At 38.8% G+C, this 72,089-nt stretch overlaps 2 protein-coding genes across 9 annotated transcripts; one reads left to right on the top strand and one right to left on the bottom strand.

The window, feature by feature from the left end:
* The first annotated feature begins 36,133 nt into the window (after positions 1 to 36,133).
* On the top strand, positions 36,134 to 38,295 carry LOC103696978 (transcription factor bHLH94-like). The gene is made up of 3 exons (XM_008778723.4): positions 36,134 to 36,841; positions 37,567 to 37,986; positions 38,097 to 38,295. The coding sequence occupies exons 1-3, from the start codon at positions 36,329 to 36,331 to the stop codon at positions 38,190 to 38,192; spliced, it is 1,029 nt and encodes a 342-aa protein (XP_008776945.3). The 5' UTR covers positions 36,134 to 36,328; the 3' UTR covers positions 38,193 to 38,295.
* A 1,972-nt stretch (positions 38,296 to 40,267) lies between these two features.
* Positions 40,268 to 55,690, bottom strand: LOC120103675 (RING-H2 finger protein ATL52-like). 8 transcript variants are annotated; one of them, XM_039121074.1, is made up of 4 exons: positions 54,197 to 55,690; positions 46,660 to 46,706; positions 41,198 to 41,291; positions 40,268 to 40,677 (listed from the first exon to the last, which is right to left on the bottom strand). In XM_039121074.1, exon 1 carries the CDS (start codon positions 55,555 to 55,557, stop codon positions 54,400 to 54,402), a length of 1,158 nt encoding a protein of 385 aa, XP_038977002.1. In that variant the 5' UTR covers positions 55,558 to 55,690; the 3' UTR covers positions 40,268 to 40,677; positions 41,198 to 41,291; positions 46,660 to 46,706; positions 54,197 to 54,399. The 8 variants fall into 8 exon arrangements, with proteins under 8 accessions (XP_038977002.1, XP_038977001.1, XP_038977004.1 ...); XM_039121073.1 differs by having other exon boundaries at positions 46,660 to 46,703; XM_039121076.1 differs by having other exon boundaries at positions 41,239 to 41,291; positions 46,660 to 46,703.
* Positions 55,691 to 72,089: the final 16,399 nt, after the last annotated feature.

Below are 72,089 nucleotides of genomic sequence, written 5' to 3'. Positions count from 1 at the left end.
CAAAAAGACAGAAGACTGTTTTTCGGATACTGAGAGGCGAGTCGACTCCGGAACAGTTCGAGTCGACTCCAAGACTGCACGAGCCAAAAGACAGAAGATCGGGAGTTCGGGCTCTGAGCGCCGAGTCAACTCCCAGAATTTCTGAGTCGACTCGAGTGAGCGAAGTTGAAGAATATCTCTATGAGTTCCTTGGAATGAGCCGACTCCAAAAGTACAAGGTCAGCTCCAGATTTTGGCGAGTCGACTCTAGGATAAATCGAGTCGACTCCCAGTCCAGAAGACCACTTTAATTCAAATCCGGAACAGTTGCCGAGCTGACTCCAGAAAAGCATGAGTCGACTCCTGCTACAGCCGAGTCGACTCCAGATCGCGCGAGTCGACTCCGAGCCCAACGGACACATTGTCAGGATGTGCAGAATATGCAGAACGGCTAGTAAAGTGAGTCTAACGGCTAGTTTCCGTGGGGAATGGCTTAAATAGCCACAGAGGACTGTAGCAAAGTAGAGAAGTAACATTCCTTTCAAAGAAAACACAATAACTTCATCTGCCAAAGGGATTTCAATGGAAAAGAAGGAAGAGAGCCATTAACTCCATTCAACCAACTCTTCCCAGCATTAAAGAAGTCTCCTTCTGCCTTCAAGTCTTCAAGACATTCAAGAGGAGACCCAAAGTTCGAGAAGCCCTCCACTACATCATCATAAACTTGTTTGAGGGCTCTTAACTTTTCTATTATTCATATTGCTGAATATCTACTTATTTAGAAGCTGTATTTTTCTCTTTGTTCTTTCTATCCATTTGGTCCTTACTTGATTCAATCAGGGGATTGAATCAAGGGTGTAAAAGGTTTGTTGGTGAGCCTAGGTTGAAACCAACGTGTAAGGGTTCGATTGTGATCCCGGAAAAAACAATCGGATGGTTCTAGTCGGTGAGCCTGGGAAAATCGACCGAGTTCGTTGTGACCTCGTAAAACAACAAGTTAGGTTGTGAGCTTGTAAAACAACCGGCTGTAATCCGAGGGGTTATAATGAATTCCCAAGTGAGGCTTGGGGAGTGGACGTAGGAGCAAGGATTAGCTCCGAACCACTATAAAATCATTGTGTTTGTGATTGCATTTGTCTCTCTTACTTTCATTTCATTCACTGCACATAGCATCTAATTAATCAACTTGCAAAAAGGATTAATTAATATCTCACAAACCATTTAATTGTAATAATTATTTTAAAACCCAATTCACCCCCCCTCTTGGGTTGTCTATCTAGGCAACAAGTGGTATCAGAGCCTGAACTCTTTTACCCAAAGAGTAAAAGATCAAAATAATAACCCCATTTGGATCTTCCCACATTGAGGGACAGTCCACCCAAAGACCCCCATTCTTTAATGGATCCGACTACTCATATTGGAAGGCTAGGATGAGAATATTTATCCAAGCCCAAGACTATGAGATGTGGACTATTATACTAAATGGACCATACATCCCGTCCATCTATGTAGAGGGTGTCACTGTACCCAAACTTGAAAAGAATTGGGATGACAATGACTTTAGAAAGGCATAACTCAATGCCAAAGCAATGAATGTGCTTTACTATGCATTAGATAGAAATGAATTCAATAGAGTCTCTACTTGCAATTCTGCAAAAGAGATTTGGGATAGACTTGAAGTGACCCATGAGGGCACGAATCAAGTCAAAGAATCCAAAATAAATATATTAGTTCATAAGTATGAATTATTTAAGATGGATTCTAATGAAACAATCACTTGCATGTTCACTAAATTTACTGATATTGTCAATGGCCTAAAAAGCCTTGGCAAAAATTATACTAACAGTGAGCTTGTCAGGAAGATTCTTCGCTGTCTACCAAGGTCATGGGAAGCCAAGGTGACGGCAATCCAAGAAGCCAAGGACTTGAACAAGCTTCCACTTGAGGAGCTTCTTGGATCCCTAATGACGCACGAGCTCACAATGAAACAACACAGCGAAGAAGAGTCCTCCCACAAGAAAAAGGTAATAGCCCTCAAATCTGTTTCTACTAATAAAGACTTATCTTGCAGCAGCAGCAGTGAAGAGGAAGACAATGAGAGAGATGATGATGAGGCTCTTCTCGTGCGTAAGTTCAGAAGATTCATCAACCGAAAGAAGTCCTCACATCAAAGGAGAGGCCCCTCAAATTCCTATCACAAGGATAAAGGTAAGGAAAGAGAAAATGAGAGGATTGGATGTTATGAGTGTAAAAAGCCGGGGCACTTCAGAGCTGAGTGTCCTTTGCTGAAGAAGGGGAGCAAGTACAAGAAGAAGAAAGTCCTCGTCTCCACCCTATCGGACTCCGACACATCATCATCATCATCGGATGAAGAACAAGAAGAAAAGGCCAATCTGTGTTTTATGGCTAACGATAATGAGGTAACATCCGGAACACATTTAGAGTTTACATTCGATGAATTATATGATGCCTTCAATGAATTAATGGATGAGTACAAGACAATAAATCTTAAAAACAAAGAATTAAAATTAACTAACCAAACTCACCTCCGTAAGTATGATACATTAGTTAAGGAAAAAGATATTATTGTTAAAGAAAATTCAGAACTTAAGACAAGCAATCAAATCTTAATTCAAAAGACTAAAACCTTAACTAAAGATAATGATAGGCTGAACAAAGAAATTTTAGAACTTAAAAACAATAATCATATTATAAAAGAGAGTCTCACAAAAGACCTAAATAATCTAAAAACAGAAAAACAAAAATTGACACTAGAACTTGAAAAGTACAAACCTTTTGTAGAAAAATTTACATATAGCTCAGAAAAATTAGAGATGATACTTAATAGTCAACGAGCTGTGTTCAATAGAGCCGGTTTAGGGTATAAACCTAAAAATAAGCAAAAACTTCTTAGTAACTTCTTTGTTAAAGCAGGAGAAAGCACAACTAAGAAAGTAACATGTTTTTGCTGTGGAACATTAGGACATAAAGCAAATGTGTGCGATTATAGAAAAGAAAAAACTAAAAGAAAAATTAAAAGGGTTTGGGTTCCAAAAGGAACCAATACTACTAACCATGAAGGACCCAAGAAAACTTGGGTACCTAAAATCGTATGATTTGCTTGTGTAGGAGTGTCTTGCAGCCAAGGTCGACAAAAATTGTTGGTACTTGGATAGTGGCTGCTCAAGACACATGACGGGTGACAAAGACCAATTCTTCACCCTTGAGCCTAAGAAGGGAGGTGCTGTGACATTTGGAGACAATAGCCAAGGTCACATCATTGGTATAGGTAAAGTACAAATTATCCCTTCAACTTTTATTGATAATGTTCGATATGTTGATGGTCTTAAGCATAATCTACTTAGCATTAGTCAATTGTGTGATAGAGGCTTTGATGTTTTGTTCAAACCATCACTATGCATCATAACCAAATCAAATGACAATAGTTTAGTTTTTAAAGGAATAAGACGTGGGAATGTGTATGTTGTAGACCTTGAGGATCTTGCCAAACATAATCCATGTTTAGTTGTTAATGAAATTAAGGATAATGATGCTAGTTGGTTATGGCACCGTAAGTTAGGTCATGCAAGCATGGACACAATATCAAAACTAGTTAAAAGAGATTCCGTGATAGGTTTGCCAAAATTAAAGTTTGAAAAGAATAAAATATGTGAAGCTTGTCAATATGGCAAACAATCAAGGAACTCCTTTAAATCCATAAATTGTGTCTCTACCTCTAGACCTCTAGAACTACTACACATGGATCTATTCGGACCAACTAGAACCACAAGTCTAGGTGGAAGTAAATATGGTCTAGTTATAGTAGATGATTATTCTAGATACACTTGGGTCATGTTCTTAGCTCATAAAGATCAAGCATTTTCAGTTTTTAAGAAATTTCATAAGGAAGTAACAAATGCTAGAGATACTTCAGTCATAGCTATTAGAAGTGACCATGGTACCGAATTTGAAAATCATTTATTTGATGAGTTTTGTAGTAAACAGGGGATAACTCATAATTTTTCTGCACCTAGGACACCACAACAAAATGGAGTTGTGGAAAGGAAAAATAGAACTCTAGAGGAAACGGCTAGAACCATGTTATGTGAAAGTAACCTCCCTAAGTACTTTTGGGGAGAAGCCATCAATATCTCTTGTCATATATTAAATAGAGTTTTATTGAGACCCATTATAAAGAAAACACCTTATGAACTTTGGAAAAAACAGAAAACCAAAAGTAAACTATTTTCATGTCTTTGGATGTAGGTGTTTTATTCATAATAATGGGAAAGATAATCTAGAAAAATTTGACTCTAAATCTGATGAGGGTATATTCTTGGGGTACTCTACAAACTAGTAAAGCATATAGAGTCTTTAATAAAAGAATCCTAGTTATAGAAGAATCCATACATGTTGTTTTTGATGATTCTAATGATATCTCTTCTAGTAAGAAAGTTAATTTTGATGATGATGCTGAAATTCTTGAAGAAAAGATTGGTGAGATGACAATACAAGATGATGAACAAAAATTAATTGGAGTTGCATCATCAAGCCAAGAGGCTATTGTGGATCATGGGTTGACTAAGGCTTGGAGGTATGCTCACGGACATCCTAAGGAATTAATTTTAGATGATCCATCTCAACCTGTTAGGACTAGAGCATCTCTTAGGAACATAAATAACTATCTAGCTTTTGTCTCACATTTTGAGCCCAAACACATAGAAGAAGCTGAAAAAGATGTAAATTGGATAAATGCAATGCAAGAAGAATTAAACCAATTTACTAGAAACAAGGTATGGAATCTAGTTGAACAACCTTCTGAATACTCAATTATAGGTACCAAATGGATATATAAAAATAAACTTGATGAAAATGGAATTGTAATAAGGAATAAGGCTAGACTAGTTGCAAAGAGATATAATCAAGAAGAAGGTATAGATTTTGATGAAATCTTAGCTCCTGTAGCTAGACTTGAGGCAATTAGACTGCTACTAGCATTTGCATGCTCTAAGGATTTCAAACTATTTCAAATGGATGTAAAAAGTGCATTTCTAAATGGGTATATTAATGAGGAGGTGTATGTAGAACAACCACCAGGTTTTGAAAATCATCAATACCCTAATCATGTGTATAAATTGAACAAAGCACTTTATGGTTTGAAACAGGCACCTAGAGCATGGTATGAAAGACTTAGCAAATTTCTATTAGATCATGAATTCTCTAGGAGAAATGTAGATACAACACTGTTTTTGAAGAAGAAAAATAAAGATATGTTATTAGTGCAGATTTATGTTGATGATATTATTTTCGGTGCTACTAACAATCGCCTCTGCGAAGAATTTGCTGACTTGATGCAGAGTGAGTTTGAAATGAGCATGATGGGAGAGCTGAACTATTTTCTCGGACTTCAAATCAAACAATCAACAGAAGGGATCTTCATCAATCAAGCTAAATACATCAAGGAGATGCTTAAGAAGTTTGATATGGAGGAAAACAAGTCAATCAGCACACCCATGAGCTCATCATGCAAACTAGACCAAGTTGAATCAGGTAAATCTGTAGATCAAAAGATGTATAGAGGTATGATAGGATCTTTATTGTATCTCACTGCAAGTAGACCTGATATCATGTTTAGTGTATGCATGTGTGCTAGATATCAGTCTAATCCTAAGAAATCTCATCTAATTACAGTAAAAAGAATTTTTAAATACCTAATAGGAACAAAAAATATAGGTTTGTGGTATTCTAAAGAATCTAGTCTGAAATTAATAGGATACACAGATTCAGACTTTGCTGGTTGTAAGCTTGATAAAAAAAGCACCAGCGGGTCATGTCAATTCTTAGGAGAAAATTTAATCTCATGGTTTAGCAAGAACAAAACTCGGTTGCTTTATCTACTGCTGAAGCTGAATATGTAGCAGCCGGGAGTTGTTGTGCTCAAATCATGTGGATTAAACAACAACTTGAAGACTATGGCATTAAACAAGACAAAATTTCCATTAATTGTGATAATACAAGTGCCATTAATCTCACTAAAAATCCAATTCAACATTCAAGAACTAAACATATTGAGATAAGACATCACTTCATAAGAGATCATGTACTGAATGGTGATGTGACACTTCAATTTGTTTGCACTAATGATCAATTAGCTGATATCTTCACAAAACCTTTGAGTGAAGAGAGATTTAGTGTGCTTAGGAGAGGATTAGGAGTGATTGATCCATCCTAGTGATGTTCTCCTCTAGTTCATTGATTTTGATGATTAGATTGTGTTAAAAATAGAATTTCTCATCTATGATCATCAAATCAGATCATAAACTTAGTGATTATTCCTTGTTTGGCACGAAAAGAGCATGATTTTTAAGTGCGTGCCAGAGTTCGAGTCGACTCAGATACGCTTCAGAGTCGGCTCATAAGGAGGAGTCGACTCGCACAAAGACGGGAGTCGACTCGAAGACAATGACAGCATTAGGGGAGTCGACTCGCGCATATTTTGGAGTCGACTCGAGGTCGAGTCGACTCGAGACTTACAGGAGTCGACTCGCGGTCGGGATCCGAGTTTTTAACCCTAATCCAAGCGTTTAATCAACACTTCTATTCACCGCCTCCACTGTTCAAAAACCCTAGAGCCGTCTCCTAGGTCGTCTCCGACCGTCCTTAGGGCTTTCCCGTCGACCTTCTTCCGTCCCTTAGATTTTTACCCCATCCCTAGGTCAAGGATGCCTCGTAAAGCCGTTGTCCCAAGCCGGAAGAGGCCCCAACCCACGAGCGGCATCGAGCGACGGTCCAAAGCTCGGAACGATCCCGTGAGGCCACAACCTCCGGCTCGTTCTCCGCCGAGGCCGGTTCCCTCGCGACCGTGTGCCGGGAAGGCGGTCTCCACCGGGATATACGTCAACTTTGACTATCTCTCTCGGGAGGGCTTCACTATAGGAGAGAGGTTAAGGGCCTAAGGTTTAGAGTTCTTGTGTTCATTAGATCTCCCCACATACCCAGGTCTAGTTAGGGAGTTCTATAGAACCGTGCATAGGGGCAATGGGGGTATAGAGGGAACCGTAGCGGGTGTCCCATTATTTATTTCAGAGGATTTCATAGCTCAAATCCTCCATCTTCCCCAAGTAGGGGTATCTCCTACACACCCCGAGGATAGGACTGAGGCCCTTACGGCCATTTTAGGGAGTCCACCCCAGTCCCCACTAGACGAGGTGTCCGCTGGCTCTCTTTCTGTTGAGATGCGGCTCCTCCTGAGCATTATTTCTAGGACACTATTCCCTAAAACCGGCCGTTTTGACTTTGTGTCTGAGAGGGACCTAGCCCTCATGTATTACATTCTCCAAGACACACCTATTAACTTCCCCAAGATGATCTATAGATACCTGTGTGAGCCACTAGATAGACCTAGGCTCACCCTTCCTTATGGGATGATGTACACCCTGATCTTTAGGGAGTCCGGGATCCCAATTCCTGAGGGGGAACCCTCTCGTGCATTGCGATGGACATATTGTATGGGTGAGGGAACCCTACACAGGATGGGGTTTCATAAGGTAGAGAAAACTTGGGTCAGAAAACCATCTACCTCCACACATACTACCAGACACTCCCCCAGTCCTGACCCTGATTCAGACATTCCCACCTTTCCCTCCACCTCAGCACCATCCACCTCTGCCGGACCCTCCACTGCTCCACCTACTCAGCCATTAGAGGTCCGGATATCACCTGAGCAGCTCCGGGAGTTGCGATAGGAAATCGTCAGGGACCTTCGGGATGATCTGCTGAGGGAGCTCCGAGGTCCAGCGACTGCTCCCTCCACTGCCCCCTCTTCTGCATTGGTTCCTTCCCTATCAGTCGTGACCGAGATGACGGCCCATGTGCGGGAAGAAATCTACAATGTCAGAAGCCTGATACAAGCCCAGTTCTCCAACATGAGCGATATCACAAGCAACACACGGAAGTTGCGAGATAACATCCGACACGATATGGGCACTACTACTCAGGGAGCCGAGCGCTTGGCGAATGTGCTGGTCGCCAAGCTGGACACACTTCAGGAGACTTTGACCGAGCTCTCCACGACACACAGCAGGGCCACCTCGGCCATTATCACCCAGCTAGGGAATGTCACGGACGGGGTCAGTCTCCTCATGGAGCAAAACAGACTGAGCATAGGAGCATCCTCGAAGAAGCCCTAGCTTATTTTGTTTACTTTGACATGTATTTACTGCTTTACTTATTGTATTCACAAATATACTTACATACACATCAATACAATGAGTAGACAAATTTCTTCAAAATTGTGCAAATTGATCTCTGCTTACCTCCTTTTTGATACGATGACAAAAAGGGAGAGAAATATTTAATAGATATGTAAAAGGGGGACAAAAACTCTTCAAACAAACAATAATTTGTTCTTAGTGGATTTGATATCTCGAGGCTCATTATCTCTCTGTTGGGGCTCCTAATGGAGTAATCTCCAGAATCTATTCAAGGGATATTCGGAGATTAGTTGAATCCTACTCAAGAACAAATTGACAGATTTTTCCTCTAAAAACCAAAAATTTCAGTTCAAAAGCTTCAATGCACTAAAAGAAAATTCAGAGAATCAAAACAAAGTTGAATGCATATGTTGAGGGGGAGAATCTAAATTTTCAAGAAAGCAAAATCATTAAATATATATAAGCCAAACAATTGATTGCATGACATGAAGGCTTATATAATTCCAAATGAAATGGGGAGCTTTAACTCCAAAATTTATTGTTTCACATCTTTCAAGTTTGGATAAATTAAATACCAAACATGTGAATTCATTTCGAAATTGTATTATAAATTTCTTTGTTTGTTGAGCAATTCACTTTATATATACTCAATGTTTTGTCATCATCAAAAAGGAGGAGATTGTGGAGTGATTGATTGTAACCCTATTTGATTTTGATGAGCTCAAAGCATTTGAGTATATCTTATGTTTACTAATGAATTCAATCTAGTGTTTCAGTGAAAATATTGGAAACTTATGGTTAAGTGTCTCTAGATATGGTTCAAGATGTTTTGGATAAGTTAAGAAGTCAATTTGAACCAAAGTCTGAGACTCGAGTCGACTCCTGGATATTACGAGTCGACTCCAAGCGTATCAGAAGCATTGGCACAGGCTCGAGTCGACTCCGAAACATTACGAGTCGACTCCAACTAAGAACAGACAGACGAACAGAAAGACCCAACTCAAAACCTGTCAGCGAGTCGACTCTTGAAGTGCGCGAGTCGACTCCGATGCTTGCCAAGTCGACTCCGGAGTAGTATGAGTCGACTCCAGGGAGTTACAGACAAAAAGTCAGAGAGCAATTTTCAGACCCTGAGAGCCGAGTCGACTCCTGAGGAATGCGAGTCGACTCCGATGGTTGGCAGGTCGACTCCAAAGAAAGCGAGAGTAGACTCTCAGTGTAATACAAGGCAAAAGTCAGAGAGCAACTTTCGGATACTGAGAGCCGAGTCGACTCCCGCAAAGCCCGAGTCGACTTCGAGACAGCGCTACTGTAAAAGACAGAAGACAGTGTTTTTGTCTCTGAGACGTGAGTCGACTCCAAGACAGTTTGAGTCGACTCCAAGGCAGCGCTACTCCAAAAAGACAGAAGACTGTTTTTCGGATACTGAGAGGCGAGTCGACTCCGGAACAGTTCGAGTCGACTCCAAGACTGCACGAGCCAAAAGACAGAAGATCGGGAGTTCGAGCTCTGAGCGCCGAGTCGACTCCCAGAATTTCTGAGTCGACTCGAGTGAGCGAAGTTGAAGAATATCTCTATGAGTTCCTTGGAATGAGCCGACTCCAAAAGTACAAGGTCAGCTCCAGATTTTGGCGAGTCGACTTCAGGATAAATCGAGTCGACTCCCAGTCCAGAAGACCACTTTAATTCAAATCCGGAACAGTTGCCGAGCCGACTCCAGAAAAGCATGAGTCGACTCCTGCTACAGCCGAGTCGACTTCAGATCGCGCGAGTCGACTCCGAGCCCAACGGACACATTGTCAGGATGTGCAGAATATGCAGAACGGCTAGTAAAGTGAGTCTAACGGCTAGTTTCCGTGGGGAATGGCTTAAATAGCCACAGAGGACTGTAGCAAAGTAGAGAAGTAACATTCCTTTCAAAGAAAACACAATAACTTCATCTGCCAAAGGGATTTCAACGAAAAAGAAGGAAGAGAGCCATTAACTCCATTCAACCAACTCTTCCCAGCATTAAAGAAGTCTCCTTCTGCCTTCAAGTCTTCAAGACATTCAAGAGGAGACCCAAAGTTCGAGAAGCCCTCCACTACATCATCATAAACTTGTTTGAGCGCTCTTAACTTTTCTATTATTCATATTGCTGAATATCTGCTTATTTAGAAGCTGTATTTTTCTCTTTGTTCTTTCTATCCATTTGGTCCTTACTTGATTCAATCAGGGGATTGAATCAAGGGTGTAAAAGGTTTGTTGGTGAGCCTAGGTTGAAACCAACGTGTAAGGGTTCGATTGTGATCCCGGAAAAATAATCGGGTGGTTCTAGTCGGTGAGCCTGAAAAAACCGACCGAGTTCGTTGTGACCTCGTAAAACAACAAGTTAGGTTGTGAGCTTGTAAAACAACCGGCTGTAATTCGAGGGGTTATAGTGAATTCCCAAGTGAGGCTTGGGGAGTGGACGTAGGAGCAAGGGTTAGCTCCGAACCACTATAAAATCATTGTGTTTGTGATTGCATTTGTCTCTCTTACTTTCATTTCATTCACTGCACATAGCATCTAATTAATCAACTTGCAAAAAGGATTAATTAATATCTCACAAACCATTTAATTGTAATAATTATTTTAAAACCCAATTCACCCCCCGTCTTGGATTGTCTATCTGGGCAACAAACACTAGATTGAATTCATTAGTACAACATGAAATATACTCAAATGCTTTGAGCTCATCAAAATCAAATAGGGGTATAACCAATCACTCCACAATCTTCCCCTTTTTGATGATGACAAAATATTGAGTATTTGCAAAGGAAATTGCTCAACCAAAAGGAGATTTATAGTAAAGTTTTGAAATGAATTCAAATGTCTAGTCATTTAATTTATCCAAAATTGAAAGGTATGAATCAGTAAATCCAGAAATTAAAGCTCCCCCTTTCATTTGGAATTATATAAGCCTTCATATCATGCAATCAATTGTTTGGCTTATATGTGTTTAATGAATTTGCTTTCTTAAGATTTCAGATTCTCCCCCTCAATATATGCATTCAATTTTGTTTAGGTTCTCTGAATTTTCTTTTAATGTCTTGAGCTTAAATTCTTACTTTCAGAGGGAAAAGCTGTCAATTTATTCTTGCTTATGATTACTATGATTACTTTTAGCTTTAAGGATTTTTTTTTTAGTGATTCCCTTTACATTTCAATTCATCATATTTTCTCCCCCTTTTTGTCATCATAGCAAAAAGGCACAAAACACAGAAAAGTATGCACAATTTTGAAAGAAAATTTCTACTCATTGTATTAAATTCAAATTTGAGTACAAGAGTGATTACATATTAGAAAAAGTTCTTAGGGGACTGTATATCATAAAATCAAATAAAAATACACTAGGTTTTCTTTGTAGTGGAGGATGTGGCTCCCGTTCTCAGTCGATTAACTTGCATGACCAAGCTTATCCCCTCAGAGACATTTCCTAGTTGCTCGATGATCTCCGAGGTGGCCCTAGACTGTATCGAGGTGAGCTGGGTCACACTTTCTTGGAGGGTGTCAAGTTTGGAGATCAAGACATTTGTTAGCCTTTCTGCACCCTGACTTTGGCTACCAAGCTCGTGTCTGATGCTATCTCGCATCTTCCTGGTGTCATCCTTTACGTCGCTATATTCCAATATTGAGCTTGGACTAGGCTTCTGATGTTGTAGATTTCCTCCTTTAGGTCTGCAACCATCTTGGACACGGCTGCTAAGGAGGGAACAACATCAGAGGAGGGAGCAGTCAGGGGACCTCGGAGCTCTCTCAACAAGTCATCTCTCAGCTCCCTCGCAATCTCCTGTCTCATCTCCCGGAGATGCTCAGGACAGATCCTGACCTCCAGGGGCTGCTAAGGTGGTGGTGCAGTAGAAGGTCCAGCTGAAGTGGATAGGAATGAAGGACCAGAAGTGGAAGGAAAAGTGGAAGGAGCTATGTAGTGATCCTGGTCATGATCAGGACTAGGTGAGTGATGGGTGGTAGGGTCGGATGGTGTGGATGAAGAGGTTCTCCTAACCCAGACTCCTTCTACTTTATGGAAGCCCATCCTGTGAAGAGTCTCCTCACCCATACGATCAGTGTGCCTAAGGGAGCGTGTGGGTTCTCCCTCAAGGATAGGGACCTCTAACTTCCTAAAGAAGAGTGTGAATAGCATGCCATAAGGAAGACTCAACCTAGGTTTATCTAGGGTTTCACAGATATATTTGTAGATGAGTTTTGGGAAGTTGATGGGAGTGTCTTGGAGAATGTGGAACATCAATGCTAGGTCTCTCTCGGAGATGAAGTCAAACGTACCTGTTTTGAAAAAGAGAGTCCTAGAAATGATACTTAGGAGGAGCCGCATTTCAGCTGAAAGCTGATTTGCAAACACCTCCTCTATTGGGGATTGAGGTGGGCTCCCTAAGATGGCCGTAAGGGCTCAGTCCTATCATGGGGATGAGTGGGAAAGATCCCTTCTCGGGAGAGATGGAGGATTCGAACAATGAAGTCCTCCGAGATAAAAACAGGGATACTCGCTATGGTTCCCTGGATACCACCACTACCTCGGGCTACAGTCCCATAAAATTCCCTAACTAACCCTGGGTAGGTAGGGTGGTCTAAAGAACAGAACAACTCTAACCCTTGAGCCCTAAGATGATGCCCTAGGGTGAACCCTTCCCGGGAGAGGAAGTCAAAGTTGACTTTCCTCCCGGTAGAGACTGCCCTCCCGGCACACGGATGCGAGGGAACCGGCCTAGGCGGGGAAGGAACCGGAGGTGGTGGCCTCATGGGTTCGTTCCATGCCTTGGACCATCGCTTGGCGCCGCTCATGAAGAGAGGTCTCTTCCGGCTCGAGACAACGGCTTTCCTAGGCATTTTGACCTAAAAATCGAGGGATGGATAAGAGAAATGGAAGAAAACTCGAGTGAGAGGACCTAGAACGGGTCGGAGACGAGGTCAGAGACGACTCTAGGATTTTGGAACAGTGGCGGCCGAGAATAGAAGTGAGGAATAAACGTTTCGATTAGGGTTAAAAATCGAATTTCCGACCTTGAGTCGACTCCGGTAAGTCACGAGTCGACTCGACTCCTAAATATGCGCGAGTTGACTCGCCCACGAGCCGATTCTAAAATCTATTTGAGTCGACTCGAACTCTGGCACATAACCAAAAAACTTGTTATTACCATGCCAAAGGAGAGAGTTATGGAAATATATAAGATTTAAGAACTGATTTGATGACCATAGATAAGAAATCCTATGTCTAACATAAGCTAATCATCAAAATCAATCAATTAGAGGGGAGTATCACAAGAATGAATCAATCACTCCTAACCCTCTTCTAAGAATACAAAATCGATCTTCACTCAAGGGTTTTGTGAAGATATCAGCAAGTTGATCATCAGTGCAAACAAATTCAAGCATTACATCACCATTTAACATATGATCTCTTATGAAGTGATGTCTTATCTCAATATGTTTAATTCTTGAGTATTGAATTGGATTTTTAGTTAGATTTATGGCACTTGTATTATCACAATTTATGGAAATCTTATCTTGTTTAATGCCATAATCTTCAAGTTGTTGCTTGATCCATAAGATTTGAGCACAACAACTTCCGGCAGCAACATATTCGGCTTCAGCCATAGATAGTGCAACCGAATTTTGTTTCTTGCTAAACCATGAAATTAGATTTTCTCCTAAAAATTAACAAGACCCGCTGGTGCTTTTTCTATCAAGTTTACAACCAGCGAAGTCTGAATCAGTGTATCCTATTAAATTTATGCTTGATTCTTTAGAGTACCATAGACCTATGTTTTTTGTTCCTATGAGATATTTAAAAATTCTCTTAAATGCAATTAGGTATGATTCCTTAGGATTAGATTGATATCTAGCATACATGTATACACTAAACATAATATCAGGTCTACTTGCTGTAAGATATAGTAAAGATCCTATCATGCCTCTATACAGCTTTTGATCTACTGATTTACCTAATTCATCTTTGTCTAGTTTGCATGATGAGCTCATGGGGGTGCCAATTGACTTATTTTCATTCATATCAAACTTCTTTAGCATTTTCTTGATGTATTTAGCTTGATTGATGAAAATCCCTTCCTTGGATTGTTTGATTTGAAGTCCGAGGAAGTAGTTCAATTCTTCTATCATGCTCATCTCAAATTCACTCTGCATTAACTCAGCAAACTCTTCGCAAAGGCGATTGTTAGTAGCACCAAAAATAATATCATCTACATAAATCTGCACTACCAACATATTTTTGTTTTTCTTTTTCAAAAATAGAGTTGTATCAACATTTTCTCTAGAAAATTCATGGTCTAATAGAAATTTGCTAAGTCTTTCATACCACGCTCTAGAGGCTTGTTTTAGACCATTAAGTGCTTTGTTTAGTTTATAAACATGATTGGGGTATTGATGATTCTCAAAATCAGGAGGTTGTTTTACATAAACTTCCTCATTAATATACCCATTCAAGAAGGCACTTTTTACATCCATTTGGAATAATTTGAAATCTTTATTGCATGCAAATGCTAGTAACAATCTAATTGCCTCAAGTCTAGCTACAGGAGCAAAAGTCTCATCAAAATCTATACCTTCTTTTTGATTATAGCCCTTTGCTACTAGTCTAGCCTTGTTCCTAATTACAATTCCATTTTCATCAAGTTTATTTTTGTATATCCATTTAGTTCCTATTATTGAGTATTCAGTGGGTCTTTCAACTAAATTCCATACTTTATTTCTTGTAAATTGGTTAAGTTCCTCTTGCATAGCATTTATCCAATTTACATCACTTTCAGCTTCTTCTATGTTTTTAGGTTCTAAAGGTGAAACAAATGCAAGATGATTATTTAAGTTTCAAGAGGCGCTCTAGTTCTAACAGGTTGAGATGAATCATCTAAGATTAATTCTTTAGGGTGGCTATGAGCATACCTCCAAGCCTTAGTAAGCCCATGATCAACAATTACCTCTTGGTTTATTGATGTATCTCCAATCTATTTCGGTTCATTTTCTTGTAATGTCATGTCATTCATCTTTTCCTCAAATATCCTTGCATCATTATCAAGAGCTATTCTCTTGCTAGAAGAGACATCATTAGTATCATCAAAAATAACATGTATAGACTCTTTAATAACAAGGGTTCTTTTGTTGAAGACTCTATAAGCTTTACTTGATGTATAATATCCCAAAAAGATACCTTCATCAGATTTGGAATCAAATTTGCCTAAGTTATCTTTGCCATTATTATGAATGAAACACCTACACTCAAAAATATGAAAATAGTTTACTTTGGGCTTTCTATCTCTCCAAAGTTCACAAGATGTTTTCTTTATAATTGGTCTCAATAAAACTCTATTTAATATATGACATGATGTGTTAATGGCTTCTTCCCAAAAATACTTAGGAAGGTTACTTTCACACAATATAGTTCTAGCCATTTCCTCTATGATTCTATTCTTTCTTTCCACAACTAATTTTGTTGTGGTGTCCTAAGTGCAGAGAAATTATGAGTTATCCCCTTTTTACTACAGAATTCATCAAATAGATGATTTTCAAATTTCGTTCCATGATCACTCCTAATAGCTATAACTGAAGCATTTCTTGAGTTAGTTACTTCCTTATGAAATTTCTTAAATACTGAAAATGCTTCATCTTTATGAGCTAAAAATATGACCCATGTGTATCTAGAAAAATCATCTACAATGACAAGACCATACTTGTTTCCACCAAGGCTTGTGGTTCTAGTTGGTCCAAAAAGATCCATGTGAAGTAGTTCAAGGGGTCTAGCTGTAGAGACACAATTTATGGATTTAAAGGAACTTCTAGATTGTTTGCTATATTGGCATGCTTCACAAATTTTGTTTTTCTCAAATTTTAGTTTTGGCAAACCAATCACAGAATCTCTTTTAACTAATTTTGATATTGTATCCATACTTGCATGACTTAATTTACGGTGCCATAACCAACTTGCATCATTGACTTTAGAATCACTAGCTACTAGGCAACGGCTATTCTTGGCAAGATCTTCAAGATCTACTACATAAACATTGCCACGTCTTATTCCTTTGAATACTAAGCTATTGTCAATTGAGTTGGTTACGATGCATAGAGATGGCTTAAACAGAACATCAAAACCTTTATCACATAATTGACTAACGCTAAGTAAGTTATGCTTAAGACCATCTACAAATCGTATATTATCAACGAAGGTTGAAGAGGTGATTTGTACTTTACCTATGCCAACGATGTGACCTTGGTTATTGTCTCCAAAAGTCACAACACCTTTCTTTTTAGGCTCTAGGATGAAGAATTGCTCTTTGTCACCCGTCATGTGTCTTGAGCAGCCACTATCCAAGTACCAATAGTTTTTGTCTACCTTGGCTGCAAGACACTCCTACATAAGGAAATCATACAATTTTAGGTACCCAAGTTTTCTTGGATCCTTCAAGGTTAGTAATGTTGGTTCCTTTTGGAACCCAAATCTTTTTAATTTTTCTTTTAGCTTCTGTTTTCCTATGGTCACACACATTAGCTTTATGTCCTACTTTTTCACAGCAAAAATAGGTTATATTTTTAGTTTTACTTTCTCCAGCTTTTACAAAAAAGTTTTTAAGAAACTTTTGCTTATTCTTGGGCTTATACCCTAAACCAGCTCTATTAAACACAGCTTGTTGATTATTAAGGACCATCTCCAATTTTTCAGAACTATATGTAAACTTTTCTACAATAGGTTTGTATTTTTCAAGTTCTTTTATTAACTTCAGTTTTTCTGTTTTTAGTAAGTTTAAGTCTTTTGTAAGATTATCTTTTATAGTTTGGTTACTATTTTTAAGTTCTGAAACTTTCTTAGTTAGTCTTTCATTATCTTTAATTAAGGTATTAGTTTTTTGAATTAGCAATTGGTTGCTTGTTTTAAGTTCTAAGTTTTCTTTGATGATAGAATCCTTGTTCTTAATTAATTTATCGTACTTATGAGTGTGAGATTGATTAGTTAGTTTCAATTCTTTATTTTTAAGGTTTATTGTCTTATATTCATCCATTAGTTCATTAAAAGCATCATACAATTCATCAAAGGTAAAATCTAAGTGTGTTTCAGATATTATCTCATTATCATTTGCCATGAAGCAAAAATTTGCTTTTTCCTCTTATTCCTCATCTGATGATGATGAAGTTTGATCGGAGTCTGTCAAGGTGGAGACAAGAGCTTTCTTCTTGTATTTACTGTCCTTCTTCAGCAAAGGACAGTCGATTCTGAAATGTTCCGGCTTCTTGCATTCATAGCAACCGACTTCCTCACTTTTCCTTTTCTTACCTTTGTCCTTGTTGTAGGAACTTGAGGAACCTCTTTTCTGATGAAAGGACTTCTTTCGGTTGATGAATCTTCTAAACTTTCGCACAAGAAGAGCCTCATCTTCATCTCCCTCATTGTCTTCTTCTTCACTGCTGCTACTGCAAGAGGGATTCTTGTTAGAAGAAGTAGACTTAAGGGCAATTACCTTTTTCTTGTAGGAGGACTCTTCTTCACTGTGTTGCTTCATTGTGAGCTCATGTGTCATCAAAGATCCAAGGAGCTCTTCGAGTGCCAGCTTGTTCAAGTCTTTGGCTTCTTGGATCGCCGTTACCTTGGCTTCCCATGACCTTGGTAAAGATCGAAGAACTTTCCTCACAAGGTCACTGTTAGTGTAACTTTTGCCAAGGCTTTTTAGGCCATTGACAATATCAGTAAATCTAGTAAACATGCAAGTGATAATTTCATTAGATTCCATTTTAAATAATTCATACTTATGAACTAGCATGTTTATTTTGGATTCCTTGACTTGATTCGTCCCCTTGTGGGTCACTTCAAGTCTATCCCATATCTCTTTTGCAGAATTGCAAGTAGAGATTCTATTGAATTCATTAGGATCTAAGGCACAAAATAGTACATTCATTGCTTTGGCATTTAGTTGTGCCTTCCTTCTATCACTATCATCCCAATCTTTTTCAAGCTTGGGTATAGAAATGTTATCTACACAGATAGAAGGAATATATGGTCCATTGACTATGATACTCCAAACATCATAGTCTTGGGCTTGGATAAATATCCTCATTCTAGCCTTCCAATAGGTGTAGTTAGTTTCATTGAAGAATGGAGGCCTATTGGTAGATTGCCCCTCACTAAGAGAAGATCCAAAAGGGGTTGTCATTTTGATCTTTTACTCTTTTAATATAAGAGCTCCGGCTCTGATACCACTTGTTGTCCAAGAAGACAACCCAAGAGGGGGGGTGAATTGGGTTTGGATTATTTCTCGACCAATTAAAAACTATGATTAGTAATTAACTAATTCTATTGCAAACAAACTAGTTAAGTTACTAAATGAAGTGAATGAAGAGAGAGAGAGGACAGCAGCCAATACAAATACAAACCAATTTATAGTGGTTCAGAGCTAACCCTTGCTCCTACGTCCACTCCCCAAGCTTCACTTGGGAGTTCACTATAATCCCTTGGATTACAGCCGGTTGTTTTACAAGTTCACAACCCAACTTGTTGTTTTCGCGAGATCACAACGAACTCGGTCGGTTTTCACAGGATCACCGACTAGAACCACTCGATTGTTTTTCCGGGATCACAATCGAACCCTTACACCGTTGGTTTTAACTTCGGCTCACCAACAAACCTTACAACCCTTGATTCAATCCTCTGATTGAATCAAGTAAGAAAACAGTTTGGGAAAAGTTACAAGGAAAGCTTCTTTATAAGCAAATATTAATCAATATGAATAGAGTAGAGTTAGAAGCCCTCAAACAGATTTTAGAAGAGGAAGAAGGGGCTTCTCGAACTCTGAGTCTCCTCTTTTAGTGCGCTGAAAATCTGATGTCAGAGGAAAAGCCTTGAATGCGAAGGGAAGACTTCTAGAAAAGTATTGAATGCGGTTCTTCCTTCTTTTGCTTGACTTTTCTTTTTAATGGACTCTTGGAAGTTGAAAAACACTTAATGCTCAGATGGAGTAACTCTCCTCTACTCTACTACTGTTCAATCTAGCTATTTAAACAGTCCCACTTGAAAATAGCCGTTAGACACTGATTTCTGCCCGTTCTGCACAGTCTGCATCTCCTGACAATGTATCCGTTGGGGTCGGAGTCGACTCGCTCGATCTGGAGTCGACTCGGCTGTTGCTGGAGTCGACTCATGCTTTACTGGAGACGACTCGCCCACTGTTTAGGATTTGAATTAAAGTACTGTCCCGTCCTGGAGTCGACTCGGGCCAAACCTGGAGTCGACTCGCCAATATCCGGAGATGACTCGGCACTTTTGGAAACGGCTCGTTCTCAGGTTTTCAGAGATCTATGTTTCTGCATTTCTCTCTCGAGTCGACTCGGATCATCTTGGAGTCGACTCGGCTCTCAGAGCCCGAAAAACTGATCCTTTGTCTTTTGAGTTGAACTGTCTCGGAGTTGACTCGGATTATCTTGGAGTCGACTCGGCTCTCAGAGCCCAAAAAATGATCCTCTGTCTTTTGAGTTGAACTGTCTCAGAGTCAACTCGGATTATCTTTGAGTCGACTCGGCTCTCAGAGCCACTTTGTTTGGTTTTCTGCCTTTCAGTCTGCTTTCCTCTGAGAGTTGACTTTTGCTTGTTTATGAGTCGACTCGCCAAACGTTGGAGTCGACTCGAATTCTTCTGGAGTCGACTCGGTAACAGGGTCCAGAAAATACTTCTCTGTCTTTCTGTCTGTTACTCCTTTGAGTCGACTCGAAACTGTCGGGAGTCGACTCGGCAAGCATTGGAGTCGACTCGAATCCTTCTGGAGTCGACTCGGTAACAGGGTCCAGAAAACACTTCTCTGTCTTTCTGTCTGTTACTCCTTGGAGTCGACTCGAAACTGTCGGAAGTCGACTCGGCAAGCATTGGAGTCGACTCGAATCCTTCTGGAGTCGACTCGGTTACAGGATCTGAAATTCATCTTTTTGTCCTTCTGTCTGTTCTCAGTCGGAGTCGACTCGTAGTGTACCGGAGTCGACTCGAGCTTGTGCCAGAACCTCTGAAACACTTAGAGTCGACTCGCAATCTTCCGGAGTCGACTCGAGCTTCAGACTTTGGCTCAATTGAGTTCAACACTTAGCCAAATGACTTGGAACAAAAGCTCGATGCTCTTAAAGATAAATTCATATATATTAGCCTGAAACACTAGATTGAATTCATTAGTACAACATGAAATATACTCAAATGCTTTGAGCTCATCAAAATCAAATAGGGGTATAACCAATCACTCCACAACATCTAACTACACTCATGGTGGACTGGTCAGACTCTCTATCTGACTGTGCACGCGAACTAGGTATAGTGCAAGTGTACCCTAGGGTTTCAGGTTTGTTATCACACTCTTTCTCAATATTCTGAATGTTATCGAGGTTCGGCTCATAGACTTGCTCCACCAAGTCATCTTTGTCACCTCCCTGCTCTTGCTGAGCAATAACGATAGATTTGTTAGCACATTGGGAGGCAACGTGACCAAAATCTTGGCATTTGTAGCATTGAATTTTGGAATGTAGTTTGAGAGGCTCACCAATGATTTCCTTGCCGTTAGTGTCTCGGCTTGGGACAGGAACAGTAGGAGGGGGTCTAGGGGTAGAGGACCCTACAGAAGATTTGGACCCTGAGGAAATCGGGCTCGTGAAAGTGCTCCGCATGTCAAGGCGCCTTATATATGTGGACTTAGTGTTCCATCGGTTAAGGAGATCACCTTGGTAGTTAAGAAGTAGGTATTTCTCTTTAAGTCTTTCTTTCATCTCTACCCAATCAGTTATTACATGTTGATGTCTCCTAGCTAACAGATATTTGGTGCTTTGCCAGAAAAGTTTAGCTCGACCGATGAGCTTCATTCTGGCGAACCGAACCTTCTTCTCTTCAGATAAATTATATCACTCAAAGAAGTGGTCCATTTTGTGGAGCTAGTCTGAGAAAACTTTTGGGTCAAGGCGTCCATCAAAGGTGGGTGCTTCAACCCTAATGCTCTTAAGCACATCCTCATTATGATCACAGGGCCCTCTAGGTTCTATGTTGTATCGATAACCCCTATTGACATTAGAAAAAGAACCCTGTCCTTTATGACGAGGGAAGGTTTGAGGATAGCCTGGAAAAGAGCTAGTGTCCAATTGACCCTGTCGGACCGACCCTAAATAATCTAGGGTTTCATCTCGATCTTTGGGCCTTCCAAATGAGAGGCACGACCTTCTTTGGATCCCATAATCCTCTAAAAGTTAGCCTCAACTGAGGTTAGTCGGGCATGGGCCTAGGTGGACACTGTGGTTAAGTTTTCGACCGTCTTTATTAGAGCATCGATGCGGGCATCCATGGTCAACTGGGACTCGAAGTGGGAGATAACACGACCACAATGAAGGTGCATATACCGAGGGTGCTAAATAATGCTTGACCCTCTAATGCTAAGATAGTGGTGATTTCTGGGCAGACCTAATGTATGAAAATGATATCTAAAATGCAACGTATATGCGTAATATAATTGAAAGCTAACTCTAACAATTGAAATCAGCATAGAATTACGTAATAAATCTAGACAAGTAGTTGCAGTCAGATAGTACTAGTTTCAGTGTGTTGCAGGGCTGCACAGAGCCTTAAAGAACTCCCAAAGATTAGGTAGCCCTACAATTAATAACAAATATAGGCCACTACTAGGGTTTTGGTGTTGTTTGGAGTGGGTGTGTTGAAATTTTCAAGAAGTAATATCAATAGAGCACTTAAGAGTTAATTGATGCTAAATTTAGATAACCAAATAGAATTTTCAAAAATAGAGGGAGCTGACCTGAGTTGGGCAACAACTAGAAGCGCTACGCAGCAAGTATGCTCATCAAATAGCTCCAATCGGGGTTGATCTCAACAACTCGGCAGGTCGAAATGGGCTTTGTAGTGGCGTTGCAGGCCGGCGGGCTTGGGCCCGTGAGAAGGAAAACGGGTTGGGCCCGGTGTTTAGGGCCTGAGAGTCGGGCAGGGTGGGTTCTTTGGGGGCGTAGGCTCGGGCCTGATGAGAGAATCGCCCCGAGAGAGAAAATGAAGAGGGGGTGGGGGGTGGACTCGGATGAAGTTGATGGGGGAGTGGTGGACTGGATTCGGTAGGACCTTTTGGACCTTTTTTTTTTGGGGGGGGGGGGGGGGGTCGGTAGGACCGGCTCCGGCGGGAAAGTGCTGGCCAGTTCGTACCGGCCGCTTTCGGAACGATCTGGAACCGTACCGATCCGGTAGGCGACCGGTACGCCTATCGGATCCGGTAGGCGACTGGTACGCCTATCGGATCCGGTATGGCGAATCTTGATTTGACTAGTTGAAAAAAAATTTAAAATTTTTTTAGAAAAAGAGAGAAAGATCAAACCATACTATATTATTACCTAGGTCTAAATGCACCACCCATGGCAGATCCTTTGGTTACTCAGAAAGGAAGTGGAACCACAATGACGAGCCTCAGTTATATGAATAACTGGTTAAAAAAGTGCAAAATGTCCAAAACTTGATCAGGCTATAACACATAAAATTGAATTGGTATTTGTTGGAAAAATCGAACTTAGGCTTAATATTTATTTGCCAAATTTGCCTAGGAATGTAAACTTAGTCGACTTGAATTTCTGTCAAGCATGCTTTATTTTACCTATCTTAATTCATGAGATTTGTCTATGGGAATTATATGCTTTCTATCAACTATTATCGATAGCATTTGCTATTCATGCTATTACATAATAACCAGCAACTCAGGACGGATCCGAACAGCCTATCGTGTCATCAATAAAATGCACATAATGCACCTTGAACTCATTATCTCTAAAACATTTGTACTGCTTTTATTATATTATATTATTTTATTTTAAAGAAAGTATTATGCAAATTCTAACCTACTTTTAATGAAAGAATGAAAGAACGATACGGCTAATTATATCAGAAGAGAAAAGAAGAAGGTAACAAAAGCAAAACAAAGACCATGAGCTAATAGATGACTTCAAACTCCACGATAGAGAAAAACAATAGAAGAAATAGAATGCCAGGGAGAAAAATGAGGGATGTGAAAATGACTGTATCTCAATTTTCAACTCCGGTAGGCTAGCATAATCAAAGATAACTTCTTGCAATCTGCCAAGAGGAAGACTGAATTGAGATTGTATGTAGAAGTACACAAACATGCATGTTCACGAACACGTGTGCATGCACGTGCACCGATATTAATATGTAGCTCAAGTACTCATATCTTTAACTAAACATCATGTGATCCATAGGACAACCTATATCTATATTATATTATTAAGTGAGAGAGAAATGCCCCTTTTTATAGCTTGTGCTTCAAATTTTGCGACTAAGATATTCTTAATTTCTCTCTTTACGAACATCCACAAAAGAATAAGATTAACAAGTTGGATGTATAATCCAAGTAGGTCTTTATATATTCCTTCTGCTTACAATTCTCATCTACGTATTTTTTCTTCTAAATATTCCAAATTGCTTGGGCACTTTTATTTTTCAAAAGAAAATCTCTATCCATCTTTTATACCCATGTCCAATTCACTAGACTCTTTTTAAAATTTAAAAATAAAAAGTTAATGCCATTTATCTAATCCACATGTCTATCTCTCTCTTCCCTAATGTTTTTTTTTTATTAATTGATGCATGTGTCTCTTGCTAGTACCCTATAATAAAAGTGGAAAGAGAATATTCCTCTCTCGGCTCTTTATCTTCCATCCATCCTAGCATGCATTTTTGATATAAGCTTTTCTTTTCTATTACTTTCCATAGAATCCATATAATATTAGGTCTTTGGAAACAAGACTCAATATTATATATAATTATATCAAAAAAAAAAATATAAAGTGTCGCATTATCAAATAATGATTAATATTAACAAAAAAAATATATGTCAAAAATAGTTTTAGATTTCATTTTATTTACATAAATGAAAAATATATCCTATTTACATAAAGATTGAAAATTTTTTGCTGATATAAATATTAAAAAATGGGAATCAATGACTATATCTTTTTTACATATAGGTCATCAATGAAATTATAGCTAAATCATAATAGTTACTAGAATTTGCTTATTGTTCTATGACATATTGAAAGGCCTCTTGAGCATTAGAATGGTTGTTATATTAGACCTATATACATTCCCAAAATAACAACTTTATATAGATGGATAACTTTTTAAGTGAACTTAATAATATTTATTATTTTATTTACGCTCCTTGATCAATAACTAAAGAGTGAGTGTATACTAATAATTTCATAACCTTATTTAATTTTTATTGATATTAGAGGTGAGCATGTTCGATGCTCATGCAAACTACTATAAAACAATGATGTTTTATGAACTCCCAGTCTGGCAAATAATAGTTTATTATTTTGTAAACACATCCAATTTTACAGGATGTGAACTTTTATTACTTTTTTTAAAAGAAAAAAATTAATGAGTGTATTATATTTATTAAGACTAAAAATGGTATAGTAAAATCAGTTTAATCATGCTTTACAAAGCATACAAAAGTTTCGATTCAACAATTAAGTCAGAAAAAAGAATTTAGAGTCATGTTGTGCATGCATTTAATATTTTTAATTAATTCTCAATATGAATTTTATAGATCATGATTAGATTAAATTTTATCATTATTGATATTTTTTCACTACAAGCGCGCCAAATAATCTACTACAAGTGTAAATATTTTCAAAAAATCTAATCATGCATAAAATAAAATGTTTATTGAATTAAATCAACTTTATTCCGGTTCATTGCATTTTCTACATTCACTTGATTTCATAAATTATTTTTAAAAATAACTTTTTTGATCATTACTATATTTGCTTTTGAAAGTAGATTATTATTTTAAAATAAATAATTATTGTTTTGCTTCACACGTGCGCGGCCCTGCACTAAGGGTAACCGGAGCAATCAAATAGAGAGCATTGAAAGCAGTGATTGGCATAACAATTTCCAACACAAACGATGTACTTCTGCCATTGTACTGATCTCATTTACCAAGTAATTAGTGCAAGTTGAAAAGAAGAAGAAAAAAAAAATACAAGCATGCATGTGAGTTGTGGGGACGTGTGAGAGACGAGTGCAAGTTGATATTAGAGCCAAGCCATGTCTACGCTGAATCCAGCCAAGCTATTTCCTTCCCTAGGCTTGAGAATGACAAGGTTGCATGAATATGGTAGCCCTAGGGTTGAGAATGACAAGGTTGCATGAATATGGTAGCCCTAGGGTTGAGAATGACAAGGTTGCATGAATATGGTAGCCCTAGGGTTGAGAATGACAAGAATATGGTAGCCTTTTGTTAAACCCCCAAGTTACATGCACTCCCACATGGGAAGAGTTTGAAATTTTTGGAATATATAGGAGCATCCCAATTATGATGCTCCTTTCTGGTTTGCTAGGCTTCTTATTTAGAATCTATGTGAGTGAGTGGAACTGATGATTAGATCTTATTTAAAGTGTGAATTGGAGACGGGCTACCATTTAGATCGTTATCATCATTTTTAGGAGGGTGTACTATGTGAAATGCTCTTCATACCATCTTATACACCGGGGACATAATGTAAAAAAAGGTTCATTCCCATCACTAACCAAATTATTAGTTATCTACGTATTTTTTTATGCCCTACAGGATGCAAACAATGAGACTCAAAGTCAAGGTTAGATCGAATGTTTAGCAGACAAATAAATGGCGTTAATGTTGCGATACATCCTGTTCCCGTATACCTATCTATCTATCTATCTATATATATATATATCCATATATTAAACACTTTTGAAACCGTTATTTTCAATTATACTAAAGATAATGGTCTTTAAATGTCTAATCAAGCCTAAGATTGGGTTTTCTTTTTGCCAGTAAAATAATGACCATTTGTCTACCAAAAATAAATAAATAAATAAATAAACAATGACCATTTTAACAACCTTTAGTAGACGTTGCAATGAAAAATAACAAGAAAACAGTGTGCCAACTTATCTTATTATCATAGTTTTTTTTTTTAAAAAGAGAACTTAGTGGAGATTTAATTTTAAAAAACATAATTTTATCTGATAAACAATAAAGATGTCAAATAGTAACTATTATTCTGATTATGTTACATCATTTGGTACAAAACAATTACTTTTTTTTGAATGTCATGTCCTTATATAAATATGCCTAACGTAATAGAAGGCTTCCAAAATCACTATGACAACTATTATAATTAACATGATAGACGATGTAATTTTAAAGCGTATATGCTTCCTTGATTCACATTAAAAGCTTATTCTGGGTGGACATACTAATTTGAACATTAAACATGAATTTATAATATGGCACAAATCTTAAATCCTAGCCAATTGTATCCATGCTTGGAAGGAACCTTTCCCCTACTTCTTTCTTTCTTTCTTTCTTTCTTTCCTTTTTGCCATAGATAGTTCAATGCTTAGGTTTCATTGAACTACACAATAGGGATTAGCCATCCCCTTGCACTACCCTCAAGAGGCTAGGCCAATAGTGTGCCATGTCATCACCAACCAAAACCTTCTGCAATGACCTCTTCTCATTGCAGCTTTGCAGACTTGATCTTGTAACCCCAATAGAAAAAACTGAGTTCCTACCATATTAGTTATGCTTTATGAACATTCGATCCTAAAAACTCATTTGGTTCACAAGAAGAGGAGAAAAAAAGTATAGCCATCGAAAAATGCCTCATATTTGGTAGGAGTTTTCAAATGAGGAAGATGAGCTTTTCTATAGAAATAAGATGTGAGATTGATTATTGAAAATAATTGATACTGATTAGTCATAAATCAATTGGATTTGTTATACCATTAAAAAAATAATTTGAGATACAAATTTAAGATTCGTTCGCTAATTCTTTTGGTACTCCAGAAAAATAAATCTTGATTTAACCCATATTTGCCCAATAGATACAATTTGCTCATGGTAAGACTTCGTATGGGTTCGATGTACTCTTATCTTCAACGAATGGTCCAGCATTCAATCTTATTTTCATATCCCTTTGTCGTCTCTCTAAGATATCATCAAAAATTAGATAGAGCAATTAGGAAGTCCTTTAGCTTTGAAAACCTTTGGTACTCTTACCTAGGGTTTGATGATTTGTATGACTATGAAGTTCTGCTATCTCAGATCTAAGCTAAGGGTGTGGAGCAAGAAAAATATGTAATAACCCAAAATTTTTAAGGGCTTGTGGGGTGGCCCGGAGTGGCCAGCCCCAGTTCGATCTCGAGCGCCTAGCCCAGCTTGTGGGCCTGTGGACCGGCACGAAGAGACCAGACCCAATTAGCCCAAAGCGTGCATGTTGCACGCGATCGAGGAGAAGACTCCGATTGAGATTCTTCTTCCTCCCCCGACTCCGACGAACTCTAGGAGTTCTAGAACAACCCAAAGATTGGCCAAAAATCCTGAGATTCAATCTATTTAAGGCACCTTCCTTTCCTTTGGTGTTTTATTGACAAAAATCTGAGATATTGCCGCCGATTTCTAAGCCCTTCTTATTGATTTTCTCTCTCGATTCCTTGCTGAAAACATCACTGGATCTTCGCCGTACTGAGGTAAGACTCAAGCCACTCCTCCTCTCTTCTTATTTCGGTCATCTAGCTATGTTTTTCTTTGAATTAAGCCGACAAGTCTTTGGGATCCATCCGAAATAGAGGTGCCCTATTTTGGCATTTTTTTCTCCCTTGATTGCTGCCACCATCCGTCAGAAAAAAGGCCGAGCCATGCCGCCCCTGGAAACCCTGAGATCATGTGGTGATGGGTTAGAAAAATAGCCATGATTAGGCCGAGATTGATCATCCCTTACTCTCTCTTTCTTCCTCTCTTCTTCTTCCTTGGTTTGCCGGCCACCACCGACGAGGGCTTGTTGCTCGGGGCCGACGTCGTTGCCATCACCAGAGGCTGCTGTAGGCCACCATCCATCAGCTTTTCTATGGATCGGTTTGAGAAGAGAGGGAGAGAGAGTGTCTCCCCTATTTTGAGGAGAGGAAGAAGATTTCTCTCTTCTCTCTCTACTCTCCTATCTCCTTTCTCTCTTTTGTTTCTCTCTCTAGAATTGTTGGACCTGGTAAGGTCATCTCTCAGTGACTTTTGGTCAGCTCATCGTCGTTGCACCAGCCCCCCACCATAGGACTTACTAGACATGTTTGAATTTCATCATCATCAATATTTATTGAGCTATCTATACTATAGCTTGACTCTTGAGCTGGCTTGTTAGACTAAGTGGATCCGATCAATCTGAGCACCCGGATGTTACTACCTGGTTGACCCTAATAGAGGGTTCTGATCTTAGTGTCGCTGTGACTACCCGTCGCGTTAATTTTATCCCGACTATTGCTAAGCATTGCTGGACTCTATCATTATGAATGTCTATTGTATTATCTGTACCGTGGTCTTATTCTTATTTCATGAATTGACTAGCTTGATTGGCCAAAGCGGACAGACCTGGATTGACGGACGCTGCCACCTAGTCGACCCTTATTCATCCTATACCCGACTATTGTCGGCTACCATTAGATCTATAACTGATAACCCCCGATTTATTATTCTTTTCTAGGTTGGATATATATTTCTTGATCAGATGAATTGGATTACGTTGTGTTGACCGATTCAAACAATTGGGTGCTATTATCTAGTTGGCCTCGTATGTCTTCCTATATGAATCTATTTTCACAATCAACCCTGCTTTTGTATAGAGCTACATTCATCCAGGCAGAAAAAAGCCAAACGACATCTGTACTCTAGTTTCTCTCTCTTTCTTTTTTTTTCTTTTGGTACTTTCTATCTCTAGCTTGATCTAAAAAGATTTTGGTTAAAGAGACTTAAAGGGTAGTCCTAGATTACCACATGATGGTAGACCTTTAGTGGATCAGTAAAGGGTTTTGAGTTGTCAGATACCTCAGATATTTTTTTGATGTTGATTTGATTATGTAAGAAAACAATATTTTGGGCAAAAAGACATTGAACATGATTCTATACACCCCAGCTCGTAGATTACAGTAGTCTATCTAGGTTGTCAGTAAAGAGGTAAGAATTCTTGCATACCGACTTGCATAATATAAATATTTTGTACCTATATATGTATGGTATGCTAATGATCCAGATAAGTAAGAAGCATGATGATTTTGGTATTCAATCATATTTTTGTCATGTATGCTTGTGATTAATAGTATGATGGGTATATATATGAGCATAACTTATACTTGCATAATCAGACTAATGGATGTGGTGCTATGGACTGACCATGTTATATTGATTGTCCGTCACGAATGAAAAAATAACCTTGGTTAGTCTAAAGCTGGAAATAAAAAAGAATTGATGTATAGATGTGAACTGGATTGAATAAACAAGAACTTTGGGTTTATCTCTTTACTATGGCAGGCCCCGTCATAGGATGGAAATGTAATACTTTGGCAGGCTCCATCACAGGCTGGAAATATAAAACTATAGTAGGTCTCATCACAGGCTAGAAATGTGAGACTATAGCAGGCCCCGTCACAGGCTATAAATGTGATACCTTGACAAGCCCCATTATAGGATGAGAAATATGACCAAAATTTGGCTTAAAGTTGAAAAGATAATTGATTCGAATCAAGTTAAAAAGGAATGGAATGAAAAGCATTGAAAATATTATTGAAGATTTATGGGATATCGAATACTATATTACTCTTGAGTGGTTCGATTTCTATTGATATTTAATGTGCATATTTATATTGATTACTCGAGCATTATTGATAATCAGTTTGTGATTTTATGATGTGCGCAATGATTTCTTGTGATTTTCAAACTTATATTATTATTATATTAGTGTAGGTGTGTGGGGATTTTTACTGGGCTGTGAAGCTCACAACCCCTTTCTTTTTTCTCTTTTTCAAAGTTGTAGGTTGCATAGTTTTAATTGAGATCACAGGTGGAGGGTATGATTAAATAGAGCATCATTGATACTAATTACATGATCAATTTTTGTAATTGGATCAACTGTGTTGTTTGGTATAAATTGGGATTTGTTGATTACGGATATTGAGGTTGTATTATAGTTTTAGGCCTTGCATATTCTTTAGGGCTCTGCCCTAAGGAGTATGCAGCTGTTGCGTGCCGTACCTGGGTGCTGGGTTCGGGGCGTGACAGAATGTTGGTTTTCTTTAGCTAAAGAGGGAGGTCTGCTCCAAAATAGACCTTCTAGATGCATTAGAAGAACAGAAAGGTCTCCCCATTGAGGAGCGGAGGGTGAGAATTGGTCTCAAAGATCAGCTGGAATCCCTTTTTCTAAAGGAGGAAACTCTTTGGAAACAAAGTTCTAGGAATCAGTGGCTTCGTAAGGGAGACTGGAATACACGTTTTTTCCATATTAGTGCGAGCAACAGACGTAGAAAGAATATGATTCTAGAAATCCAAGATAATGGAGGCAAGGTCTACGACAACCATAAGGAAATAGAAAACGTCTTCTTCTCTCACTACCGCTCACTGCTGGGCTCAAAAGTTGAAAGTATTGTGGATGTGGATTGGGATCGCTTATACCCTGATGATCCTCTGGATTTAAGCTTGCTGTCACGGCCAACCACTGAAGGCGAGATTAAAAATGCAGTCTTCAGCCTACCAAAGAACAAATCTCCGGGGTCAGATGGATTTCCAGCATCCTTCTATCAGAAATACTGGGATGTTATTAAACTGGATCTCATGCAGGTATTCAATGACTTCTACAACTCCTCAGCGGATTTATCCAGATTAAACTACACCTTCATCTCTCTGATACCAAAGAAATCAATTACTGCGACTGTCAATGACTCCAGACCTATTAGCCTTGAAAATGGAGTGATCAAGATCATCTCTAAAGCTTTGTCTATTAGGCTAGGACAGGTTATTGAGTCTTTGGTGTCAAGAGTCCCAATCCGCCTTTGTCAAAGGCAGGTTGATCTTCGAGACTTTCTTTTCAAGCTTGTCGAGAAGAGGGCATTCGACCAGCGATGGGTTGCTTGGATATTCTCTTCTCCATTCTTCAAGCTCATGCCTCATCGTTAACAGCTCACCTGAAGATGGTTTCGAAATCGAAAGGGGCTAAAACAAGGTAACCCACTATCCCCCCTGCTCTTCATTCTTGTAGCAGACTCAATAGAATCCTTAAGATTGCAGGTTCTGAAGGTTTTATCTCTAGTATTGGATCCTTTGAAGTCACTGGTCAGTTCCAATGCCTACGGTTTGCTGATGATACGTTGACTTTTTGCAATGCTAATAGTAGTCATCTGAACATGCTCAAGTTTATTTCATATAACTATGAGCTGCTTACCGGCTTAAAAATAAACTTTCATAAGTCGCAGCTCATAGGTTTAAATACTACAGAAGAGCACGCATGTAGTTTCTCAAACTTGCTAGGATGAAAGGGTTGCTAGTCTGCCAATCCATTACCTTGGAATACCTCTCCATCACTCGGTCCTTAACCAAGGTGAATGGAATTTTCTATTGGAAAAAACTGGTGAAGAAGCTAGGTGGATGGAAAAAAGAAGACCCTGACCTTGGCTGGACGGCTCACGTCGCTGAATGCTATGTTGAGAGCTATTCCGATTTATTCGACGTCTGTTCTTCAACTCCCACTAGCCGTTATCCAAAAGATTAATAGAATTTGCAGAGATTCTCTTGGGGGATCAAGTTCCATTTGGCAAAGTCAACTATCTTGTTAGCTAGGCGCAAGTTTACCGCCCCAAGGCGCGTGGCATGTTTTTCTAAAAAACCACCGTTTGAGCCTTCAAACCATATGAAAGGGGCTGCTTCTCCATTTTGGAAGGGAGTCCTTGTGGCATATGGATTATTGCAATAAGGCTATCACAACTCAGGACCTCATCCAAAATAATTAGTCAGCAGATATTATTTGGATTTCTTGATCCTGTATGAGTATCCAAAATCTACCCAGCAAATAACTAATGTGGAACTAAACATATGGCCGTACTGGTCCTCACATACTCCTTCCGTTTAAGCTCTGACGTTCTCGTCAGGTTAAGAGTTCAAGTCCATTCAAATCTAATCACAAACGCCATGATCAGCTTGTAGTTAGCCTCAATAGTCTGTGCAGCAGTGTCCCCAGTTCATATATATTATGAGCTGGATCCGCACTGATACCATTTGTTACAACCCAGTACCTTATCTAAAATTGCTAGCCAGAAGGTTATTTGGGTGCCTACTGCACCTTAGCAAGTATAGCAAATATTTTCGTAGATCTCTGATTTATTCCCATGTAATATGACAATCCTGTCGGTAGCTTAGTGAGTTCATTAGAAAATGGGTTTCTTATGGTATTCTAGGGAATGTCTCATATGTTAGCTTATTATCCTTCTTTATTTTTTCTAAGGAATACATGAGCAAGAGAGCATGAACATTAAACAAGGACCATTCAAAGTGAAATGAGAACAAAATCTCCCAACCTCCAAGCCCCATCATTTACCTGAGAAGAGAAATGTTTTGGTGAACCAATGAGGGAGCAAGATGAAATTTCTTCGACTTACTCAACTTAATTTTTTTACAAAAATAATTAAAAAGATAAAATTAGACTCTAAGTTTCCTTTTCTTTCATTAATGGACAACACAACCAAATTATAATATCTCTATTTATACTGATAGATCCGTCATTCCATAATTTGAATTAGATTCCTTATCTAATTAAAATATATTATAGTTTTGTTGAAATAGATATAACTAGTTGAGATGGTTATTAAAAAGTTAAATTCAACGGAAGATAAATTTCGACTTTTATATTAATTTTGTCTTCAATCATATTGCCTAATTCTTCTTGTATTAAATTTTCCACAATTTTTTTTTTATACTGACCAGTCTATATTGAAATCCAAATGATAATTTTTTTTCCAGATCGCCCGATAACTGCATCCTTATAGGATGATGTCATATCGTAGATCTCAAAAATAACATGATTTTTTTTAAAAAGAAAGGTCTTAATAGAACATTAGACGCGTAAATTAGGACCTTCAAAAGTTTAGTGTGGGATTCAATTTAATTTCTAATATAGTAGTTTGTTTGTTTTTTTACTTTACGCGAATTTCTAACTAAAATAGATATGTACAATAAACCAATAGATGAGATTTTTCTATCCCTAAAAAAAAAAAAAAGATGGCCCTTTCTTTCTGAGCATTTCCGATAAATTTTTAATTTTTTTATGCGATAAACTGATAAGATAAATTTTAACTCCCTCCCAGCGTCAGCAAGGGAGGGAATTATGGAGGTGTGGGATTCGTGATCAGAGATCAGGACGCCAAGTTGGTAGCGGGCGGAGAGAGGCGAATCTTTGATACGTCTGTTGCTTGCGCTGAGCTTAGAGCGGCATGGGAGAGCATCTCCTATGCATGGTTGGTGTTGGGCGCGCATCGCATACTTTTCGAGGAGGACTCAGCCACGGTAATTGGTAATTGAGTGGATTCGTGGATTCGAGGTCGAGGATGTGGTGCGAAGAGGAGGCTGTTGCTCCATGACGCCCACAAACTACTGAGAGAGTGCATCTTCTATCAGGACGCCCATAGACTACTGAAAGAATGCATCTCCTATCAAGCCACACATGTATACAGAGAAGCCCACAGTGCTACAGACTGGGCTGCCTCCTATACAGCCCACCATTCCGGAGGTTTCATTTGGACGAGCCATGGGTCAGTGCCTGTGCCTTTATATAGCTTTCTATTTTTTAATCTTGTTGGTCGTATTCATTCAGGTCGAGTGTGAGTCGCCGTTGTCCTAAAAAAAAAAAAAAAAAAAAAAAACTAAACTACGCAATCCGGCGGCTTCTCTAAATCCTTCCCTGAACCTTGGTCTAGCTGACTGGCGCATGGAGTATCCATGCAAGTTGCATCCATGGGCCTTACGATCAACCTCCACCTAATCCAGAACGGGCAGCCATGGCCCCACACGGTCCATCCATAAACCTACGTACATTATCTTGTTCGTATTATCCAATAATTAATGCAGCAGTAGTGTGATACAGCCGTGCATAGGAATAATTGCCGGGTCCGGTGAGCAAAAGGTCACGTAACAAGTCATCTGAAATATCACTCCGCCGGGAATCTTGTCTGATGGAATGCATTAAAGAATCAATTCCATGCGCAATTAGTGTTAAGCCTGTGATTAGAATAACAATAACAGTTGTCCTCCTGTGAATTTTGTAGGGAAACGAGGGACAAAAGAGGAACCTACTTGCACTCTTCTCATTTCTTTATAACGTCACCAGATCATCCATATAGAGCTTAAACAAGGAATATTAGTGACGTAACCAACATTTAAATGGGGGCAACATCACCTGGTAGCAACGTAACTCTTTAACTTAGGAATACCATCTAGCAACTTTTAGTGATAATGTCTCTCAATTAAGCTGTTCATGTGTCAATTTTGTGTGAGGCTCAGTTAAATTCAGTTTCTGCTACTGAATTACACCATTTGCACCATTTATACTTAAATCCAAAGCTATGCATCTGAAACTAGATGATGTATCTATATATACTCGAATGGTTTAATTTATCCAATTTACTAAAAAGAAAAAAAAACTAGGTGATATAATCAGAATTGCTAGGATAAAAAAGTGTTTCATGAATATATTAAAAAGGGAAGAGAAAACAATAACTATACCTTTGACAAAATAATGAACCAAGGAATTGTTAAAATTGTCATTTCTTTTTATGGCCTAGAATGCAAATCTCAGCTGTAAATAATAGAGCAAACAATGCATAGTTGCTAAAATGAAATTGTGGCTACAACACTAATCTATATTTAGACACACACTCAAAAATGCAAAAAGATAGAACATAAATATGTTGTTAATTCCTCAAATGATAAAGGTTAATGGAGCATAGCTTTTCTAGATCAAAAATTAAACAGTATGTCACATCTACCACGTTGTGAGAAGAATTATAGCTAGTAGCCTTCATTAGCAAATTAATAGGATAAATTTTTTGTTTTCTGTACATGAGGTCTGTAGGTAATTTGGGCTATAGAAAGAGTAGCCCTACCTCACTAATCCTATAAAACATTGCATGCATCTCTTGTTCAACCACCAAGAGACTTCAAAGTAATTAGTGAGCACCGTCAAACCTAGGAAATGGATTGTTGATGTTTGTCTATCTCCACAAAGTGTAGATGATTAAGTATAAACATACTATGACATATATATATATAGTGCCTGGAGGAGTAATAAAAAGAAGTGTTGCTGCAATAAAATCCAACTCTCAGATTACGTAATTTGTGCCGTGAACAAGTTGAGTCAATTATGAATTGCAAGGGAGAATTTATTTTGAATTGCACCATTTAAATTACCAAGCAAGTACTTCAGAGCAATGATTTCTAAATTATGATATCATCCATGTCCCATGCCCCTTTGGACTGCAAAAAGCTAATATTTTCAATCACCTCCATTAATTTCTTGCTCCTAGCTTCTAAAATATAGCAAAGACTGACCGACCGAACACGAAAACAAAGCTGGTAGATTATATAATAAGAATGTGAGGATATGCATGAACTGAGAGTAGGCAGAAGTCTAGGGAAAGGCAGTTCAGTCTCCATGGCAGGTGGGTAATTGCAGGCTGGAAGAGAAGTGATCCTGTGCTCCAGATCAAGCCCTGGAATGGTGGTCACATGTCCATTTTACTTCAGTCACAGCACTAACACATGCCCCCCTATCCACCTCCTTTTCTTGTCTTGTTTTTTTGATGAAGACCTCCTTTTCTTGTCAGTCCTTTCCACAAGCCTTTTTACCACCCTTTGCTCTATGCATTGGACCTTAGCAACCGACCAAATTATAGCCAAATGGTAACAAAAAGGCACCCCTTTTCCTATAACCCCTTGTATATATAATATATTTATTCGTAATTTATCGTCGCCCTACACTCTCCTAGTGCAAATAAAACACACCACTGCTCCAACTCACCACCATGTTACATGCTACATGCTGCTTTCCCTCACTCTCTTGCCCTCACGTGGCAGCCTTGTGTGTTGTTTTTGTTTTGTCTCATGCCTTTAAAATCCCATTTCTTCTTCATCTCCCCATAGACGAAAGGTGAGTTGGGGCTGTATGTGTTTGAGTCTATGCGAGCTTTCCTTGGGGTGGGTGTCCATAGATTTGCCCTCCAGAGTTAGAGAAAGATGGCGCTAGATGCTGTGGTTTTCCCACAAGACCTCTTTGGTTGCACCTTGAAGGAGATCTGCACCGTGGAAGGAGGAGCATGGAACTACGGTTTTGGTGGAGTGGAGGAGAAAGGGGTAGTGCTAGAATGTGAGATGGGTGGTGGAGGTGGTGGTGGTGGTGGTGGTGGTGGTGGTTGTGGGGTGAGGCAAGACCAAGGGAGGGGGAGGGTTGATGGAGTGCATGGGAACTGGGACTCCTTTTGCTCCTCCTTGGTGCAAAACCTTGAGGAATGGGATGTGAATTCCTCACCACCATCGGAGACAGGTGCCAAGGATGAGGGCTTCGTCAGGGGCCAGGAGGCGGCGGTGGGTGGCCGAAGGAAGAGGCGGCGCACCAAGAGTTCCAAGAACAAGGAGGAGGTCGAGTACCAGAGGATGAGCCACATTGCGGTGGAGCGCAACCGGCGAAAGCAGATGAACGAGTACCTCGCCGTGCTCCGGTCCCTCATGCCTCCCTCCTATGTGCAAAGGGTCTCTCTCTCTCTCTCTCTCTCCCCCTCTCCCTCCCTCGCTCCCTCCCTCCCCTCCTTTTTGGTATCCATGGATCTGAAATCCTGGAACAATGAATTATTATTTCTTCTCCAGTTGCACCTCACCATTTTTTCTTCTTTCTCTTGGCAATTTAAGTAGGATAAATCTTTTTTTTGGTCAGACCTTCATTTTTCCTTAGCTTTGCATTTGTGTGTGTGGTGGTATTTTCCTCAATCAAATGTCTTGCGTTTGGGTCAAAGTTTTTGGAGCCATGGTGGCAGTTCTGCAAGAAAGGCTGGCGAAGGACCTGTCTCCTTTAGTTTTTACATCAGCAAGGAATCTAAAATCTCATGCAGCAATGCATGAAAAGATGCACTTTCTTGTTTTACATGTTTGTATATTCTAGGCCTAAAATCGATCATTAACGAGTTAAGCGCTCTCTCTCTCTCAAAAAATAAAAATAAAAAAATAAAAAAAAAGGAGTTTGATTACTTCATCTCCAGTGATGGTTTCTTCCGATCATCTCTTGTCAATCTCCACCAAAGCATGAAAAGATGCACCTTCTTGTTTCACATGTTTGAAATTTGAAAGCTGTAGGCCTTAGAATCAACTATATCAATAATTAATCAAGCACTCATATTTGATCTCTAAAGATGGTTTCTTGTAATTAATTCTAGTGAATCTCCCCCGGTCAGAAGTTCTGAAATTGATTTCTTTATGGATAGGGTGATCAAGCATCAATAATTGGTGGAGCGATAAATTATGTCAAAGAGCTCGAGCAACTTCTCCAATCTCTCGAGGCTCAGAAGCGACTCAAACAAAGATCCGACACAGCCCCATTTGCTGATTTCTTCACCTTTCCACAGTACTCATCATGCTCTTCTTGCAGCACAAATAGCACTGCAACCACTGCTGCTGCCACCGCCACCAACAATACTAGCAAGGTGATGGCTGAGAACCAATCAGCCGTAGCTGACATCGAGGTAACCATGGTGGAGAGCCATGCCAATCTCAAGGTCCTCTCGAGGCGGCGACCCAAGCAGCTGCTCAAGTTAGTGGTGGGCTTGCAGAATCTGCAGCTCACAACACTCCACCTCAATGTGACCACCATGGATCAAATGGTTCTCTTCTCATTTAGTCTCAAGGTATTGTTAGCTCACAATTGTTTAGATGTCAATTATTTGGTATTTGATCCCATGAATTGCCATTTAATTGATTGTATACTCTTCTATTGGGTGTTATCTGATTGGTGCAGGTAGAAGATGACTGCCAATACACATCGGTGGACGAGATTGCAACTGCAGTCTATCAAATGGTTGGGAAGATTCAGGAGGACTTTGGTCTTAATTAGTTTGCTTGTAATCCTAACCATGCCATATTGTTGCAGTCTCTTGTGTTCTGATATATTATTTAGAATCTTGTTTGCTGCTTAAATGCCAATGGTTTGATTGCCAGTAGTATCTAGCCCTTCAAAGAGTAGAGCTATATTCAATAGAAGAGATATGCTCAGTACCCTATGAAATCTTTTAAAAACTAGCGCTTATGCAGCGGATTAATTCAAGCCAAAAAAAAAAAAAAAACCCTTTCCATCAATTAATTTCATATCTGATGAAAGAGCTCATTGACAGATCTGAGCAAAGGTGCAGGAGAAATGAGGTGGGTATATCATGAGGATGGATCTTTATTTCCTTTTCAAATGAAAGCCACCTAATTGAGGGAAGAGAATAGTTGTCATTAAAGTTGTAAAGGAGCTGAGCTTTTGAGTTGTGATGATGGGAATTGACAGTGAGAGGTAGAGCTTTGTCATGAGGGATCCAATGGGTATAGATGTGGGCTCAAAAAGGGTGAGACCAACTAAAATAAAGGGAAAAGAAGGACAAAAATATAATACCGACTAAAGGAAAAGGCTTTAGAGTGCAGTACAATTTCCCATGTCATTTCGTTGGTCAGGAGATCCTGTGAAGAGGGTCTTTCTCCAAGTCTTAAGCTGAATGATTAAAAGGTGAAATGCCTGGGGACAACTTCTATCATGTGGTTTCGTAAAGACAGGAAGAATACTGCAAGGAGATGTTTGCAGTCTAAGTAATGCATAGGAAGGAAAACTAAATAGCAAGAAAACGACCAAAGGTCCGTACTGTTCTTGTGAGTCATAGTCCTTCTGATGGTTGTAGATGATCTAAGTATAATGGGCAAATGGTCCCTCTTACAAAGATCCACATGTTTCAGATGATGATTTCATTCATTGATTCAGTATCTTATTTTTTCGGTCTTCCCTAATTGATGTACGTCACAGTGATGGACCAAAAGAGAAGCGTAAGTGCAGTTACAGAAGCATGCAAGTCCTCTGAACAACTAGCTCGCTTGTATGCGCATGCACAAGCATATGCACACATATGCCTAAGCAGACACATTTGCCCAGTAATGAAATGTGATGCAATATTGTTTTTGAGAAGCTGAATTAGAGTGCGTATAAAGGAAGCTTGCTCGGAACTTCTGAGAATCTCTGACCCTCAGACAAACAGGCCAGATTTACTAATAAAAGAATGGGCAATCAAGTTCCAAGGGTTCTCTAAAGCCAGTTCTCATCCTCCAATAAATCTCGGCTAAATAGGCACGGAGTTCTTTTTGAGAAAAAAAATTGGTGAGAAGTTCATGGAGGTAAGATTATCTGTCTCCGTACCGGATCCCAAGCATAGTATCAATACGGTATGGTATGAAATTTTTTTGACATACTGAATATCGGAACACCATCTGTATAGGATACTGGTACCAAACTTGTATGGTACGGCATGCCCGTATTACCTGATTTGGACCGGTACGGCATATCATGGATAAAAGTCCTTTAGACATAAGTGGATGACCCAATAGCAGAAAGAGGCCTTTCTCACTGTTTTGATAGTTTAAGCTAATAAAATCTTTTTATGAATGCAGTGTAAGCACATGAAATCAGGGAGAGATTGTTTTTGATCTCTAAGAGACAGGGACAGCCTAGACAACTAAAGCTTTTTTATGTTTTTAACTGGGAAGTAAAGGGAATGTAAAATGTAAAAAATGAAGATTAGTACTATGTGCATACTGAAGATGATTGTTAGATTGGGTCCACATTTACACCCTCAATTATTTCCTTTCTCTTTCTGCACCCTGACAGAGCGCTAGAAAACATGACATATGAAAATGGTTAGAGCAGGAAAATCATTACATCGCTTTCAAAATATCCTAGAAGTCACCAGGAGTATTGAAGTACCGGCAATGAAACAGGTGATTAGTAGGGTTAATAGCAAAGACGGTAGGGTAACATGGTTATACCTTATCCTATAAATTGAGAGAGAGAGAGCGCATGCGAAGTAATCATTTGATATTTTATAACAAGCTCAAAATGTAGTTATCTTGGATAAATGTTTTATAATAGCTTTTGAAGTCATGGAAGATTTCAAGTGGTTGTAAAGAATTCTCAAGTATCTAAATACAATCAAGCGTCCTGACACTCAAAACTGCCCCACTGCAATTTGAAAAGAATCTAGATAAAAGTGATCCAGACATTACATTGGAGAAAGATGCCAAGAACTGATACATCAAATGGACCTTCAGGATCAGAATGATAGAATATTATAACTAAGAGGTCTGAAAGAAAATTAATGATGTCCCTGTACCTCATGATTATTCTCTGGAGATGTTTGGCTGCACTTGTTTTGGGTATTCTCAATCTGATGAAACTTCTTTTTCTCCCAGCCAAAGGAACTCTGGTATAGCTGGATTTAGATAGCAAATGATGCGCTTGCCTAGCCAGCCTCCAAATATGTTGCCTAAAAAATGAGCTTGAGTGCATTTTTCTCTCTCTGTGGAAGTTTCAAAGGAGCAGAATGCATTGAATCAGTAATGTTTACATGAAGGATTTGCTAATTAAAAGGTAAAGAAGCTAGAAGAATAGAAAGCCAAGGACAAGAAATCATGTTTGCACATAAAACTATTTCAGAATTTAGAAAAAAATAAAGAAGAAAGCACATAATGTTTCAAACTGTCAATCTTGTCAGTTAGCAAATGGAATTTAAAAGCTTGCACTCACTTGAGCTATTTATCACATCCAAAATACATTTTTATCATGATGGTCAGTTGTAAATAATTGACATTTGAATGATGGTTATCCTAAAAATGAAGTTGGAGAAAATTCTGCCAATTAAATTGGTTAGATTCTTGGCTTAGTGGAACAAAATATGCAGACAAGAATATATTATTTCAAAGCAGTGTCATTGTACTTGTCCATTCTTCCATCGGGAGAGATACTGAAGGAAGAAATATTATCATGCTAAACAAAATATGGAAGTGCATGATACTAAGACATGTGAGTTTGAATCTTACAATTGATTGCTCTTAACAGAATGGAAGGATTTCAGTCAGACCTAGTTAAATAACCGAAAGCAATAGTCCAAATCTGTCTGTAGAGCATGGTCTTCTGTGACAAATGAAAAACCATCAACACAGATTTCAAAACAAACATAATAATTGTGAAAGGTAGGAGATGTTATAGTGTACTACATTAAATGATGACATATGATTTTGCATAGTTTTCAAAAATACGCAATAAACTCTAGTGGTTTAACAGTGTTTCACCATTGGAATCAAAATGTTACAGGGAGTAGGACCAATAATATTTGCACCCTCACATTGCAATTCTTTTGAACTCAGCTTTTTTGACAATCGAACATTTCTGCTAATGTAATATCAGTAAAAGAACTCTCAGGTTCTTTTTGGATTATAGAAACTACATTTTTTTTGTTGGAAAATTATATATGGTCAAAAACAACAAAATCCCAAGAATTGCAATTCAAACTCTAGCCTGGCAGCTTAAGAACACACCTCAGAGAGACCTATTTGTTTATATGTTTGTTTCAAGAAGCTATGTGCAGGTTGCCTTGGTGAATAGATTCAATAATAGATGTTGGGGCCACAATACACCATTGGGAAGCAATTAGCTTAGCAAATGAGGACATCAATCAGCAAAATCATATGTAAGATATGTGTGGAAAAAGCACCTTCAACAGCCTATGGACATATACATTTGATGCCGAGTTATAATCCCCTCTAACAATACAAAAGGGACAGAGTAATATAAGTTCATGGCCTCATGTGTTCTCCCTTCTAAATCAAGTAAATTGCTTGAAGAAGGAAAGTTCAGTGCATGACGCCATCAGAAAGTCAAGATTCATTGGAGATCAGCCGCTATCGAGCATATGTCAGCATACACCCACAAGTTAGATAACGAGTATGATGGTCCATTATAGTAGTCATCATGGAAGCTTTGTTGGCCAATTACTGGCTTCAAGAACACTCATGCCCTCATGTTCTTCCCCAGGATGAGCCCTTAGCATCACTCTTTGCTTGGATGATTCTATAAGATTTTCACTCTAAGTTTGGCATTTTAAATATGCTTAGCATGTTACTTTCCCACGCAACTAATCTGCTTTACTTGTCAAGTAGTAGAGATGAAGCGCATGCTGAAGTTGCATAAAACAATATCTAGGAGTGGTTGAAGACAATGTCCCAAGAAAATTCTAAGAGAAAACCAGAATGCACTGCCATCAACCCATGAAATAAATAAATTAGGAACAACTAGCATTACCCTATAAATCTAGGATAGCTACATGGTTCCCCTTTTTATCCCTCGGAGTAGGTATTCTAGGATAGATCAGCTAGATAGAACTAAAAATAACTAGGAAATGCTCGTGAAAGTAAAAACTGTTGACTAAAAATTACCTTTTCAACTCGCAAGGTAGGTTAAATATTTCCTCATGCCAGGTTAGGATCTAAATGAGTCACTTTTACGGGAACTTAACAACTTGGTGACAAATGGCAGAAAACATCTTTAAAAAGCTGGTAACACAACACAAGATAATCAAGACACCTTACTCCCAGTTTGTATGAGCATTAAGGTCAGTTGTTCTAAAACCAGACATGTTATGCTATATTTCTCCCAGGAATTCAATGAGTTCTGCATTCCAGAATCCAGTACAAAAGATGAGTAATTTTCTATTTTTCCTGATAAAATTGTTTAGTTAGTGTCTAATGCCATCCATGACGATTGATAATGAAGCAGAGTGTGAAACTATAAATGGAAGGAGTTGAGTTTGCTAGAATTTCATACAGCCTTGAAAATGCTTTAGTACAATTTTTCATAAACTCACTGTTCAACCAAGTCTAATGTTGAAAATTTTCATAAATCCATGCATATACCCTCAGACACCATGTTATCTGTAAATTTATCTATATTTACGTCAGAAACATTTCTACTTGTTTAACTGGAAAACCATATTTTGAATCAAAAATTGCAATCTAGTTCTTAATGAACGCTCTTGTATTTGAATCAAATATGGTTTCTTAAAATTCTATTATAGTAATTAAATTTCCTTGTGTACAATTAGCAATAGAATAGTCATTATACATAGATGCATGCATACATACCTATACATACATACATATATATATAATATGTATGTATATTCATGTGTATATGTTTAGGGTGGAGATAATACACATAGGATGAAGGGCAACAAATAAAAAAGGGAGGCTTGGTGAATAAGGATTCATAAAGTTGACAATAAACGCTCAAATCAAGGTCGGCGGAATTGTCCCGAATTGCCCGGTTCAGGTCGTCCCAAGCCGTACAGGCTGCGGACCGGGACGGTTCCAGTGACAAAAACGAGACCGGCATCGGAGGAAGAGAAGACAGAAAAAATAGAAAAAGAGAGAGCGAGGGCGGGAGAGAGAGGGAGAGGAAGAAAGAGAGAAGAAGGTCGAGGCCGGCCTCCGCCAGCCGGGGGAGTCCGGGGAGGCGTTGTGCGAAGGAGGGAACCACGGAGGAGGGGCTTGCTTTGGTCCCCTGTTTCGATCGAAATAGGGGCCGGAGGGGCCCCTTTTATTTTTGGAGATTTTAAGTGAAAGTCAGCAAACCCATTGCCGACTTCACTTATTTTTTTTATTTTCTATTTCAAATGAAATAGGAACTGGAGGGAGCCCTTCTTCTGTGGCTTTCTGGCGGCTCTCCGGCCTTCGACTCCTCTGCGCGGCGGCTCTCCGGCCTCTGCTCCTCCACGCGGCGGCTCTCTGGCCTCCTCCTCCTTGCGGCGGCTCTCCAGCCCTCCGTCAGCCTCCCCCTTTCCTCTCTTTTTCTCTCTCATTCTTCCTCTCCCCTGCCTCTTCTACTGTTTCGGTACAGGTCCGAAATAGCACGACGCAGGCCCGTACCAACTCGTCCCGCCGGGCAACCGATATGGTGCCCGTTACCGATTTCACCGACCTTGAGCTCAAATAGTAGGAACAAGCCTTGAATTTTGTGGTTATGGTAGATGCACATAGCATGGACATGTTATAGTGCTATTTCAATTTATACTTTCAATTCTATGAGTGTGAATATGCAGGAAGATTCCAAAATTCTCTGTAGTGTCTTATGGTGTTACGAGCATGCTTTTCTATAGTGAATAGTTTCTGCAAAATATTGCTTTGGCTATTCTGCAGCACCAGTCCAAGGAAATATATGTAGATTATGTTTGGACCTTCCTCTCTTCCACTAAGGTAGCACATGTAGGTTTCTGAATTTTAGAATTTCAGAATAATGATTCCATCCTCTTCCCTAAATTAAGAATCTTAAAAATTTAAGAATTGAGCTTATATAGGAATTGCTTGGTTATTAAAAGGAGAAACTTCAAAAATGAAAAATTGTAAGATGATAGGAATCAAAGTCTACTGAACCATGCCGAACTAGCTGGTTCGGAGCGTACCAAACCGGTTCAGTCAGTTACTAGATAGTTTTTTCATAATCGGCAAAAAAAAATAAGGATCCTCTGTTTTAAAACGAAACAAGGGCAACCCAAGGGCTTTCGAGCCCTCCCTCTTAGCCTCCCTCTCTATTCCTCCCTCTCTATTCCTCCCTCTCCCTCTCCCTCTCGCTCTCCCTCCCTCCCTCTCTTTTCCTCTCTCTCTCTCCCTCTCCCTCTCCCTCTCTGACTCTCCCCATGTTGGTACATCCTAGAATTGCACGGTACAAACTTGTACTGTGCCAAACCAATCGCCAGCCAATACCCTCTCTGTTGCATATTCGATGAACCTTGATAGGAGTGGAAAAATCATAAACTTGAGATATTGTAATCATATTGGAAGACCTAGTTAAGAAATCATAACTTGTTTTTTGAAAAACATACAAAACAAAAATACAATTATTCTATGATACATCTACATACACCCTAGGAGATGATACAAGTTTTTTCAGCTGTTCATCAAGCAATTAACCATCAACCCATCTTTATCTGAACTACTCATACAGTTTGAAACATTGTATTTTGCTTTAAATATTTTAAAGACCTACTTGAGGCTTTTGACAGCTTGCTTCATCAAATTTACTACCTTCATTTTTAAAGTTGATACACTTATTAGAATTTTTAGTTGTCACATCCTTTTTTAGTTCGTGTATAGAGCATACACAAAATAATGGCACTACTCTAATTCTCTCTCTCGTACCTTGGTTGCTATAGTACATCTCTTAACCTCATTTTTCCTATAGCAGGTTTGATTCATGCCACATTCTTTGACCAGCTTTTTTTAGGAAGAGATAGAGATGCCTAACCCAATTCATTAAATTAAATGCATCCATAATATGGGAACCAAGGTATGCCATCTCGGTGCCGGGCCCCATACCAGCGCCACCTTTTTATTGTGTCGGTACATTCGTTATGGGGGCCGGTTCAACATACCAAATGTCGGTACGCTCCTGTACCGCATACCAGCACCGAAACAGTATGATACAGTTTGCCCCAAACCACTCGTTTCGGTATAGTATGGCATATCTTGATGAGAACAGTGAGCAGGTACGGGAGTTACAGAGAACGGGTGAAGATGGTAAAGGAGTTATAAAACAAGAGAGAAGTGGTGGAAGAGAGAAAAGGTCTGATGACAAAAGAAAGGGAGAGAGTTTAAACATTGGCAAGGAGAGTTGTGAGGGCAACAGTAGATTTCAAGTACTTGCTGGAAGCCGTATAAGTCCAATCCTTGAATAAAAACATGATTCTGCTCTGTACTAAACTTGGAGATAAAGCTTTGAAGTTAAAAAATTGCATCTTCTGTTCCTAAACACCAGCTAATTATAACCAATACGCAGTCCCATGCTATTAGAATGTCTGGCCTCCCCATGAAGTCATGAACTAATTTCCTACCTAAACACAGAATATTGTGCGAACCTTATTTTGGCTGTGTTAATACCATGAATGACCTGGACTAAACTCTGCAATTTTGAGTACTATATCCAAGTATGAATCTAAGTGGTTGTGCAACGTGGCTAAACAGTATATCAAGTATGCATCTCCTTGCTAAAATTTTAAAGAATGACTAGAGGAAGTAGCATAAAGAAAGAAGTTTCTGTTCACTTGACTTTCACATGGAAAAAATGAATGTAAAACTGAAACAAGGTGGAAATGAGATAGATGCTTCAGAAGGGAGAAAATTGGAGTGAGGGGAAATGGAAAACCCACAACGAAGATGGAAAATATAGGCACCCCCCCCCCTCTCCCCAAAAAACAAAGCAAATACACATACTTAGTCCAAAAAAAGGAGAAGCACAAGTCTAATTCACCAACACCATAAAAACGAAAAGCTTGAAGTTTTAATAAGTGATCACTTTATAAGACAAGCAATACAGTATCAAGCAAGTCCAACCAAGTCAAACTTGGCAGGCAAAAGAGAGTTGTTTTCAGTATAGATATTGTTGATGAATCATAAACTAATGATAAATGAGAATGAAAACCACAAATACACAACTATGGAACAAAACTAACCAGTTGTCAAAAGATCATTCAAGAGCTTTCCCACTGCATTAAGCCTGCTAGAAAAATTTGCACAATATAGTAAACCTTTGAAATATAAATATTAGATATTACTGTCAATCTGATGATTAATGAAATCTTCTAACAAGAACCTTACAGTACATGAAAACTATGTATTGATAGTCCCGTTTAGAGGAGAGAAGGAATATTATCAAATGAAAGAAACAAAAAAGCATTTTACCCTCAAAGCTTTTAAATTTCATAAATGAAAAGTATGCAATATTGAAAACGAAGAGAACATGTCCTGTAGAGGTTGATGATACAGGTCCAAATAGATTGGCAAATATTTTCACAATGTTACTATAACATTTATCATTATTACATGAATATACAACTAAAATTGTCAACAAATTGAGTTAAAAGTCATTAAATTGCATTTAACATGTTTAACATTCAAACATGGCTTGAAACACACTTCAAGAATAAGTAATCTGTTTGATGGAAATAGTCAGATGCATCCTGCCAAATCAAGCCAACTTTATAGTACTTACGATCTATTTTGCAGAAAAAGTAAGACATGATCAAAATAGTAAACTTTGTTATGCACCCAAGATAACCTATGTTCATTCAGATGAAAACAAAGGAAAATATCACCATCATAAAAAGTAACACAACAAACAAAAGGCAGAGATCAGTAGATGTTTGCATGACCTTTCAACTGATATAATGAGGCCAAAGACCGTGATTAAGCATCATGCTGTGCAAACATCTCAGGAATGTATACTGATCAGAGATGATCACATGGAGTCATGGACCATTGAGGATCAAATGGACCACTTCCGACAGGTTTGGATCAGGTTCAGGCAAGTGATTCAACATATCAAGCCTTTGATTGCATTTAAAAATTTACAGCTTGCTAATTCCCTCATGTGGTGTTTCATATCATTCCAGGCATCAAAATAACTGGCTCAGGGAATGCTATGGCGGAGTTCCGGAGCCCTACTTGTTTCCTATGGTGAGAGGTTCTGCCAGACAAAATTTATCATGTAAAGTCTGATCAGATCATAAGTTTACACCTATACTGAATTGGAATTTTTGTAATAAGTTCACTTATTCCAGCTCAAAGTAGAGTCAGACTTGAATTAAATTCCAAAAGGGACACATGAATAGGGAATAAGTGTCCGGCATAATTGATGGTGTCGCCGTTATGGATCGAGAGAGGCTGTAGGAAATTGGCTATGGGTAATTTCCTTCCAAGAATTGAGACCTCACTGGCCTCTCATGATGGTATGACTTAGTTTACTAAAGTAACAAAAATACTAATAACAAAGATGATGTGGCTTTCCAAGGAACAAGGAATTATGTGCTTTGCTCTTTAGGTTTTTTCCCCTTAATGACATTTTAAGATTTTGTTTGTATAAACACTTCAAAATGAACACATACAGACACATACATATCTGTATGCATGTATACATATTTTATGCATGTATGTAAGTACACATGCTTATGTATATTGCAATTTACACTGTTTGGAATTTGGATTGTGAGATTTAAATGGAAGAGAAGACAAAGAAAGGACAAAATGTCCGGATCCCTCATTTGTAATCAAGAGGAGGGGAGAGAGAGAGAGTTAACATCCCTTGTTTGAATAGTCAAGTGAGGAGAGAGGAGGAGAAATAGAGAGAAACTGATTCTTTCTGAACTCCCTTTTTCGACCTCTCCAATAGTGCATATAGTTGGAGAGAAGAGAAATGCCCTTTCTCTTATCTTTTTTTCGCTCGTGTTTGGAGTCAATCTTCTCTTCCATCATCTTCTCTTCTCTCATTTCCTTTCCTCTTCTCTCTAGACCTATGTATCCAAGCAAGGTGCAAAATTGTCTAGTTAGGTTGGTTCTCTAGCTCTTTCTTTTGCCATATATTCCTTTAAGTATCAATTTTATGTCACTATAATGTTCTTCCAATGTATTCTTGGGCTTTTCTTGATATTTCATACCAAGGTCGGCGAAACCGGTACCGGACATTGTATCGGTTGTCCGGTGGGACAAGTCGGTATAAGCTAGCGTCGGGCCGTGTCGGGCCCGTGCCGACACAGTAGAAGAGATGGAGGAGAGGGAGAGCGAGAGAGGAAAAGAGAGAGAGATGTCAAAGAGAGGGAGGGAGGCTGGAGCTGGTGCGGGTGGCCGACTTACTTAAAAATCGCAAAAAATTTTACAATCGGACCCCTATTTTGAATGAAAGTGGGGTTCGGCCGTGCCTCCACCACCCGCATCAGCACCGGCCTCCGTCAGCCCTCTACCAACCTCCATCGTACCTCTGCCAACCTCCGTTGGACCTCTGCCGGCCTCCCTCCCTTTCTCTCTCTCCCCCGCTCTCTCTTTTCTTCTCTTTCTTTCTCCTTATCCTTCTCCTCCAATGCGGCATTTCGGATTCTTTGTCGAAACCATCCCGGTAAGCCGCCGATACGGCTTGAGACGCCCCGAACCGGATAGTTCGAGACGGTTCCGCCAGCTATGCTTCATACCCTAAATACACCACCACAACTCCCTCTTTTATGATCCCCCATCAAAAGCTGTGGGCATGCAATACAAAATCAAACTCCTTATTACAGCCATACATGTACTAAGATATCAAAAAAAATTAATGGAGTTCACATAGTGATTACAAAATAGACCAGCATCCTATTAAATGAGACTTGCTCAAATCCCTAAATCCTACAGCTCTTAATGGAAAGTTAAACATGGCCCCATATCCTACAGCTCTTAGCTAGTGAATGTATATCTGTATAGTAAGGAATGAAGTGCGCATTGGCTTGGCACAACATTACATGCACCATGCCAATGCCAAACAAACAAAATATTAACATATGGAACTTTAAAAAACGTATATACTGCATTACATTTTAAAGAAACTATGAAAAGTATCCCACATTCCATTTTACGGTCTTGATGAGCCCAGAAATATTAATCTTATGGACCTATATCCTGAACTATTTGCTAGCACCAAACTACTATGTTCAAAAAAAAAGAAAGAAAAAAAGAGGAATATATAGTGATTTTATAAATCATCTCCCAATGCCCAGTTTCAATGGATATTATTTTCTCTCAGCAAAAGCTTCCCTATGCCTCTAAAATCTCTGCAACCAGATTCTAGTTTTCTACATATGGTTTTAGTATTTCCAGGATAATAACTTGGAGGTGGCATGGAAGACCAACTGACTTCAGACATTGGAAGGTTGCACTTATTTGCTGCTGGTTGTCTTTGCCTAGAACATAGGCTAGAGCAGAATTCGCCACCCTACCTCAAACCGCCTGGTTCAGGGTGTATCAAATTGTCCCAATTGGAAGCGGGACGTGACAGCCTCTCAGGGCAGGACATGCCCCAAATCGTCCTAAACCGAACTAAACCTTCAATGTGGTTCGGCTAGTTTAGGGCTTATCCCACTCATAATAATTGAGGGGAGGCACTGAGAAGGCCTCTCGTTCACTCTCAGTCCTTCTAAAACTATATTTTTTTTATTTTCAACCAAAAATAAAAATTGAAGAAGGGTCAATATTTGCAAAATTTCATATGAAATCCAACTCGTAACGGGTAAACTCCCACTTCCTTCTCTCTGTCATTTGTTTTGTTTTTGAAGCCTTAAAAGGGCAAAAATTAGAAAAAATGAGAAGATATTTTGGGATGATCTCAAGATATGTTGTAGATCTAACGATGATCTACAAAATGACAAAAAAATCATAATATTTGTTCATCATATTTTTTTATATTTTTACATTAAAAAATATTTTACAATTAAAATAATAATAATAATAATAATAATCAAAAATTTCTATATAATAAGTACTAATTTGGAAGGCTTACATGCTACTTGCTTTCTCAATTTGCTAACAATTTATTTTAAATTTGGGTATGATCATGGCTACGCAAACCTAAGCCCAAATTTAAATAAATTTAAAAATAAGTAGTGATTAGTGCTTACCCATAGGCTAAAAAAATATATGTAACATACATAGTAAGATCTAAATATCAATGTTTAACTAAAAATATTTTAAAAATATAAAAATTATGAAAAATTAGAATGATTATAGATAAGAGGAGTATTTTCTAAAGTAATTTGGTATCTTTTATATTACAATATTAAATATTTAAATTTTAAATAATTATTTAAATAATTATATTTTAATTAAAATATAAAATATACATTCATCAATCAAACTTGCAAAAATGGATCTAGGAAAGATGGAGTAATAGAACATGACATAAGTTGGGAGCACATGGCATTAATTTCAAGTCGATACAACTAAAAGTGCAAGTGGGGCTACATGGTGTGGAGGAAGGGAGAGGTAATGAGATTGAAACAACATTTGACCAGTGGTTACCACATTGTGGCTGCTCGTAGTAAATGTCCACAAGAGATCCACCAGATGTTCAAAAACAACTTTGCTAATTTTAAGGAGAGCAAGTAAAGGAGTGCTGAAAAAAGAGCAAAGATTGAATGTCAGGGAGCTGAGCCATCTTCATACCACTCTAGGAATCCGAAATACTATGAGGCATTGGATCCAGATGGCATGGAGGAGGTGCAGATTCAGACTTCTATACAGAAGAACTTAAATGATTAGGGCAAAGGAAGGAGATTGCTAGGCATAGGGCTCAATTTGGGCCCTCAACGTTTGAGTCATGTTTTAGTTCCAGGTTCCCTAAGGCATATCCAAGCTATAGAAGGATCAAGCCTGTCAAAGAAATAGTAGAAAAAGGTGGCAGCAGAATTGCATCTATATTTGAGGCCTTCGGCAACAAAAAAGGAAAGAAGATGAAGGATATACTAGAAGGGACTACCATTCATGACGTAGATACACATATCTTTCCTAACAGAGATTCTAAGTAGCAAAGCATTAATACTATGCTTGTAAAGGACAAAAAAAAGGATATAGGGAAAGCTATTACTTTTGGTTTCACTTCAGCCACATCTCTGCGAATGCCAAAGATAATACGTATTATCATTCTGCTATCAATACTATTTAGAGAAAAGGTTAGGGTGTTGATTCTCCTGGGTCGAAGGACATATATGGGAAGTTGCTCGATAGTAATCAAGGGCTAGAAAGATGGATAGCCTCCTACCAGAGTGAGTGGGATATCTATGCTGTGACTCTGATGTATGATGGTTAGACCAGGCTCAATAGGCAAAGCATCATTAATTTTTTGACACGTTGTGATAAGATATTTTCTTATGAGTCAATTGATACTTCAGAAAAGATGCAAAGATCGCTATTACAACCTGCGCCTGATGGACTAAGTAATTGATCATATAATGGAAGCAGCAGGTCATGCAGGCGGTTACGAAAAATGAACTACAATACAAGGCCATCAAGGACATTCTATTGATCAAGAAGCCACATATTCTAGATCCTATGTGCTACCCACTGCATACACCTGATTCTAATGGACATTGCAAGATCTATAGGGCGAAGCAAGTTGCGAAGACAGCCCAGTTCATTACAAAATTCACATAAAACCACTCATGGATTCTGCAATTGATGAGGAAGCAACCGGGGGTGAGATATTAAGACCAACAATCGCTTGCTTTGCTATGCATTATTGCACTTGATAACCTTATTAAAAAGAACACAGATTTGTATTAGATGTTCATGAGTGCCGAGTGGCAAGAGAGCACATATGCCTATAGTAGCATTGAAGGCAGTCATGTGGAGGGCTTGGTGAGAAGCCAGCAAATCTGAAAGCAGGTTAAGAAAATAGTTGAGTAAATTGCACTATTAAATTGAATGCTCAAGGTAAGGGATAGTGAGACCCTTAAAAGGGTTTCCTATGCTACGTGATGAGGATTGCTAAAGCCGAGATCAGGCACAAAGATCCAATACATGTCAATAAGTATTTTGAGATCGCTGGGCAGAGGTGAGGTTACCAAATGGGCATAAATTTACATCTAACAGTTAATCATTTGTTTATTCTTAATAAGCAAGCATATTTCTTATACTTTTTTATTCTTATAAAGTAAAATCCAAGTTCAATCATTTATTTGTTAATTAAACCAATTACAAGATATCTTAGTAGCCTACTATTTGAACCCAAAGTTTCGGTACAATATCACAGGAATAAACATGGACGAGAAACTTCTGAGTTCTGACCATGCTACACATTGTGATTTATAAGATGGAGCATGATCTGGCTACTAATCACCCGATGTCTGGAGGATGTAAATTAAGTTCAACAGCATACGGAATCATTTCTTGTCAATTCAAGCAAATTCATGACATCATATGTCATGTGTGTTTCACAAATTAAAGCATTTCAGAAGGGCTCCCACAGCTTCAGTGAGAGGGAACTTGTGGCATGCAAACATAATCCAAGTATTTCTCAACAATGACAAACTAATATAATATTTGATGCTAAATAGTGTCTGGTATGAAATTTACTTTATATAATTTGTAGCTAAACGATAGTTCCACTTTGGGCCGTCATCAAAATACCTCGAAGGTTAATAATCCAAAACCTCTCGCAAACAGTCTCCTCTAGTGGTTGTAAGTGCAATTGGACAACCTTCGCCCTAACTCACAGCAAACAGAGGAACTGCCTATTATAGAAACAACTAAATAACCTAGTATATGCCCACTATAATCTGAGGCTCAGATTGAAATGCATTCAAGAGGAGATGAGCTGGCATATATTGATCCCCTCCATAATGATTTCATATATGATGAGGAGGATCCGATGATTTCGTATATTTTTCATACTTTCACCAATATAGTTGTGCATTCTTCACCATTGCTGCCTAATGTTGCTATGAGCATTCACCGGAAACAAAATGATAATTTGCTGGCAGTATCTAATGCTAAACCTAGATGGACCATAGCATAAGATTTAACTCTGCCCATGTTCGGTCTGCAAAATCAAAGCAATTGAATCATGATAGTTTCTTCAACTGATTCAGGCCATTAATTACTACCATCAAGAAAAAAGGGGCCCAATCTGTTGCATAAAGAAGCCAGCTAATGAAGGTAAACAAAAGGGAGTAATAGATAATATGCTACTTCAAGATTTAAGTTGCAGGACACTTCCCAAAATTAATGTCTAGTTGACTATATCTGCTGTCAACATACATAAACAACACAAAAACAGACAAAAAAAATTATTTCCAGGTAAGGTAGAGTTTACCATAGCACATGGTGATCAGTAACAAAGACAGAAAGCAGCTACAAGAATAGAAGCATGCTAATTAGATTTTCAGATCATATAAAATCATCGCTGTAAGAATATTATATTACCTGCGGAATGTACCATAACCATAAATTGCAAAGATTATATCCATGATCATAAATCATAGCTAAGATAACTGGCAAACAAAGAACACAGAAATATGCAATCTATACATTGAAACAAATACGACAAATAAAGGATAAGACAAAGAAACATTGCCAGAGCAGTAAGCAATAGTTTCTGCTGCAATTTACTTTTTATTGATAAAACTGAAACATGTATACAGCTACTTCAGCAGGTGAAGACATTCATTGACATGGGAACAAAGTTCTGTGTATTACCATAAGTTCGAATTGCCTAGTATCCGTGACACGGGAAAGTTCACTTTTTTAACCTTCCTCGCTATCACTAATTGTATGAACAGCAGCGAGCAGCTCCCAATTTGCTGAGAACACTCTTCATATTCCCAATTCATGGAAACTGCCAATTCAAAGGGATATTATTATAACTACAATTAAACTAAACAAGCAGCCTTTATCCACCATCACCAAGGGAGAATTGAGTTCCTCGCCACCCGTCCATATCTTGAGAAGAACCACCTGCCACTCGACAGAGATCTTTCTATCTCGAAATGGCCCTTCTGCAATGAAGACCTTTTAGAAGAATTCCCCTGCTTTCCCTTGTTCTTTAGTCTTTGCTCTCCACCAAAATTGGGATCTTGTCCCTCCTCCCCGGAAATCTCTTCCCTCTCCATTGTGATGGGAAGAGTACCCAAGAATAGCGAGTCCATCGAAACCGACCGGCGAACTGGCTGAAACCCACCTTCCTCCAAATCGCTTGGCACCCTAATCTCAGAGCTTTCCGGCACCTGGTTAATCAAAATTCCAATTCCACTCTCCATCCCTCGATCCTCCTCTTCCCTGTCTTGCACCCTGGGATCGCTCTCCGGTGCTTGGATTCCAGTGTCGGGATTGTCCACAGGAGCCGAGGAACTCGAGCCCTCGACCGAGATAGTAGCGGCAGTGACCGTGGCAGGAGGAGGAGGAGCGGCGCCGACGAGCGCGGCGGCCGGATCGACGATGCAGGCCCGGCAAAGGGGGCAGTTGACGTGGGCCCGGAGCCAGGTATCGATGCAGGGGACGTGGAAAGCGTGGCCGCACTTGGGGAGTAACCGGACGAGCTCTCCGTCCTGGAACTCCCCGAGGCACACCGAGCAGTCGGAGGCGCCGAGGATCGCGCCGCCGACCTTGTACTCGGCGACGGCGATGGACCTTATCGTTGACTCATCAAGCCCGACGGTCCGGATGTACCACACAGCGTGCAGCCACTCCCCGTCCTCGGAGGCCCCGTCCTCGTCGGACCGGGGGGAGGCAGTGGCGTCGGCGGCGCCGGCGGGGACGGAGGCTGGGGCATGGGGGAGAAGGGGGTGGCGCTGGCGCCGACGGCGGCGGAAGACGGCGCAGGCGTAGCAGGTGACGGAGAGGAAGAAGACTGCGGCGATGACGGAGATGGCAAGGATGACGACGTTGGGGAGGTGGCGGTCGCGGTTGGCGACATTTATGGGGACGATGTCGCTGGACGGCGGGTAGGTGGCGTTGCAGGAGGTGTTGGATGACAAAGGGTCGCACCAGGAGGAGTTGTACTCGGCCCAGAAGACGACGACCTCGCCGTCGGGGGAGATTATCCGACGATAGAGCGCCATCGTGGACTGGGATTAGGCCGGAGAGCCGGAAGTTGGGATTTTTCTCATCTCTCGCCTCCGCCGGAGAATGGAGGGAGAGGGAGCGGGGAAGCAAGCCGTCGGTTTTCTAATCTGGACGTCAACGGAGTGGGGTTGGGGCGTCATTTCCTTTGCTTCTGGGAAAATTACGCCCACTTTTGTGAAACTTAACCCACGCGTTTATTGGTCCACACACGTTGGAATCCAGCTGGGCCCCGGTGTGGTTAGGTTGCGGTATGCGCGTGGGTGCCCTGAGAAGTCGGTGTAGTGTGGTGGGAGTAGATTGGTGGGGACACTGCGATCGAGAAAGACTGATTGATGGACGTCGACCGTTCGATCGAGACACGCACAGCTCTGAAAGCACTCCTAGTATTTTATTCACCACCTGCGCAGCTCTTGAAGTGGTCTCCGAGGTTGGAAACTCGCACACGTCTCATGCAAAGCGGCTTGATGCCCTCATCATCATCTCCTCCGTCAACTCTACTATTTTCTCTTTCGTTGCTGTGCCTCTTGATTGGCTTTGGACAAATCTGGCACGGTCCAATTACCAGATGGACTTGTGACAAAGACTTTCTTGACAAACTGGACCCTGCTAAGATTTATCAACTGATATCGTTTGTTCTGCAATTTTTTTCAGAAAAAAGACCTGTGTAAATAATTTAAAAATTGCAACAAATGAAGTTGAATTAGGCGGATCTAACTTAGTGGAATACAACAAACAATGTCATGTTGAGATGTGTATGGATGCCTTTAATATTTATAGAGAGAGATTGCTTGAGTACAAATATATATATGGCAAAAAAATACTTGGGAATTAATATAAAAAAACTCTACTTGTTAATATACTATTCAATTATGATTAACATGAATTTAAATAAAAAAATCATAATTTTTTAATTTGGTAGTTCTCTTATAACTATAATTATAAGACTAGTAATTTGGAATTACTCCATTCGCCAAGATTCAACCCAATTATGATTAAATTGAATTTGGCATAAGTTCAATTTTTTATTATTTAAAAATTTTTATTTGAAATATTCAACTCACCAATATTTTACTCAATTACGACCGTCTTCTATTTGAAATAATTCCAAATTTTATTTATTAGGAATTTTTTAATTATATTATTTTTATGTGAAAATTTTCTAAATTTTCTTTATTCAGACATATTCTAGTTGTCATAATTATTTGACTATGTACTTAAAATAGTTAAGAATTATCTGTTTAAAATTTTAAAATAATTATTTTAAATTTTCTACTCGACATAAATTAAGACTTTATTAATTTGAAAATAATCCACTTGCCAACATTCTACAGAATTATCATTAACTTGACTTTGACGCAATTCCAAATTTTCTTTATTTGAAAATTTTCTATTCTATGGCTTTATTAATTTCTTTATTTAAAAATTTGTATGACTATATTAATTTGAAAATATTCTACTTGCCAACATTCTACATAATTATGATCCACTTGAACTCGAGGCAATTCCAAATATTTGTTATTTGAAATTTTCTATTCAATGATTATATTAATTTTCTTTATTTAAAAATTTGGATATTTTAATACTCATCATATTTATCTAATTACAGTGGGATATTTTCTATATAAAATTATTTTTTGTTTGGAAATTTTCTACTTGCTACAAATAAGTTGAATTTGAAATTATTTCAATTTTTTATTTGAATAATTTTACTTGCCATAATCATCTAGCTATGATGGGATATTTTCTATTATAATCGATTTCTAAAGTTTAACTATAGTAGAATATTTTTATACTTTAGAAAGAAATGGTAAATTTAAGTTTAAAAAATACAATAAATTACAAATTTCTTTTTAAAGTTTATATTTATTACACTTACACACAATAGTTTGTAAAATTTATACTTACACCTAGTTAATTTAACGATATTAGTAAATCTATTTACCTCATATAAAAAGTCAAAATTGTTTCTGAGTGATCAGTAAGTTATAAAAAAATTCTAAGATTAGAAATAAATTATACTTATATTCATTAGTTTGAAAAATCTACACTTACCCTACTGAGGTTTATTTTTATCCAATACTTTAATCTATAACTTAATAGAATATTAGCCAAACTATTAATTTAAATAAGACCTAATCGTAATATCAAAAAAAAATAAAAAATGACCAAACTAGCCTTAAGTGATATAACATCCACCCAAGAAAGAGCCATGAGGCACCATAGGTTTAAAGCTTAATCTTAATGAATCATCAAAAAATAGTTATATACAAAGAGAAAAGCAATTTAGATCTCTCAGGTAAGTCGATGCCTCTAAAATTTTCTGCTGCAGGGAACTAGTATCAAGAGTTTTATTGCTTGAGCCAGCCTGTTCATGATCCAAGTCAGGCCATGGAATCACAACTAATACACATTCCAAAAAGAAGAGTTCTCACGCACATACTAATTTAGATCCTTTTGATAATAGGCTATCAGAACTATCATAATCCTATATGTATACATAAGAATCTTTATTCATGGCGATAATGTTAAGGAATCATGTCTATAGTATTAGACAAATAAAATTCAGAATCAGCAAATGATACACCGGTGCCTTCAATCTCTGTGACATAGTGGGTGAAAAAACAAGAATAAAATCTGATCAGAAAGAATGCTCGTTGTCGAATACTAGTCGAGAATTAAGGATACTCGTCGCTGGATGTTCATTAGAAAAGAAGCTTGTTGTCGATCGCTCATTGAGAGGGGACGCTCGTGATAGGGTGAAAAAGTGAGAAAAAAACTCTAGCTACTGAATCTCGAAGAAAAGAAGATTATTAAAGATTGAAAACTTTGAAGAGATCATAAAGTCGGAAAAATGAAAGAGGAGCCATATTTTTCTATAGAGATAATTTTGACTTTTTACAATAGATACATGACTAACGTTGCCAATTTAACTGGTTATAACTGTAGGTTTTACAAAATATTGTGTAAATATAATAAACATAAACTTTAGGGGAGTTGTAAGGTTATTTTAATCATTTTAAAAAATTTTGACGTAGCACTTGTGTCCCATTAAAAGTTAACGGTTTGACTAACATTCTGTTAAGTTATGACTTAAAATATTGGATAAAAATAAACTTTAGGGGGGTAAGCATAGATAATACACAGAATTTGGGAGGAATATTTTTAAAATCCACGGCTTGCATTTTTAATATAGTAGAGATATATAATTGTAATAATCATCAAGCCTTTTTCTCAACTATCCTGGGTTGCTTTGTTTATTCTCATTCACGAAGTATTTCTATTTAAAGTTTTATGGTTATTTCAAGTTTATGCATTTCCTTTCTTATAACTCCCATCCTTATTATTTTAGATTTTCTCCTCTTATTTTACTATTTTAATACAAATCAAAGTACCTCACCTTACTTAAGCCTTCTCACATTTTTATTGTACATATCCATACCATCTCAACCGATATAAATAATTTTAACTTTAAAATAATTTATATCTTAATTTTCTCATAATTGGTTCATCCACTTCAAGAACACCTCTATCTCCTTTATTCCCGTTGTATGCTTCTTAGCCACTATTAGCTGCAACCCTCATCCTTTCTGGTTATAATCCTGCGACCTACAACCCTACTCCTTGGCCATTATGGTGACACTATTAGTTTCTACGATGGAAGTCACTGGCTTGAACTCTAGTTAAGAAAAAGGTGCATACATATCCATGAGTGCCTCTACAAGAAATCATAAAATCCCTAACATTATTTTAGTCTCATTTTTGAAAAACATTAGAAAATGACACTTTTCTCCACATTTATAATAACCTACCGAGTATTAGTTTGTAGCTTATCTTTACCGTAGAATCCATGATATTATTTTAGTAGCATTTCTAAAAAATTCTGGAAAATAACTTTTTGCCCCACATTCATGTTAAATTGTCGTGGTATGCATTTATAGCTCATCTTTATCATAGAATTTGCTACATTATTTTAGTAGCATTTTAAAAAAAATAGAAAATAGTATTTGATCCCACATTTGTGATTAATTGCTAGGTATCAGTTTGTAACTTATCTTGATTTTTCTTATAGATAAGTTAGAACCATTCTTTAGAAAACATGAGTTGCTAACACAAATTAAAAATTCTATCTAATAGTATATATTGATGCCGAGTTTAATTTGATCCGAAATAAGAATACTCTAGATTAATTTGGCAAAGAATCACGATCACTGATCCGACTACATTTTTTATTAAAAATATTAAAAATTATAAATTAATTAAATAATCTATATAATATAAGAGTACTAAAAATTTGTACATTAAATACCTCTACTACTTTTAAATTGCAACACAAATAAAATTATCTGTATTTTAAAGAGTTTGTAAGAAAAAAATATATACAAATATAGAAATATGTTGATTTATTAAAAGTTTTAAATACGTTAAACCAATGTTTTGGAAAATATAACAAATTATCGAATGATCACTTTTTATTTTCATCAAATGGAAAATATTGATTTTTTAAAAAAATAATTATTAAAATATCAAATATCACAACATAATTTGAATCAGTATATAAATAACCTTTTAACTATAATAAACCTTAATTTAACGAAGTAGATTGTTGTCATAGTAGTTTGGTTATTCTTAGGTAATTGATAGGTGTTTACATTACATTCAATAACCTAGAAAGTATCTACAAGCAAGCGCCACATGGATCTTAAATGAAATCACAACGGATAAAAGTTATGTGACCCTTGTTGGGTTAATGGAGTGATTGTTAGAAGTATGCCCTAGAAGCCAATCTGGCTAACACATTATTAATTCTGGGACATAATTTTGTACTTGACTTTATTATTATTGATTAATAAATGGGCATTCTTTTCATTCATATTGTTTATGTGTCTATGAATCGTCCAAGGAATTAATAAGATGATGATACATATTCTCAAGAGTTGAGAATTTGAGCCATGTATCATTGGTGATTAATTTCTAAATACTCCTGATCAATGGATCATCACGAGGACGGTGATCGATCTGATCAGTGCACACATCGCTTTCCTTATGGATGGACGAGACTCGAGTCCACAGTGTAGGGACACTGAAGTGATAGTGCAGGTGCTTGTTAGAGAACAAAGGTACTGAGCGTGACCAAGACAAGAAGTCACTTGGATGTCTATCCACTCGTCAGTGACTTGCTTGATGTTGCAGTAGTGTGACTGATCCTTTGACCTGCAGTGCTTCGGCTACTCACAGTGAGGTTATTGTAGTTTGACTGCACATACACATGGTCTCTAGTCATATGGGTCCTTGTTGTGTAGATTGGCTGCAGTAGGTTCACTGTAGGAGTAGGGTATGCACTTACATGGAATCTATCGACCTTGATAGATGAGGAGTGATCCTATGTGATTTATTAGACTGAGTTTTAAGACCTTGGCCAGGGCAGAATATATATAGTGAAAAAGAGTTTTCTACTCTCGAACTCAAGTCAAATAAATCTAGACATATGATAGACAACGAGGTTTGACGAGTTATCCATGACCTCCGGTATGTAGGGATCCACGATAGAAGGACTGTATCACACGACAACTGCACCTAGAGATTCATGATTCCATTCTGCTGGGTGGCCACTACATGCTGCTAGGTGTTACTGATGGATGATGAGACTCACAGGGTATATCTTGATGATCGATAAACCCTAATGAGTTGAGTTGGAACTGTTCCAACCCATTGAAAGGAGTTTTCAATGATATTGTGATAGAGATCATAATATATCTCACTACCAGTCAGAATAGAACCTATGGGGTCACACACACTAGAAGTATTGACCGATCCGATGGTTGAATAGTGATTATGAATCACGAGTAATCAATTCGATTGATAATCAGTTGAAGAAAGAACACTGGGAATTAATTAATTGGACTTAAAATACGAATCCTACTTGGAGTAGGATTCCTAGAGTCCTAATTGGATTAGGATTGGAAATCCTACTTGGACTAGGACTGGGAGTCCTACTTGGAGTAGGATTCCTACAATCCTAATTAGATTAGAATTTTGAATTCAATTTGGATTCCTACTTAGAATAGGATTCCTAAGAAGTCCTAATTGGATTAGGATTTCGGATTCAAAGTAGAGTCCTAATTGGATTAGGACTAAAATTAAATAAGTCCTAATTGGATTAGGATTTCTTAAGTCCTAATTAATTATTAATCTAATGAATTATGATGACTCCTAATTTGATTAGGATTGAAAGGTTCAATTGAGTCATGATTCAATCAAATCCTAATTGGATTAGGATTTGAAGGGAAAACAAATAGGTGCACCTAATCCTCTTTGGAAGAGTGTTGCCCAGATAGACAACCCAAGAGGGGGGGGGGGGGGGGTGAATTGGGTTTTAAAAGAATTTAGCTATTTAAAACGTTGTGGATGACTAATTAATACTTTACCCAGATGATTAATTAATTGCTATGTGCTGTGAATGAAATGAGAGTAAAGGAAAGAGACAAACAATCACAAACACAAGAATTTTATAGTGGTTCGGAGCTAACCCTTGCTCCTACGTCCACTCCCCAAGTCTCACTTGGGAATTCACTATAACTCCTTGGATTACAGCCGGTTGTTTTACAAGCTCACAACCAAACTTGTTGTTTTACGAGCTCACAACGAACTCGGTCGGTTTTCCCAGGCTCACCGACTAGAACCACCCCGATTGTTTTTCCGGGATCACAATCGAACCCTTACACACGTTGGTTTTACACTCGGCTCACCAACCAACCTCAAGACTCTTGATTCAATCCCCCGATTGAATCAAGCAAAGACAAGTTGTAAATAAAAGGGACAAACAGAAAACAAAGCTTCTCAAAAGCAGATAAGCAACAATATAAACAGAAGAGAAGTTAGAAGCCCTCAAACACGTTTGAGTTGGAGTTGAGTAGGGCTTCTCGAACTTCGGGTCTCCTCTTGAATGTGTGATCGACTTGAATGCAGGAGGAGGCTTCCTTAAATGCTGGGAAGAGGAAGTTGGATGGAGTTAATGTCGCTCTTCCCTCTTTTCCGTTGAAGAACAGGTTGCAGAGATTGAATGCTTGATTTCTTTGAGTGGAATAGTTGTTCTCTACCTTGCTACAGTCCTCTGAGGCTATTTAAGCCATCCCCCACGGAAGCTAGCCGTTAGAGACCTTTTTCTGCCCGTTCTGCACACTCTGCACAACCTGACAATATGTCCGTTGGTGGGTCGGAGTCGACTCGCGCGATCAGGAGTCGACTCGGCTGTAGCAGGAGTCGACTCAAGCTTTTCTGGAGTCGACTCGGCAACTGTTCCGGATTTGAATTAAAGTAGCCTCTTCGACTGGGAGTCGACTCGACTTGTCCCGGAGTCGACTCGCCAACTTCTGGAGCTGACTTGGCTTTTTCGGAGTCGGCTCATCCCATGAAGTCCGTGGATCTATTTTTGAATTTGGTCCACTCGAGTCGACTCGACAATCCTGGAAGTCGACTCGGCGCTCAGAGCCCGAACTCCCGATCTACTGTCTTTTGGCTCGTCCAGTCTTGGAGTCGACTCGAACTGTTCCGGAGTCGACTCGGCTCTCAGTTTCCGAAACTTAGTCTTCTGTGTTTTTAGTGAAGCGCTGCCTTGGAGTCGACTCGAGCTGTCTGGGAGTCGACTCGAATCTCAGAGACAGTAAATTGGTCTTCTGTCTTCTTTGGGGTCGCGGTGTCTCGGAGTCGACTCGTGCAATGCGGGAGTCGACTCGAATCTCAGAGTCCAAAAAACTGCCCTCTGACTTTTTCTTTGTGTACCGCTGAGAGTCCACTCTCGCTTTCTTTGGAGTCGACCTGCCAATCCTTGGAGTCGACTCGCGTTCCACAAGAGTCGACTCGAATCTCAGGGTCGAAAACCGCTCTCTGACTTTTCTGCCTGTAACTCCTTGGAGTCGACTCATACTTCTCCGGAGTCGACTCGGTAAACATCGGAGTCGACTCGCGCACTTCAGGAGTCGACTCGCTGACAGGTTTTAAGTTGATTCCTTCTGTCTATCTGTCTGTTCTCAGTCGGAGTCGACTCATAATGATCCGGAGTCGACTCGAGCCCGTGCCAGTGATCCTGATACGCTTGGAGTCGACTCGTAATATCCTGGAGTCGACTCGAGTCTCAGACTTTGGTTCAAACTGACTTCTTAACTTATCCAAAATATCTTGAACCAAGTCTAGAGACACTTAGACAAGATTTTCACTGAAACACTCAATTGAATTCATTAGTAGACAAAAGATATACTCAAATGCTTTGAGTTCATCAAAATCAAATAGGGTTTTAATCAATCACTCCACAATCTCTCCCTTTTTGATGATGACAAAACATTGAGTATATGTAAAGTGAATTGCTCAATAAACAAGGAAATAAAATCCATAAATGAATTCAAATGTCTGGTAATTTAATTTATCCAAGCTTGAAAGGTGTGAAACAGTAAATTTTGGAGTTAAAGCTCCCCCTTTCATTTGGAATTATATAAGCCTTCATATCATTCAATCAATTGTTTGGCTTATATATAATTAATGATTTAGCTTTCTTAAAAATTCAGATTCTCCCCCTCAACATATGCATTCTACTATGTTTTGATTCTCTGAATTTTCTTTTGGTATATTGAAGTTTTTGAATTTTAAATTTTGGTATTTAGAGGGAAAATCTGTCAATTTGTTCTTGAGTTGGATTCAGCTAATCTCCGAATATTCCTTGAATAGATTCTGGAGATTACTCCATTAGGAGCCCCAACAGAGAGATAATGAGCCTCGAGGTACCAAATCTACTAAGAACAAATGTTTGTGTGTTTTTAAAAGTTTTTTTAATGATTTTCATTGATTCCTTTTACATATTTTATATATTTCTCCCCCTTTTTGTCATCGTATCAAAAAGGAGGTAAGCACACACAATCAATCATAGATCAAATGGCACAGAATTGAGGATAAGATGTCTACTCATTGTATTGATGTGGATGTGAATACATTTGAGAATACAATAAGTAAAGCAAAACAGTACATGTCAAAATAAAACACAAAAAGCAGCTACGGTCTCCTCGAGGATGTAGCTCCTCCTCTCGAGGATGTATCTCCTCCTCTCGAGGATGTATCTCCTCCTCTCGAGGATGTGGCTCCCCGAGGCATGCGCTCCACGAGTGATTGGACCGCATTGGTGACGTTCTCTAACTGACGAATGATGGCCTGGATGGCCCTGCTCTGTGTCGTATCGAGCTCGAGCACCGACTTCTGCAGTTGGTCCAGCTTGTCGATGAGCACATTCGACAAGCGCTCGGCCCCCTCGGTAGTGGTGTGCATGTCACGTCCTATGTCATTCCGCATCTGTCGAGTGGTGCTCGTGACCTCACTCATGCTATGGGACTAGGCCTGGATCAAGGTCCTCATGTTGTAGATCTCTTCCCGCACATGAGCCGTCATGTCAGTCACGGCCGTCAGGGAAGGGACCAACGTTGAAGATGGAGCGGGAGAGGGAGCAGGCACTGAACCTCGGAGCTTCCGAAGCAGATCATCCCGCAGATCTCGGACTATCTCCTGCCGCAGCTCCCGGAGCTGCTCAGGAGCGATGCGGACCTCCATGGGTGGTGGAGCCGAGGAGGAGGGTCCGGCGGAGGTGGTAGGAGCAGAAGTGGATGGAAAGTCCGGTAAGTCAGGATAGTCAGAATCTGGCTCAGGACTAGGGGAGTGTCTGGTGGTCTGTGTGGTGATGGAGGACTTCCTAACCCATGTCCCCTCTATCTTCCGAAACCCCATCCTGTGTAGGGTCCCCGGACGCATGCGATCAGTCCATCGCAATGCGCGAAAGGGTTCCCCCTCAGGGATAGGAATCTCGTACTCCCTAAACAACAGAGTGAATACCATACCGTAGGGTAGGGTGAGCCTAGGTCTGTCTAGTGGCTCACACAGGTATCGATAAATGAGTTTGGAGAAGTTGATTGGGGTGTCCTGAAGCATGTAGAACATGAGAGCTAGGTCTCTCTCAGATACAAAATCAAATCTCCCTGTCTTAGGGAAGATGGACCTAGACAATATACTCAGGAGGATCCGCACCTCAATCGGAAGTGAGCTAGCGGATACCTCGTCTAAGGGTGACTGGGGTGGATGCCCTAGAATGGCCGTAAGGGCCTCAACCCTGTCCTCGGGGTGTGTGGGAGCCACCCCTACTTGTGGAAGGTGGAGGATGTGGGCAATAAGATCCTCCGTAATGAACAGAGGGACACCGGCTACCGTGCCCTCGATACCCCCATCTCTCCGATGGACGGTACCGTAAAACTCTCTAACTAATCCAGGATAAGTTGGGAGATCTAATGTGAGGAAATACTCTAAGCCCTGGACACGCAATCTCTCACCTATGGTGAAACCCTCCCGGGAGAGATAGTCGAAATCGACATATCTCCCGGTGGTGACGGCCTTCCCGGCGCACGGTCTCGCGGGAACCGCCCTCGGCGGGGAACGAGCCGGAGGTTGTTGCCTCGCGGGATCGTGCCGAGCCTTGGAGCGCCTCTCGGGACCGGCCTCAGGTCGGGACCTCTTCCGGACTACGGTTTTACGCGGCATAAGGACCTAGATTGGGAGGAAAATCCTAAGGGACGGTGAAAGGTTGACGGAAAAGGCTTGGGGACGACCGGGGACGACCTAGGAGTCGGCTCTAGGGCTTGTGAACAGTGGCGGCGGAGAATAGAAGTGTTTTCGAAACGACAAAGTTAGGGTTAAAAAGTCGGATCCCGACTGCGAGTCGACTCCACTGAGTCGCGAGTCGACTCGACCTTGAGTCGACTCCAGAATATGCGCGAGTCAACTCCCCCTCTGCTGCCATCATTCTCGAGTCGACTCCCGCAAATGCGCGAGTCGACTCCCCCTCAGGAGCCGACTCTGAAACTTACTCGAGTCGTCTCTAACTTTGGCACGCACCTAAAAATCATGTTATGTTCGTGCCGAATGAGGGAAAATCGCTAAATTATGATCTGATTTGATGATCATTGAAAAGAAACTCTATTTTAACCACAATCTAATCATCAAAATCAACGAACTAGTGGAAAATACCACTAGGATGGATCAATCACTCCTAATCCCCTCCTAAGCACACTAAATCTCTCTTCACTTAGGGGTTTTGTAAAAATGTCAGCTAGTTGATCATCAGTGCAGACAAATTGTAGTGTCACATCACCATTCAGTACATGATCTCTTATGAAGTGATGTCTTATCTCAATATGTTTGGTTCTTGAATGCTGAATTAGGTTTTTTAGTTAGATTAATGGCACTTGTATTATCACAATTAATGGGTATTTTATCTTGTTGAATGCCATAATCTTCTAATTGTTGTTTGATCCATAAGATTTGAGCACAACAACTCCCGGCTGCAACATATTCAGCTTCAGCAATAGATAATGCAACCGAGTTTTGTTTCTTGCTAAACCATGAGATTAAGTTTTCACCTAGAAATTGACAAGACCCGCTGGTGCTTTTTCTATCAAGTTTACATCCAGCAAAGTCTGAATCTGTGTATCCTATTAAGTTTAGGCTAGATTCTTTAGAATACCATAACCCTATATTCTTTGTTCCTATTAGGTATTTAAAGATTCTCTTTACTGCAATTAGATGTGATTCCTTAGGATTAGCCTGATATCTAGCACACATGCAAACACTAAACATGATATCAGGTCTACTTGTAGTAAGATACAATAACGATCCTATCATACCTCTATATAGTTTCTGATCTACAGATTTACCTGATTCATCTTGGTCTAATTTGCATGATGAGCTCATGGGGGTGCTGATTGATTTGTTTTCCTCCATATCAAACTTCTTGAGCATCTCCTTGATGTATTTGGCTTGATTGATGAAGATGCCTCCTTCAGATTGTTTAATTTGAAGTCCAAGGAAGTAGTTTAGCTCTCCCATCATGCTCATCTCAAATTCACTCTGCATCAAATCAGCAAATTCTTCGCAGAGGCGATTGTTAGTAGCACCGAAAATGATATCATCAACATAAATCTGTACTAATAGCATATCTTGGTTTTTCTTCTTTAGAATCAGTGTTGTATCTACATTTTCCCTAGAAAACTCATGTTCTAATAGGAATTTGCTAAGCCTCTCATACCATGCTCTAGGTGCTTGTTTCAAACCATAAAGTGCTTTGTTCAATTTATAAACATGATTAGGGTATTGATGATTTTCAAAACCAGGAGGTTGTTCTACATATACCTCCTCATTAATATACCCATTTAAAAATGCACTTTTTACATCCATTTAAAATAATTTGAAGTCCTTAGAGCATGCAAATGCTAGCAAAAGTCTAATTGCTTCAAGTCTAGCTACCGAGACAAAGGTTTCATCAAAATTTATACCTTCTTCTTGATTATAACCCTTTGCTACTAATCTAGCCTTATTCCTTATTACAGTACCATTTTCATCAAGTTTATTTTTATAAATCCATTTGGTACCTATAATTGAATATTCAGTAAGTCTTTCAACTAGATTCCATACTTTGTTTCTAGTAAATTGGTTTAATTCTTCTTGCATTGCATTTATCCAATTTACATCTTTTTCAGCTTCTTCTATGTGTTTGGGCTCAAAATGAGAAACAAAAGCTAGATCATTATTTAAGTTCCTAAGGGATGCCCCTAGTCCTAATAGGTTAAGATGGATCATCTAGAATTAATTCCTTAGGATGCCCGTGAGCATACCTCCAAGCTTTAGTTAGTCCATGATCCACAATAGCCTCTTGGCTTGATGATGCACCTTCAATTAATTTTTGATTATCATCTTGTAATGTCATCTCATCTATCTTTTCTTCAAGAATTTCAGCATCATCATCAAAATTAACTCTCTTGCTAGAAGAGATGTCACTAGAATCATCAAATACAACATGTATAGATTCTTCTATAACTAGGGTTCTTTTATTAAAGACTCTATAGGCTTTACTAGTTGTAGAGTAACCTAAGAATATGCCCCCATCAGATTTAGAGTCAAATTTACCTAGATTATCTTTCCCATTGTTATGAACAAAACACCTACATCCAAAAACATGAAAGTAGTTTACCTTTGGTTTTCTGTTTTTCCAAAGTTCATAAGGTGTTTTCTTTATAATGGGTCTCAATAGAACTCTATTTAATATATGACAAGAAGTATTAATGGCTTCTTTCCAAAAATACTTAGGGAGGTTACTTTCACATAACATAGTTCTAGCCATTTCCTCTAGAGTTCTATTTTTTCTCTTCACAACTCCATTTTGTTGTGGTGTCCTAGGTGCAGAGAAATTATGGGTTATCCCCTTTTTACTACAAAACTCATCAAATAACTGATTTTCAAATTCAGTTCCATGGTCACTTCTAATGGCTATGACTGAAGAATCTCTAGCATTTGTTACTTCCTTATGGAACTTTCTAAAAACTGAAAAAGCTTGATCTTTATGTGCTAGGAACATAACCCATGTGTATCTAGAATAATCATCTACAATGACTAGACCATATTTATTTCCACCTAGACTAGTGGTTCTAGTTGGTCCAAATAGGTCCATGTGTAGTAGTTCTAGAGGTCTAGAGGTAGAGACACACTTTATAGATTTAAATGAGTTCCTAGATTGTTTGCCAAATTGACATGCTTCATATATTTTATTCTTTTCAAATTTTAATTTTGGCAAACCTATCACGGAATCTCTTTTAACTAGTTTGGTTATTGTGTCCATGCTTGCATGACCTAACTTACGGTGCCATAACCAACTAGCATCATTATCCTTAGTTTCATTAACAACTAAACATTGGTTATGTTTGGCAAGATCTTCAAGGTCTACAACATACACATTCCCACGTCTAATTTCTTTAAAAACTAAACTATTGTCATTTGGGTTTGTTATAATGCATAGTGATGGTTTAAACATAACATCATAACCTTTATCACATAATTGACTAATGCTTAATAAGTTATGCTTAAGACCATCAACATATCTAACATTATCAATAAAAGTAGAAGGGGTAATTTGAACTTTACCAATACCAATGATGTGACCTTGGTTGTTGTCTCCAAAAGTCACAGCACCTCCCTTCTTAGCTTCAAGGGTGAAAAATTGATCCTTGTCACCCGTCATGTGCCTTGAGCAGCCACTATCCAAGTACCAGCAATTTTTGTTGACCTTGGCTGCAAGACACTCCTACACAAGCAGATCATATAATCTTAGGTACCCAAGTTTTCTTGGGTCCTTCATGGTTAGTCATATTGGTTCCTTTTGGAACCCATACCCTTTTAATTTTTCTTTTAGTTTTCCCTTTCCTATAGTTACATACATTTGCCTTATGTCCTACAGTTCCACAACAAAAGCAGATTACTTTCTTAGTTTTGCTTTCTCCAGCTTTAACAAAGAAGTTACTAAGAAGTTTTTGCTTATTTTTAGGTTTATATCCTAAACCCGCTCTATTGAATACCGCTCGTTGACTATTAAGTATCATATTCAATTTTTCTGAACTATATGTAAATTTTTCAACCAAAGGTTTGTATTTTTCAAGTTCTTTAGTTAGTGTTTGATTTTCTGCTTTTAGATCATTTAGTTCTTTTGTGAGATCCTTGTTTAAGATTTGTTTATATTTTTTAGGTTCTAATGTTTCTTTATTCAGCCTTTCATTTTCTTTAATTAAGGTATTAGTCTTTTGAGTTAAGAGTTGGTTGCTTGTCTTAAGTTCTATATTTTCTTTGGTGATTAATTCCTTATCCTTAACTAATTTATCGTATTTATGTAGGTATGATTGATTAGCTATTTTTAGTTCTTTATTCTTAAGATTTATGGCCTTATATTCTATCATTAATTCATTAAATGCATCATAAAGTTCATCAAATGTAAAATCTAGATGCGATTCGGACGTTACCTCATTTTCATTGGCCATGAAGCAGAGATTGGCCTTTTCTTCTTGTTCATCATCCGATGATGATGATGATGAGTCCGAGTCCGATAGGGTGGTGACGAGAGCTTTCTTCTTCTTGTATTTGCTCTCTTTCTTTAGTAAGGGACACTCAGCTCGAATGTGCCCCGGTTTCTTGCACTCATAACACCCAATCCCCTCACTTTCCCTTTCCTTACCTTTATCCTTGCGGTAGGAATTTGAGGGGCCTCTCCTTTGATGATAGGACTTCTTGTGGTTGATGAATTTTCTGAACTTGCGCACAAGAAGAGCCTCACCATCATCTCCCTCAAGCTCTTCTTCTTCACTGCTGCTGCTGCAAGACAAGTCTTTGTTAGATGAAGTAGATTTAAGAGCTATTACCTTTTTCTTATGGAAGGACTCTTCTTCGCTGTGCTGCTTCATTGTTAGCTCGTAGGTCATTAGGGATCCAAGGAGCTCTTCAAGTGGAAGCTTGTTCAAGTCCTTAGCTTCTTGGATTGCCGTCACCTTGGCTTCCCATGACCTTGGTAGACAGCGAAGAATTTTCCTGAGAAGATCACTGTTAGTATAATTTTTGCCAAGGCTTTTTAGGCCATTGACAATGTCAGTAAACCTAATGAACATGCATGTGATTGTTTCATTAGAATCCATTTTAAATAGTTCATACTTATGAACCAAAATATTTATTTTGGATTCTTTGACTTGATTCGTGCCCTCATGGGTCACTTCAAGTCTGTCCCAAATCTCTTTTGCAGAATTGCAAGTTGAGACCCTATTGAATTCATTTCTATCTAAGGCACAGTAAAGCACATTCATAGCTTTAGAATTTAGTTGTGCCTTTCTCATGTCATGCTCATCCCAATCCTTTTCTAGTTTGGGTACAGTGACACCCTCTACATATATGGATGGGATGTATGGCCCATTTACTACAATGGTCCACATCTCATAATCTTGGGCTTGGATGAATATTCTCATCCTAGCCTTCCAATATGAGTAGTCGGATCCATTAAAGAATGGGAGTCTTTGGGTGGACTGACCCTCAATGTGGGAGGATCCAAATGGGGTTGTCATTTTGATCTTTGACTCTTAGGGTAGAAGAGTTTAGGCTCTGATACCACTTGTTGCCCAGATAGACAACCCAAGAGGGGGGGTGAATTGGGTTTTAAAAGAATTTAGCTATTTAAAACGTTGTGGATGACTAATTAATGCTTTACCCAGATGATTAATTAATTGCTATGTGCTGTGAATGAAATGAGAGTAAAGGAAAGAGACAAACAATCACAAACACAAGGATTTTATAGTGGTTCGGAGCTAACCCTTGCTCCTACGTCCACTCCCCAAGTCTCACTTGGGAATTCACTATAACCCCTTGGATTACAGCCGGTTGTTTTACAAGCTCACAACCAAACTTGTTGTTTTACGAGCTCACAACGAACTCGGTCGGTTTTTCCAGGCTCACCGACTAGAACCACCCCGATTATTTTCCCGGGATCACAATCGAACCCTTACACACGTTGGTTTTACACTCGGCTCACCAACCAACCTCAAGACTCTTGATTCAATCCCCCGATTGAATCAAGCAAAGACAAGTTGTAAATAAAAGGGACAAACAGAAAACAAAGCTTCTCAAAAGCAGATAAGCAACA

The sequence above is a fragment of the Phoenix dactylifera genome, unplaced genomic scaffold, assembly GCF_009389715.1.
Source record: "Phoenix dactylifera cultivar Barhee BC4 unplaced genomic scaffold, palm_55x_up_171113_PBpolish2nd_filt_p 000960F, whole genome shotgun sequence".
Classification (NCBI taxonomy): domain Eukaryota; kingdom Viridiplantae; phylum Streptophyta; class Magnoliopsida; order Arecales; family Arecaceae; genus Phoenix; species Phoenix dactylifera.
Note: the sequence above shows the minus strand (reverse complement) of the source record. Positions and strands in the feature narration are given on the sequence as shown.

Bases quoted from the DNA above. Each gene is read 5' to 3' on its own strand.
- LOC120103675 (XM_039121074.1), bottom strand. From the start codon at position 55,557: ATGGCGCTCTATCGTCGGATAATCTCCCCCGACGGCGAGGTCGTCGTC.
- LOC103696978 (XM_008778723.4), top strand. From the start codon at position 36,329: ATGGCGCTAGATGCTGTGGTTTTCCCACAAGACCTCTTTGGTTGCACC. The intron at 36,842-37,566 runs GTCTCTCTCTCT...CTTTATGGATAG, and splicing joins CTCCCTCCTATGTGCAAAGG to GGTGATCAAGCATCAATAAT. The intron at 37,987-38,096 runs GTATTGTTAGCT...TGATTGGTGCAG, and splicing joins TCTTCTCATTTAGTCTCAAG to GTAGAAGATGACTGCCAATA.